The sequence below is a fragment of the Bufo gargarizans genome, chromosome 4 (genome assembly GCF_014858855.1).
Source record: "Bufo gargarizans isolate SCDJY-AF-19 chromosome 4, ASM1485885v1, whole genome shotgun sequence".
In the NCBI taxonomy this organism is placed as follows: domain Eukaryota; kingdom Metazoa; phylum Chordata; class Amphibia; order Anura; family Bufonidae; genus Bufo; species Bufo gargarizans.
In genome coordinates, this window is record NC_058083.1 from 472,231,242 (window position 1) to 472,303,330 (window position 72,089).

Sequence of the window (72,089 nt, forward strand, 5' to 3'; positions counted from 1 at the left end):
TAATGAGCGCTTCCATTATTATGCATTCCACCCGTGATGCTAGGGAGGCTCGTCCCCGTCCTGGCCCGCTATTGGCAGCTCCCCCGTCCCTGGATGTTTTGATCTATGCAATGGGGGGAGGGGAGATGCAGCGGCGGCTGTGGGGGGATCAGGAGCGACACGGGTGGTGGGGAGCCAGGTAAGTATAATCTGTATAAGGGGTCCAGGCATTAAGGGGGTCATTTTAGGGGTTGGATAACCCCTTTAAGGCCCCATTAACACAAACGTATTTTTGCTAAACATCCGATCCGCATTTTCTGTGGATCGGATGTGGACCCATTCATTTCAATGGGGCTGCAAAAGATGCAGACATCACACCGTGTGCATCTGCGGCCTGTAAAAAATATTGAAAATGGCCTATTCTTGTCTATTTAGGATAGGACATTTCTACAGGAGTGTGAAAAAAATGGTGGCACGCGCAAGGCCGAGATCTGTTTTGCAGACCATAAAAGAGATACGGTCATGTGCCTGAGCCCTACAGGGGATCCAATCTTGGGATACCCCTTTACAACTGTCAGCCGATTATGGATTATTAATGGCTTTTGACAATTTTTAAGGATGCATAAAAAAACTGCATATGGTATTAAAGCGCACCAAAACTTTTACTTCATTAAAGGGGCTGTCTCACTTCGGTAAGTGGCATTTATCATGTAGAGAAAGTTTATACAAGGCACTTACTAATGTATTGTGATTATCCATTTTGCCTCCTTTGCTGGCTGGATTCATTTTTCCATCACATTATACACTGCCCATTTCCATGGTTACAGACCACCCTGCAATCGATCAGTGGTGGTCGTGCTCTCACAATATAGGAAAAAACACTAGCCTATGTGCATTCCCATGGTCCCGGCCACCAGAGAAGCTGACTCTTTCTCCTATATTTTGCAAGCACGACCACCACAGATGGATTGCAGGGTGGTCTGTAACCATGGAAACGAACAGTGTATAAGGTGATGGAAAAATGAATCCAGCCAGCAAAAGAGGCAATATGGGAAATAACAATACATTAATAAGTGCCTTGTATTAACTTTCTCTACATGATAAATGCCACTTACTGAAGTGAGACCACCCCTTTAAAACCTATTGCACATTATTATTTTCCTAGCAAAATCGGCAATCTAAGTTCAGGTACCTATCGTGCTTTGCAGGCAGTATAGCGCTGTGTATTGCAGTACGGATCCCCCTCGAGCTGCACTGAGTGATGGACAGGCAGGGGCATAGATGGGCTGTGTGAGGCATTAGCAGAGCGGGCGCAGGCAGGAGCGCAATGGGCTATGCAATCTCCTGCCTGGCGCTCGCTCCTCTGTGCTAATAGCCTGCGTGCCCCATTGGTAAAAGCTATTAGAGCAGAGCAAGCGCAGGGCAGGAGCGCCATAGCACATTGTGCTCCTGCCTGCGCCCGCTCTGCTAAAGCTTCAAATACTAAGGCTGGGTTCACACCTGAGCGTTTTACAGCGCGTTCCTACGCGCTGTAAAACGCTCAACAAGGAGAAAGCAATGATTCCCTATGGGAATGGTTCTCACCTGGGCGTTTTACAGCGCGTACGATCGCGCTGTAAAACGCCTGACGCCCAAAGAAGTACATGAGCTTCTTTAGGGGGCGGTTTGTCGCGCGTTCCCGTACATAGACTTTCGGGAACTCGCAACAATGGGCGTTCGCTTGTCTCTGTATGCGCGATTACAAACGCCGGTACAATCGCGCATACAGAGCGCTCCTTTCAGAACGCTCGGGTGTGAACCCAGCGTAAGGGTGCGGGCACACAGCGCAGCTCTGACATGCATTCAGGATGCACTCGTTAAACCCCGGTGTTCTGCATAGTGGGGATGGTCTAATTCATTTCAGCTAGCTCCAATATAAAACTGCACCCTAACTGCACTGTGTGCCAGCACCCTAAGGATCTCACCGGGGAGCCGGCAGAGGCGACCACAGAGGTTCCAGACACATCTATGTCAGGCTCGAGAAGAGCAGCGATGTATATGCTCCTGCCTGTCCAGGGGGATCCGTACACCAGTACGTAGCGGTGTACGGATTAGGGCTGCAGCTACCGACTATTTTTGTAATCGAGTATTCTATCGATTAAGGCTACCTTCACACTGGCGTTTTGGTTTCCATTTGTGAGATCCGTTCAGGGCGCTGGGCGGTCCAAAACGGATCAGTTTTGCCCTAATGCATTCTGAATGGATAAGGATCCGCTCAGAATGCATCAGTTTGGCTCCGATCTGCCTTCATTCCGCTTTGGAGGCGGACACCAAAACTGCTTGCAGTGTTTTGGTGTCCGTCTGACGAAACTGAGCCAAATGGATCCGTTCTGACACACAATGTAAGTCAATGGGGACGGATCCGTTTTCACTGACACAATCTGGCACAATAGAAAACGGATCCGTCCCCCATTGACTTTCAATGGTGTTCAAGACGGATCTGTTTTGGCTATGTTACAGATAATACAGACGGATCCGTTCTGAACGGATGAAGACGATTGTATTATCTGAACGGATCCGTCTGTGCAGATCCATGACGGATCCGCACCAAACGCGAGTGTGAAAGTAGCCTTATCCAACGATTAATAGAGTACTCTAATAACAAAAAACAAATTAAAAGAATGTTTTTCTTTATAAAAACTCATTAGCCAAACCCCCAGTGCCACCAGCTTGCCCCCCCCTACCCCAGTGCCACCATCTCCCCCTCCTACCCCAGTGCCACCATCTCCCCCTCCTAGCCATGTCCCCAGCGCCAGTGAAATAAAATACTTACCTTTCCTGTAGGGGCGCCGCTCCACAGCCATCCTGACGTCAGGTCATAGTGTACACTTACGTGCACTATGACCTGGCGAAATGTCAGGAGGAAAGTGCAGCGTGGTGCTGGCCGGCGGGTGACCACGGAGCGGTAATAGCAAGCGTTTCACTCCCGCTCCGTGGTCACATGACACAAACGAATCTTCGATGTAAAAAATTTACATCAAGGATTTTTTTGTGTCGAATTACTCGATTCAGTCGAGTAATCGTTTCAGCCCTAATACGGATTGCACAGCGCGATAGATACCTGAACTCCAGGTGCCTATTTCGCTATGAAAAGTAAAAAAAAACATATAAGTATATTACAAATATGCTTTTTATCAATAGGTGATAATAAAGCTGAAGTGAAGTTTAGGTACAGGTTAACGCTCGGTCTACCTGTTCCTTCTGGCATCCTTGAGTGAGGAGGCACATACAGGTGAAACTCGAAAAATTAGAATATCGTGCAAAGTTCATTTATTTCAGTAATTCAACTTAAAAGGTGAAACTAATACAGGTCCTTCTCAAAAAATTAGCATATTGTGATAAAGTTCATTATTTTCTGTAATGTACTGATAAACATTAGACTTTCATATATTTTAGATTCATTACACACCAACTGAAGTAGTTCAAGCCTTTTATTGTTTTAATATTGATGATTTTGGCATACAGCTCATGAAAACCCAAATTTCCTATCTCAAAAAATTAGCATATTTCATCCGACCAATAAAAGAAAAGTGTTTTTAATACAAAAAAAGTCAACATTCAAATAATTATGTTCAGTTCTGCACTCAATACTTGGTCGTGAATCCTTTTGCAGAAATGACTGCTTCAATGCGGCGTGGCATGGAGGCAATCAGCCTGTGGCACTGCTGAGGTGTTATGGAGGCCCAGGATGCTTCGATAGCGGCCTTAGGCCTCATGCACACGGACGTTTTTTTTCACGGTCCGCAAAACGGGGTTCCGTTGGTCCGTGATCCGTGACCGTTTTTCCGTCCGTGGGTCTTCCTTGATTTTTGGAGGATCCACGGACATGAGAAAAAAGTCATTTTGGTGTCCGCCTGGCCGTGCGGAGCCAAACGGATCCGTCCTGAATTACAATGCAAGTCAATGGGGACGGATCCGTTTGATGTTGACACAATATGGTGCCATTTCAAACGGATCCGTCCCCATTGACTTTCAATGTAAAGTCTGGAGTTCTGTTATACCATCGGATTGGAGTGCACACTGGCCCCAATGTATTAAAACAATAGAGGGAGGGAGGGAGGGGGGTGCGCACACTGGCCACCAACGAGTTAACAACAGGGGAGGGGGGGGCCGCACAATGATATTCAAACTGGGGAGGGGGGGGGTCTGCCCCCTGCTGCCTGGCAGCCCTGATCTCTTACAGGGGGATATGATAGTACAATTAACCCCTGAAAACTCAGCTCTGAAAAAGCTTTTATGCAGACGGATCTTCGGATCCGTCTGTATGAAACTAAAACCTACGGCCACGGATCACGGACACGGATGCCAATCTTGTGTGCATCCGTGTTCTTTCACGGACCCATTGACTTGAATGGGCCCGTGAACCGTTGGCCGTGAAAAAAATAGGACAGGTCATATTTTTTTCACGGCCAGGAAACACGGCTCACGGATGCGGCTGCCAAACGGTGCATTTTCCGATTTTTCCACGGACCCATTGAAAGTCAATGGGTCCGTGAAAAAAAACGGAAAACGGCACAACGGCCACGGATGCACACAACGGTCGTGTGCATGAGGCCTTAAGCTCATCCAGAGTGTTGCGTCTCTCAACTTTCTCTTCCCAATATCCCACAGATTCTCTATGGGGTTCAGGTCAGGAGAGTTGGCAGGCCAATTGAGCACAGTAATACCATGGTCAGTAAACCATTTACCAGTGGTTTTGGCACTGTGAGCAGGTGCCAGGTTGTGCAGAAAAATGAAATCTTCATCTCCATAAAGCTTTTCAGCAGATGGAAGCATGAAGTGCTCCAAAATTTCCTGATAGCTAGCTGCATTGACCCTGCCCTTGATAAAACACAGTAGACCAACACCAGCAGCTGACATGGCACCCCAGACCATCACTGACTGTGGGTACTTGACACTGGACTTCAGGCATTTTGGCATTTCCCTCTCCCCAGTCTTCCTCCAGACTCTGGCACCTTGATTTCCGAATGACATGCAACAGTCCAGTGCTGCTTCTCTGTAGCCCAGGTCAGGCGCTTCTGCCGCTGTTTCTGGTTCAAAAGTGGCTTGACCTGGGGAATGCGGCACCTGTAGCCCATTTCCTGCACACGCCTGTACACGGTGGCTCTGGATGTTTCTACTCCAGACTCAGTCCACTGCTTCCGCAGGTCCCCCAAGGTCTGGAATCGGTCCTTCTCCACAATCTTCCTCAGGGTCCGGTCACCCTTTTCTTGTTGTGCAGCGTTTTCTGCCACACTTTTTCCTTCCCACAGACTTCCCACTGAGGTGCCTTGATACAGCACTCTGGGAACAGCCTATTAGTTCAGAAATTTCTTTCTGTGTCTTACCCTCTTGCTTGAGGGTGTCAATGATGGCCTTCTGGACAGCAGTCAGGTCGGCAGTCTTACCCATGATTGCGGTTTTGAGTAATGAACCAGGCTGGGAGTTTTTAAAAGCCTCAGGAATCTTTTGCAGGTGTTTAGAGTTAATTAGTTGATTCAGATGATTAGGTTAATAGCTCGTTTGGAGAACCTTTTCATGATATGCTAATTTTTTTAGATAGGAAATTTGGGTTTTCATGAGCTGTATGTCAAAGTCATCAATATTAAAACAATAAAAGGCTTGAACTACTTCAGTTGTGTGTAATGAATCTAAAATATATGAAAGTCTAATGTTTATCAGTACATTACAGAAAATAATGAACTTTATCACAATATGCTAATTTTTTGAGAAGGACCTGTATATGAGAGAGACTCATTACAGGTAAAGCGAGATATTTCAAGCCTTTATTTGTTATAATGTGGATGATTATGGCTTACAGCTTATGAAACCCCAAAGTCACAATCTCAGGTACCCTATTCTCAGGGGGTATGGGTTAATTAGCCGACCAGAGTGTGACACTTGGAGCCTAGACTATTGAACCTTTTCACAATATTCTAATTTTAAGCTGCATTACTGAAATAAATGAACTTTTGCACGATATTCTAATTTTTCGAGTTTCACTCAAGGCGAAGATCGGACATAAGGTCTGCCCCCCCCCATCCCTTACACAACGACTGGAGATGTGAATCATCTCCCTGTAAATGGTTTTGATGTAGATAGGCGTTAGGAAGCAGTGAAAAGGACAGCGAGTCTGCATGGGTGTCTTTCTGTATATGAAAAAAACAATAAACAGATTTAAAAAATGGGTGCAAGGATCTGAGCGATTTTGACAAGGGCCAAGTTATGACGGCTGGATGACTGGGTCAGAGCTAGGGTTGTTGCGGGTATCGAAATTCCGATACCCAATTGATATTTTTGTCCCGGTATCGATACGATACCAGGATTTCCATTTTTTCGATACTGCGCAGTCTAGTATCACAGAACACGAGCGCTCTGCTGTCAGCGCGCTCATGTTCCCTCAGCAGCACGGGGAGAAGGAAGCAGCGTCTCCCTCCCCCCTGTGCTGCCGCTGCCACCAATGAACGGAGAGAGGGGCGAGCGCACTGCGCCACCAATGATACGACTTTTCCTACACAAAGCGGCGCCCAGTGATGTCTCAGCACTTACCATTATTCCTGGACACTGCTCCGTTCGTCCGCTGTGCCCCATTACTGTCTCCTCTCCTGCTCCATATGCTAATTACTATCGGAGCAATGGGGAGGAGACATCAGCTTCTCCCCATTGTTCCGATAGTAATTGGCATATGGAGCAAGAGAGGAGACAGTAATGGGGCACAGCGGACGAACGGAGCAGCGTCCAGGAATAATGGTAAGTGCTGAGACATCACCGCTTTGTGTAGCCTAATACTGAAAGTCTGGACCCACGTCTTTAACACATAATACAGGAGGCGGGTGCCGACAGCAGAATCACATTGCCGGCACCCTGCCCCTGTGGCACCCGAGGAGTTAACTGCCGCTGATCTGCCAGTACCCGCCTCCTGTATTAAGAGCCAATTATCATTGGTGGCGCAGTGCGCCCTCCCCCATTGAGATCATTGGTGGCACAGTGCGCCAGCCCCTCTCAACCCCCCCAGTATTAAAATCATTGGTGGCAGTGGCCACAGGGTCCTCTCCCCTCCCCCTCAGTGGTGGCAGCTTCTGATCAGAGCCACAGCAGTGTTATCCTGGGGCTTTGATCGGTTACCATGGCAGCCAGGACGCTACTAAAGCCCTGGCTGCCATGGTAACATCCCTGATGCTGTGTGCACAGAAGCTCGGCAATCTGAGACACATCCTATGCCTGGACCACATGTTTAACCTTGGGATTCAGCGGTTTCTCAAAACCTACCCCAATTTGCCTGAGCTACTGGTGAAGGTGCGCCGCGTATTTGCACATTTCCACAAGTCATCAACAGCTTCAGCCGGCCTGTCAACGCTGCAGCGGCGCTTGAAATTGCCAGCTCACCTGCTGTTGTGCGACATGAGCACGCGCTGGAACTCAACATTCCACATGTTGGCCAGGCTTTGTGAGCAGCAGAGGGCAGTAGTGGAATACCAGCTGCAACATGGTCGTCGCCTTCCCAGTCAGCTTCCGCTCTTCACAAGCGAGGAGTGGGCATGGATGTCTGACCTCTATGAGGTTTTAAGAAACTGCGGAATCAACACAGATGGTGAACGGCGATAACGCTATTATCAGTATAACCATCCCACTTCTGTGTCTACTCAAACGCTCGCTGCTCACAATGAAGGACACTTTGCATGTGGAAGAGGTGGAAATGGGGGAAGACAGTACACAAGGTGATAGCCGGACCACCCACAGTTTGTCTTCTCAGCGTGAATTGGACGATGAAGAGGAGGAACAGAAGACGGCTGCCTCCGCTACAGAGGGTAGTACCCATGGAAGTTTAATTCCATCTGTTCAGCGTGGGTGGGCAGAAGAGGATGAGGAGATTGAGAGTGATCCTCCTGATGACAACAGCGTAGTCTTGCCTGTTGGTACTCTAGCACACATGGCTGACTTCATGTTAGGCTGCCTTTCCCACGCATTATACGAATTTGAAAAAACACGGATTACTGGTTGTTCACCCTTCTCGATCCCTGCTACAAAGAGAACTTCTCATCTCTCTGGTTGAGAGGACGATGCAATACCAGAAGGTCCTTGTCGAAAAATTGCTCCAAAAATCTCCATCTGACAACGCTGGCGGCAGAATCCGTAGTTCCTTGGCCAACTGAGGAGGGGAGACGAGGGGAACACACAGCAGTTCCAACAGAGGCAGGGCAACACTCTCCAAGGCCTGGGACAGTTTCATGACACCCCGGCAGCAACCTAACCCTGAAGCGCGGCCTAGTGTCACAAGGAAACATTTTGGAAGATGGTGAAGGAGTACATAGCAGACCATGTCAGCGTCCTCAGTGATCCTTCGGTACCTTACAACTATTGGGTGTCCAAGCTGGACTCATGGCACGAACTGGCGCTCTACGCCTTGGAGGTGCTGGCCTGCCCCGCCGCCAGCGTTTTGTCTGAGCGGGTATTTAGTGCTGCTGGTGGCATTATAACAGATAAGCGCCTCCGCCTGTCAACTGAAAATGCTGACAGGTTGACACTTTTAAAAATGAACAAGGCCTGGATTGACCATGACTTCTCGACTCCACCAGAGGAAAGGCTGAACATAAAGGCCCTTTAAATGTGTTGTTTATAATGTACTGAATACTCTGTATTCCCATGCACCCCTTCCACCACAAACAAGGGAATATGGTTGAATCTTCCTTTTCTCGTCCTCCTCCTCTTCCATTATATCAACACATGCTTATTCCTCGCATATAGTTTTTTAGAGGGCCAGCTCACCTGCAGGCCTTCACCTACAATCTTTTACAGGGTCAGCTCACCTAATAGGTAATTTGCGCGCCTACTGCCTTCCTTGGATGTGGTAGCTGTTTCTCAGGCTCCCTCTCCAGAATCGAACCCTGATTCACCCGTGGTCACCATGGTTTGTGCTGGCAATAACATAGAAAGTTGATAGGGCAGACATTCGAATGGATCGTCGCCATGATGGGGATGTGCAATCGGCCCCAGGTTATCTAGAGTCACCAAATCGGCAGCCGGCCCTCGCCCATAATGTTTAGATGGTCAGATCAACAGGCCCTTGCTCCAAATGTTTTTGAGGTTCACCAGCAGGCTATCAATTATAATTTTTCAAGGGTGTGTATGATGCCCTCCTTTATGAAGGGTGTATTGGAGTGCCGGTTCCTTGTAATTTTTGGCAGCCCTTTCACTTAGTGCATAGGCTTTATGAGTGTAGGAGTCCCACTACCTGAACAATTGTACCACAATGTGAATGAGGCCCTCCATTATGTGATATACAGGTTGTATCAGAGTGCCTCTTCCTTGTAATTTTTGGCAGCACTTTATATACAAGTAAACATACAGCAAAGAATGTTTCCTAAGGGCTGTTTCACACTTGCGTTCGGAGCGGATCCGTCTGGTATTTGTACAGACGGATCCGCACCTATAATGCAGACAATGGGATCCGTTCAGACAGAACTGTTTGCATTATATTTCAGAAGAAAGTCTAAGTGTAATTTGTATTCAGACGGATCCGTCCAGACTTTACATTGAAAGTCAATGAGGGACGGATCCGTTTGCACCATATTGTGTCACCTTCAAACGGATCCGCCCTCATTGACTTACATTGTAACTCTGGACGGATCCGTTTGCCTCCGCACGGCCAGGCGGACACCCGAACGCTGCAAGCGGAGCCATACTGATGCATTCTGAGCGGATCCGCATCCACTCAGAATGCATTAGGGCAGGACGGATGCGTTCAGGGCCGCTTGTGAGAGCCTTCAAATGGAGCTCACGAGCGGAGCCCCGAACGCTAGTGTGAAAGTAGCCTAACAATTTTTCCTCTAAAATCGATTTTATCTTCGGTTTGGTGCGTATTATTGTCAGTCTGTAAAAGTGGCGTACTACTCGGACAACATCTTTCGGTAGAGCACCCGATGTGTTCGGCCCGAGCACTATAGTGCTCAATCAACACTAGTCTGCACAAGTTCCGCATGTGGACTCATTCATACGGTTGTGTGAATGAGCCCCAAGACATGGAAGAGGGGCAGCAGCAGCCATAGTAAAGCACCACAGTCATGAGACAGCGGTTTTCCCAGACAGGATATCTGATCATCAGCACCTGATCGCTGCGGGTCTGACACCCGGCATCCCCAACGATCACCTAAGCTGGTTCTAGATCTGTGAGGGCTAACCTCCGGCTGTGATAAAACTACAACTCCCAAGATATACTGTTGCTTGGCTGTGCTCAGAACCCCATAGAAATGAAATGGAGCATGCTGGGAGTTGTAGTTTCACCACAACTGGAGTGCTGGAGGTCAGCCATCACTCTAGACCAGGGATGCTCAACCTGCAGCCCTCCAGCTGGCGCAAGACTACAACTCCCGGCATGCCCAGACAGCAGGGCAGGTGGGAGTTGTAGTTTTACAACAGCTGGAGGGCTGCAGGTTGGACATCCCTGCTCTAGACCATGTGACTGATGAATGTGTTGCCACTGGCCTAGGAAAAGCTCAATAGTGGGGGTCCCAGGTGTCCGACCCAGGGCAGGGGGTCTCATCTCAGCCCAATCTTCTTAATAAATGAAGGCCAGTATCAAATGCAGAGCATCACCCCCAACATGCCCGTCCTCACCTGCAGAGCATCACCCCCATCCTGCCCTTCCTCACCTGCAGAGCATCACCCCCAATATGCCCGTCCTCACCTGCAGAGCATCACCCCCAACATGCCCGTCCTCACCTGCAGAGCATCACCCCCAACATGCCCGTCCTCACCTGCAGAGCATCACCCCCAACATGCCCGTCCTCACCTGCAGAGCATCACCCCCAATATGCCCGTCCTCACCTGCAGAGCATCACCCCCAACATGCCCGTCCTCACCTGCAGAGCATCACCCCCAACATGCCCGTCCTCTTCTGCAGAGCATCACCCCCAACATGCCCGTCCTCTTCTGCAGAGCATCACCCCCAACATGCCCGTCCTCTTCTGCAGAGCATCACCCCCAACATGCCCGTCCTCTTCTGCAGAGCATCACCCCCAACATGCCCGTCCTCTTCTGCAGAGCATCACCCCCAACATGCCCGTCCTCTTCTGCAGAGCATCACCCCCCAACATGCCTGTCCTAACCTGCAGAGCATCACCCCCAACATGCCCGTCCCCACCTGCAGAGCATCACCCCCAACATATGTCCTCGTCTACAGAGCATCACCCCTCCATTCTGCAGACTATTCTTTCCACCCATAGCCCCTGCCTGCAGAGTATCCCACCCCTCATACAGGGCACAGCCCAGAGGAAGCAGCAGATGACTCCCCAGCCCCGCACAGCTGAGAATAAGCCACGCCCCTTCCTGGCCCCGGCCACGTGACCTCCTTTAACCCTCTCCGCGCCGCCTGCCAGATCCCGGAAGCCCTGCGGACCCTCGTGTGTGTGAGGTAACGTGTGTGTCTGCAGTGTGTGACGTGAGGCCAAGGTACTGGAACCGCACAGCAGCCGCCTGACCCCGTCTGTTCACACTTCTGCACTATCCAGCATGCAGCTGTTGTGAAACTACAACTCCCAGCATGCGCCATTCATGTATGGGTGTTCAAGCATAATGTGCATGCTGAGTGTTGTAGTTTCCCAACAGCTGGAGGACCAAAGGGTGCTGAGCCCTGCTGTAGTGAATGTGAGCCCCAGCCTGAGCTTTGCTAATGTGGGGGCGCAGTCAGTGATTGCTGGGGGGCACTGTGGCCATGCCATCTCTTGGCTGATAGAGCAGGGGACCCCCACCCTCATATGATGGCTGGGTGCCCCATCATATAATGACATATCACGGGATATGCAATACATTATAATGGCTGGTCCCCAAGAGTGAAGGCAGAATTCATTTTTCCCTCTAGAGCAGCGCTCTCCTCCATCAGCGGATCTACCGCCTCCTCCATGTGCAGGGAGAAACGTCAAAGGGAACCTGTCATGGGATTCGTGTGGCCCAAACCACGGGCGCCCTGCTTAGGCCTCATGCACACTACCAGGCTTTCGGCACGCTGACCCATTCATTTCTATGGGGCCGTGCAGATCTGTATTTATTTGCTGATCCCTGTGGCCGTTCCACAAATTCTAGAACAGGGGTGGGCAACCTCCAGCTGTTGTGAAACTACAACTCCCAGCATGCATACTTCCTCTACCCTTCTCAGGACTCTCTCAGAAATGAATGGAGCCTGCTGGGAATTGTAGTCTCGCAACAGCTGGAGTTTCAAAGGTTGCCGATCCCTGTTTTAGAACATGTCTTATTCTGGTCCATATTGCGGATGAGTCATTTCTATTAGGGTCCATTCACACCACCGTAATTCTGGGTCCGGGGGACCCATTTATTTCAATGGGGCCGCAAAAGATGCGGACAGCACATGGTGTGGTTGTTCTGTGACTCCACAAAAAAGATAGTGTGTGCTATTCTTCTCGCACAGAATAGGCATTTCTATCATAGTGCAAAATGCCTACCGCACACAGCCGGTATCCATGTTTTGCGGACCGGCAAACACTTAGTCGTGTGAATGCACCCTTAATGCGCACAGAAGGTGCCTGTTGTTTGCGGACTTCAATATGGTTATGGCCGTGCGCATGAAGTGCTGCACACAGCTGTGTTTTAGGGACTGTTCACAGTGAGGTCTGCACTATGTGTTCCACATAGGAATTTGAATGTTACTGGCAGTGGGTATGAAACCACTGCGCCAACCAACCGCTTTGACTTTGGGCTAGACGTAAGGGCATTATCCTGACAGTCCCCTGGTTTTCACCCTTTAACCTCTATACTGGGATCTGGACTTCGCTGCAGGGGAGTTGCCAGGCTGCTACCTCTTGGAATAGTCCTGGAGTGAGTGACAGCTGACTATGGTGATCAGAGACCCTGGTGCAAAGCACCAAAGGTTCAGGCAATAGTTGTACTCGGCAAACAAGCCCAGGTCAGAGCAGGCAGAGTGCATGCGAATCCATAAAACTTGTCCAAGGTCAGGGCAGGCAAGCAGATGGTCAATACTATAAAAAATCTACGGTTAGGACAGGTGGCAGAGGGAAAAGTCGGTAAAAGGTAGAGGGCTGGTACATAGTTAAACGGAACAGCGCACTTTCACAAGTCGCTAGTCAGCTAGAAACCTAAAGCTCAGGCACCCTCCTAAAGAGGAAGGTGACCAACCATTGGCTAGAGGAAACTAGGCGAGTGCGGCCTGGCCCTTTAAGGGCTGGGAAGCACATGCGCCTTAGACACAGGTCGGAGGTCTTCACTGAGGAGCACGGGCTGCAGCCTGCAGAAGCTGGGTGGGGCGCGCTGGTGGGCTGCGGGTCTGGACGGCAGGAACAGGAGAAGCAGGGTGAGTCACACGATGCCAGTGCCCACCCGGCGGACTGTAACAGCGGCCTGTGAAAAGCTCATGCATTAAATGGACACCAAAAAGTTATTCCTTTGGCCTCCACTGGGTCGGCATCTGTCTGGATTAAAAAAAAATTATGGAATAATTAGCTCCGCAGTCTCCATACAGAGCCATGCACGGTCACCTATGTGGGACGGACGATTATTTTTTCAGCTGTAAATGTTAGTACATTTGCTGGGGCCGGAGTACTGGCACACCCCCCTGTCCCACCCCAAACTGCCGAACAGTGTGTAAAAAGGGCCGTGTGACTAAATATTGTCACCGGCTGGTTAAAAAAGAGACTTACTAAATGACCCCCTATGTTTTCTTAAAATAAAAACAGGGAGCCTGTGGCAGGGGGTGAAATAACGTCTGCCTTTCTGACCTCACGCCGCAGGATTAAAGCCCCTGCAGTCTGGCTGGAGCAGGTCGGGTGTCAGTGACACTTGGGGACCCCAAGGAGAGGACAGAAGAGATTTATTACCACCTTTTCCTTCTCCTTATCTCTGTGCATAGTGAGCACTATGTGGATCCAGAGATCATGTGATCGCAGAGCTGAAGGGATTTAGCAGACCCTGCATGTGTACAATGCGCCAACAGTTGGGGCTCCATTGGATGCAGTGAAAAATACACAAAGCACAAAAGTGTCAGTGTCCCCCAGAGGTCTTTTAATGACTTCTTGGGAGACATGCCATGTGTCAAGAATAACTTAAAGAAATATAATAAAATACAAATAAACGGGAAAAAAAAAAAACACGTCAACCGAAATCATTGCCTCCCTCCATGTGCCTCATCCTAAATCAAGTGCATTCTCCGGCGGTGCAGGGGATGTCGAGATCGGCATAGCAAATGTCCACCTTTGATAAATGAGCCCCAGTGTATCTTGCAACTAAAGGAGAACTGGCTTAGTTGCCCATAGCAACCGGGCAGATTCTACCTTTTCATTTTTGAGCTCCTTTGGACAATGAAAGTTGGAATCTGATTGGTTGCTATGGGCAACTAAGCCAATTCTACAATTACACCAGTTTTGATAAATCTCCCTTGTGGTGTTTTTTTCCCTATGGAGAAAGTTGTCAAAACACCAGGAGCAGACAACGCTTGTGTGTCCTTAGGCCCAGTTCACAGGGCAGGTTTTCATGCAGTCTAGTCTAAGATTTAGGCTACATGCACACGACCCGTATGTGTTTTGCGGTCCGGTCCGTATGGCATCCGTTTTTTTTTTGGGGGGCGGATCCATTGTAATAATGCCTATCATTGTCCGCAAACTAGAAAAAAAATAGGACATGCACTATTTTTTTTTTTTTTTCGAGGCAACGGAACGGACATACTGATGCAGACAGCACACAGTGTGCTGTCGGCGTTTATTGCGGACCCATTGAAATGAATAGGTCCGCATCCTATCCGCAAAAAAAAAACGGAACGGACACGGAAACAAACGTCGTTCGTGTGCATGTAGCCTTTAGTCTGAGATTTAATGTGAATGTTGCACGGCCCACCTCAATCCAACATGGCCTTATTTTGGCAGCCCTTACAGGGGAAGCATCTCCTCAGAGGAGACCAGTGGATGCTCCAGCTGTGGACGTAATGCCCACAATATCTGAGGCTCCATTTAGTGATGAGCGCAGCGAGCTTCGATTTAATGCTGTATGGAGATCCGTCTCCGGCGTACAGCATCAAAATATACGGCCTCCGACTAGGCGAAGTCAGTTATTCCCAAAGTCACGAGAGACTTTTACTGGAAGAACTATTTTAAAACTTGGATCTGAACTCTACTTCAGTTCAGAGTAGGGCTGCACGATAAATCGAAAAAATAATCGAATCGCGATAATCGGCAAATGCGATATGGCGATTTGGCCGACCGGAAAATGCAGCGATTATATATAAAAGGGGCCCCGCGCACACAACTGCCTTTTGCGTGTAAAGTGTTTTACTAGTGTGTGTGTGGGTGAAACAATCTCTCTCCTAACAGGTCCGGCCTCTGTACTCACTATGAATGCAATGCTCTGCAGCCAGCGGCAGCAAGGTGGCCGGCCGGCGCGTGACTGACGTCACTTAGTAACGCTCCTCCCACTTCAGGAAGCAGGAGCGTTACTAAGTGACGTCAGTCCCGCGCCGGCCGGCCAGCTTGCTGCTGCTCGCTGCAGTGCATTGCATTCATAGTGAGTACAGAGGCCGGACCTGTTAGGAGAGAGATTGTTACACGCACACACGTAAAACACTTTACACGCAACGGCGCCCTCCACTGATCCCCCACAACACGGCGCCCTCCACTGATCCCCCACAACACGGCGCCCTCCACTGATCCCCCACAACACGGCGCCCTCCACTGATCCCCCACAACACGGCGCCCTCCACTGATCCCCCACAACACGGCGCCCTCCACTGATCCCCCACAACACGGCGCCCTCCACTGATCCCCCACAACACGGCGCCCTCCACTGATCCCCCACAACACGGCGCCCTCCACTGATCCCCCACAACACGGCGCCCTCCACTGATCCCCCACAACACGGCGTCCTCCACTGATCCCCCACAACTATGTCATACCCAGCCGCGTCAGCGGCTCATATGGGAAAATCCAAGCAAATAGACCTCTAGCACAATTCCTTTAAAATATTGCATCGCATATCGTTATCGCAATTTTTAGGGCCCTAATCGCAATCGCACAAAATTCCCATATCGTGCAGCCCTAGTTCAGAGGTACCATTTGGAACTAAAACCAAGTTTGGATCCAAGTTTTAAAATGTTTATTTTTTTTCAGTTTTAAAATCAAATACCGAAGTTAGGAGTATAGATTTTAATGCTGTACGGAGACGGATCTCTGTTGAGAATTAATCCGAAGTTTTGAGCGAAGCGACCGGATCTAGGGTCCGAAACTCGCTTTGCTCATCCCTAGCTACATTCACATGACCATATGTATGCCAACTGCGGATCTGCAACCGGCCGTGTGCGCCCTACCCTTTTCCTCCGACACAATGATAGAAATTACTCTTCTTGTCTGCAAAACGGAGAAGAATAGGACATGTTCTGTGATTTGCAGAACGGCCACGCGGATGCGGACAGCACGTGGATGACATCCGTCTCTTGTCTGCATTCTTTGTGGCCCCATAGAAATGAATGGGTCTGTGTGCGATCGGCAAGAAAATACAATCGAGTGCATGAAGCCATAGGCCATATACATTTGATTTCTACCAGGCTGTTACCTGATGGCCTAGTGTTTGACCTCCTGTGCTCATCCTGATAAGTTGAGGCCTCTGTAGTTTTGGCTGGCGCTGTGCCCATAATCTGTTTGAGCTGGTTTTATTGCCAGGAGTAGAGTAGGGTTTTGGTTGCCAGTCATTGTTCAGGGTTATTGACGTGGTTACCTGTATCCGGCACAGATTAATGGTGATGCAGCCTTCCATAGAGCGTAGAAATCTGGCACAAATCATGGGGCACGACCTTTCCAGACTTTGGTTTTCCACAAGGGGATTATTGATTTGGTTCAGGTCCTGACGATGGCCCCAGACTACAGAATGTGAGTCACCGTCAGACCAGGATACTGATATGCTACCGTGCAGCGTGATGGTGTCTGGTCTGACAGTAGGGCCCATGTCCATGGCCTGATACTGAGGGCAATGAGCGGCGATGAACCGTTTGTTCCCGATCATTGCCTACTTGTTAGCTGCTTTTCCATGCAGCGACCACCCCCTCTGTATAGGGATGAATAATCACTGCCACGATCATTCATCCCCATACAGATTCATTGTTTCTCAGAGGACGATGTGCTGCCTACATAAACAGCGGATCAACGTCAGGGGTGCTTGGGCCAATTATCAGGGATGAGCATTTGTACAAATGTTTGTTCCCAGTAATCTTCCCATGGAAAAGGACCCCCTAAATAAAGGGGTTGTGCAGCCTGTGCCTCAGGATAGGTCGTCATTGTCTGATCGGCAGGGGTCTGACACCCGGGACCTATCCACTGTTTGAAGAGAAGGCAGTCCATGTGAGCGCTGCTTCCTCTTTATTACACTGCCTATCGTCTCAGAAGTTTCGGCGGTGCAGTGTAATGACGAGTACTCCCTCCATTCATTTGAACGGGGCGAGTACTTGTAATAACACTATGCCACCGATGTATAGTTCAGGAAGCAGCAATCGCATGGAGCGCCGCCGCCGCCTTTTCAAACAGCTGATTGACAGGGGTCCAGGGTGTCGGACCCCCGCCAATCAGATATTGATGAACTATCCTGAGGATAGGTCATCAATACAAACAGGCTGCACAACCCCTTTAACAGCCTCTTGTCTAGATCCCAGCGATTTCCCCCTCCACCAAAGGTCCATGCAGCAGAAACATTAATGTCTGGAGGCGAGCGGAGCCGTAACTGCGGAGCAGATCTGCAGAATGGCTGCCGTAGCTTTCCATTGCATGGTCGGGAGGGGGTTAAAGGTAAATAATGTTTTTCCTCCGCTTTACTGATTGAATTGATAATGTAGCTGACCGTCCTTGTATCCTGGCTGCTCTGTGTAATGATGAACCCGTATTAATGTTGTGCAATTACTCCGTAGTCGCCCTAAATCCGATAAGTATGATTTACGCCCGTTCAGCTGTCATCCTTCCTGTTTTCCGTCTTCTCTGATCCAGTTCAGTGCTTCTGACTACAGCTGATAAGGAGCACATCGAGCACTCGCCCATGTGTGCGCCTCCTTCCCGCTCTGCTATTCACAGGGTTCATTCAACCCTTACGCTTGGATCCGCTTCAGAGCGCCGAACATAGCGGATGTGGAACATCGCGTAAATATGTCGATTGGACTGAAACCAGTAAAAGAAATTACACTGGTGCACACAAGGTTTTTTGGGGGTTTCCAGTTCTTGGTGGTTTTATTTGCTGTTTCTTTTAGGCAAGAAATGTCAACTCCAGATGTTACGTGGAGGTGTGTGAGAAATATGACATTTTTTATAGTGGGGTTTTTTGACCCTTAGGCCTCTTTCAGACAGGCGTTGCGGGAAAATGTGCGGGTGCGTTGCGGGAACACTCGTGATTTTTCCGCGCGAGTGCAAAACATTGTAATGCGTTTTGCACTTGCTTGAGAAAAATCGCGCGTGTTTGGTACCCAAACCCGAACTTCTTAACAGAAGTTCGGGCTTGGGATCGGTGTTCTGTAGATTGTATTATTTTCCCTTATAACATGGTTATAAGGGAAAATAATAGCATTCTGAATACAGAATGCATAGTAAAATAGCGCTGGAGGGGTTAAAAAATAAAAAAAAATTTAACTCAACTTAGTCCACTTGCTCCTTCTGTCTTCATCTTAGCTTTTTGTAGCAACAAGACCTGTGGTAACGTCACTCTGGTCATCACATGATCCATCACCATGGTAAAAGATCATGTGATGGATCATGTGATGACTGTGACGTCACCAAAGGTCCTTGTTGCTACACAGAGCTAAGATCAAGACAGAAGGAGATGCCGGCTGCGCGAGCAAGTGGATTAAGGTGAGTGAAATTATTATTTTTTTAACCCCTCCAGCGCTGTTTTTACTATGCATTCTGTATTCAGAATGCTATTATTTTCCATTATAACCATGTTATGAGGGGAAATAATAATGATCGGGTCTCCTAGCAACCGTGCGTGAAATCGCACCACATCCGCACTTGCTTGCGGATGCTTGCGATTTTCACGCAACCCCATTCACTTCTATGGGGCCTGCGTTGCGTGAAAAACATGCAAAGAGGAGCATGCTGCGATTTTCATGCGTGAAAATCACCGCTCATGTGAACAGCCTCATAGAAATGAATGGGTCAGGATTCAGTGCGGGTGCAATGCGTTCACTTCACGCATTGCACCCGCGCGGAATACTCGCTCGTGTGAAGGGGGCCTTAGGGCTCATGCACACGACCGTCGGGTGTTTTGCGGAATGGAATAGCCTGCCCCCTAATAGAACAGTCCTATCCTTGTCCTTAATGCGGACAATAATAGGACCGGTTCTATTTTTTTGCGGAACAGCCATACGGACACAGAATGCACACAGGGTAATTTCCGTTTTTTTGCGGCCCCATTGAAGTGAATGGTTCCGCAAAAAAAAAAAAGCACGTTCGCGTGTATGAGCCCTGAAGATGTGTTTTTTGGGTTAGTGCCCTTTTTTTTTTTTTAAAGCATGTAAATAAAAATGCCAGTTGAAAAAACACATAAAAAAAGCTACAATGCTGAGCAATTTAGGTGTTTTTGAGGGTAAAAAAAAAATCTGCATGAAATCCACACCAAACCGCATATAAATCTGCTTAATTTATTGTGTTTTTTTTTTTTTTTTTGGGCATAGTTTTTATACATTTTTTTTTTCATGTTAACAACCCCTTTGAAGTCTATGGGGAAAACCACTGCCTATAAGGTGGGCAGTTGCACAAACCACTGACAAGATGCAGATTTCAGATTCCACACGGCAGGAAAGTATACACAAATGGGGTCATTTATCAAACTGGTGTAAAGTAGAACTGGCTTAGCAACCAATCAGATTCCACCTTTCATTTTTCACAGCTCCTTTGCAAAATGAAAGGTGGGATCTGATTGGTTGCTAAGCCAGTTCTACTTTACACCAGTTTGATAAATGACCCCAAAAGTGTACATGAGATTTGGCAACTCTTCTTCTCTTCGCTGGTACTGTACTACTCTGTGGTTGTTCAGCAGGAATACCCTGCGCAGGATAAAACGGATGTAATCCTTGTGCCCAAGGGTGGCTGCACACGGTGCCGATTACACAAGGTTTTGTTGCGCAGATTTTGTGCAGAAAATACAGTACTAGCGAAGTGAATGATATTAGAGAAATCTCTTAAGTGCAGAACTTGACCTACTGTGCTGATTTTGAAATCTGCAGCATGTAAATTTTTTTGTGCAGATATCACCCTTTTCAATTTGCATCCGATGCACACAAACACGTTTTAAATAGTGCGGATTTCTGTGTGTTTTGTATGGGCTTTTGGTGCGGATTTCATGCAGATTTTCTGCGCGTAAATCTGCAAGGGGGTGTTCATACGGGATTTTTTTCAGCTGACTTCTGGCGCGGCCTCATCCTTTTTTCCTCCCATACATCTCGATGGGAGGCAGTGATGAGGATCATGGAGCTGTGGCTTATAGCTGTGGCCACGCCAAGAAGGGACCTGTCCACGTTCCTCCCATTGAGATGTATGAGAGGCAGAAGGGACGCAGCCGCCTCTGGGCTTTTAGCGAAATTTTGGCGCAGGCTGTCTGCTCCAAAATTCCACCGAAAAAGCAGTTAAAATTAAAGGGTTTCTGTCACCTGAAAAACGGGTATTAAGCTGGCGGACAGTAGCGATGTGCTAATGTCAGCTGAACACAACTATATTAGCGCCATCTCACTGCCTGAAGACTTTATTGAGAAAAACTAACTTTTATAATATGCTAATTTGCCTCTAGGAGCGGGGGGGCATTGAACCTGCCCCTAGAGGCTCCGTTTGCCCACCTCTTTTCACTCCCTTCTTCTCTTGACTGACAGTGCCAGGGCAGCGCTGCTCTCCTCCCGCCGCCCGTGTCTGCAGTGTAAATCTCGCGCCGGCGCAGTGAGGGAAGGACGCTCAGCAAGGATATGGCTGTTCTATTAGTTGCCAGCTGTTCCGTTCCGCAAAATACAGAATGCAGACGTACGTCGTACATATTTTTAGCGGATCCGTTTTTTGCAACATAAAATCCTCTTTTGTCACTTTCTGTGACTGTCGCGGCGTGCTGCTCTGCGTCAGCATTGACTATCATTAGATTCAATGTTGCGTGACTATTATTACTATTATGAGATTTACTTTGACTGTAAAATGCCGCAGCCGAAAATCCGCAACATACACGTCCCTGGGCCTTCAGAGAGAGACGTTCTTGTAGCCCCAGAGGGTCATTTGCATAAAACCACATTTTGAATCTGCCAAGTGGATGTGTGCCATTGTTATCACAGCAGATGAGGAGCCTGCGCTTCCTAGTTGTGTACGTGATGGGTATTTCTCAATCCGTTCCAGTCTCATCCTGTCGTCGTATCTCCGCAGTATTTCTTACCGGCCCCTCCCTTGCCCAACAATCATTTTAAAGGATTTAGAACAGGATTGCCCCGTGGGCATTAGGGATGTGTGTGAGGTCTGTCGGTGTGAACATGCCGTAACGTTGTTGATTTTGGCATTGGCCGCTCCGGTTTGGAGCACATTTTCCTTCGTGTGTTTGTGTTAGTTTAGCGTCGCCTGGTGAGTACGCCTCTTCAATAACAGTCTTAGTGAACCGCTAACACCCGCTGTAGTGCTTCAGGTGCCCGGATCGGGCAAGAACCCTGACATATTATGTCCTGAAGATGTGCTTACCGATAATCTGTTTCTATGGTAACGAAGACAAATCCAAATGAGTGGACAATTGGGAAGATATTTTCCTCTTTACATTGGTATCCAAGTGGGATCAGTGGTTTTCACTATTAGCATGTTCATCGGCAAACGGACTTGTACATAGAGATGATTACAGGGGTTATCCAAACTATAAAACATGCTCCCTGGCACCCACGTCGCTCCTGATCCCAATATGGCCACCGCTGCATCTCCCTGTCGCGTGGATCAAAACATCCGGCAGGAGCAGCCAATAGCAGGCCGCGACAGGGACGAGCCTCCCTAGCATGGCGCTTGACGGTAGGGAAGCTGGCCACCGTCGCGGCCACCTATTGGCTGCTCTCCCAGTCACCGGATGTTTTGATCCGTGCGAAGGGGAGATGCGGCAGCCATATGGGGATCAGGAGCGACGCGGGTGCTGATGATTGGATAAGTATTGTCTATAGAAGGGGGGCATGTTTTATAGTTTGGATAACCCCTTTAAAGGGGTTGTCCAGGAATTTACGAACGCTGAGCTATTCTCAAAGTAGGCCACCAATGTCTGAATGTTGGGGGTCCCGCACCCCCGCCAAACTGCTGTTCTGCGTTCACACCGGAAGTTGGACAGCTCCTTCCCATGTGTAGTGGTCGGAGTGGGTTACCGCAGCACTGCTCCCATTCACTTCACTACACTTCAGCTGATCAGCAGACTGTCGGACCTCCGACGATCAGACAATGGTGACCTATACTGAGGGTAGGCCACCACTTGTAAAATGCTGGACCATGCCTTAAAGGGGTCGTCTCACTTCAGTAAGTTGCATTTATCATGTAGAGAAAGTGAATACAAGTCCCTCCTAATGTATTGTGATTGTCCATATTGTCTCCTTTGCTGGCTGGAAAAGAATCAGCCTCTCTGGTGGCCGGGACCATGGCAGCGCACATAGGCTAGTGCTTTTTCCTATATTGTGCAAGCATGACCACTGATGGATTGCAGGGTGGTCGTAACTATGGAAACGAGTAGTGTATAATGTGATGGAAAAATGAATCCAGCCAGCAAAGGAGGCAATATAGACAATCACAATACATAAGTAAGTGCCTTGTATTAACTTCCTCTACATCATGGATGTCAAACTCATGGCCCTCCAGCTGTTGCAAAACTACAACGCCCATCATTCCCTGATAGCTGTAGTATGCCCAGGCATGATGGGAGTTGTAGTTTTGCAACAGCTGGAGGGCCATGAGTTTGACATCCCTGCTCTACATGATAAATGCCATTTGCTGAAGTGAGACAGCCCCTTTAAGGCCTCATGCACACAGCCGTACCCAATTCCGTGCAGAAATTGGCCTGCGGTGAACATCTTGAAAAACCACATCATGTCAATTGTTTGTGTGGATTTTTAGTGCAGATTTGACCCTTTGCAATGCAACAGGTGGGATGAGGGTAAATCCAGAAGTAGCTCTTGCGGATTTTGGTGTGGAAACGCAGAGAAACCTGCATGAAAATGCGCACAGACTTTCTGTTTGTAGATACGCTCCCATGCGCAGGTCGCTTTAGAATGAGGTTTTGTCTTGCATTTTGCAGCAGATTCCACATCTACATTTCTGCTCAATGTCTTACTAGTGGACTGCGTTTTGAAGACCTCATCCACATGTCACTGAAATCTCGGCAGTTCTGATGTGGATTTTCACTATGGATTTAAAGGGAATCTGTCACCACATATACCAGCATTAATCCAGATGACATGAGAGATCTGCACTTGTCAGCTGAATGGTCCCAAGTACTTAGGCGGCTGCAATGTGGAGAAAATAGCTGGTTTATAATATGTAAAATAGCCCCTAGGTGCAACAAGGGTGGTGCAGTTGCACCCAGAAGCTCTGTTTTTTGTCTCCACCACCGCTTTGAGTTACAGGCCAGGCAATGAAACATTTTTCACTCCTGGCCCTGAAGTCTGGCGGGAGTGAGCTCAGCGCACGCGCTGTACAGGAACTGGCCTGTCAGTCAAAGCGGTGATGGTGCGGCAGTGCAGGCAGGGAGCAGAGCCCCTTGGTGCACCAGTGCTGATATCTGTGTTGACAGGTTCCCCATAATATTTGCATAGGGTGTAATCAACAGGACATTTATAGCAAAATAAGGGAGTAAACCCTGGTTTCTAGGCAGCAATGAAACTCCTGGCCAAGAGTAGATTACTCTTCCTTGGCTGCGATCTTTTTTATTTTATTTTTGAAACGTCCATCGGATCCTCAAACATTTATTGGTTGTTTTGAAAGAACCCTTTGCTGTGAACTGTCCTCAACCCATTCCCGACCCGTGACAATTAATGGTTTCGTTGTGATGATTTTGCAGACCTACGAGATGAATAATGGGTCTGGGATCATAATACAAAGCCATGTTCCTGCCAGGGTCAGATAAACTCTGATTCCCACAGTTAACCTTTTCAGTACTGTGATCAGACATGGAGGAGCCGCCTTGTAAGAGTCATCACTGGCCACCAGAATACATACATACATGCCTATTAGGCCATACTTGTGGTGTCCTAATGCTTTCTGGCAGATTTCTATTCACAAGCACCAGATACCAGCGTGCAGAAGTATCCCAGAAAATTGTTAAAGGGGTTATCCCATGATTAATGTAAAACATGAAAATCAGACGATATATAGTACATGACAAAGCCAGAACCAGCCCTGTACCTCACATGGATCCACAGATCTCCCCATTCATTGCTCTACTAGGGGGAGTGTCTTTTCTGCTGCAGCTAAAGGGGCGTGTCCATGTTCTCCCTATCACAGCTCAGGAGGTGTGTCCATGCTCTCCCTATCACAGCACAGGAGGCAGTTGAAGGATGGAACTGAGCATGTGCGGCCATCTCAGTGAGCCGAACAAACAGCAGGTGGCGCTATACAGATACATTTTATTGAATAACTCATTGGATATGCCAAAATTTTTATAACATGCAATTACAACAGTCTTCAGATCCCTGTGCTGGTTTGAAAACTATAGAGTAGTTTTCATGGACAGCCCCTTTAACACATTGACTCTACATGGGAAAAAAATGTATATGGATACATAGAACAAGACCACTCCAAAAGACCAGCCCCTTATCAAGACCAATCTTTATTTCCACCATGTATGATGCATGCTGATAATCTTCTTTAAGAAGGCTCCCCCCCCCCCCCCCCCCCCCTCCAGAAGACCACTTTTCAATGCAATTTCCGGTGGTCATCTCAGGTGGATGAAGAGCACGGAGGATGCACAGATTGTCACTCCATTGCGCTAACGTGGCATTGCTTTATTTTTTGTTTTGTTTTTTCAATTAACCCACTTGCTCTCTCATTCACTCAGGATAACACAGGTAACGCAGACATGACGACGGAGGACTATCCCATGGAAATCCATGAGTATCTGGTGGCCTTCAATGACTCTGTTTCCACTGTTGATGACATGTTGAACAAAATGATATCAGTATCCAGGTCGGAGCTTCTCCAGAAAGTAAGTCCTGAATATTATGAGAACTAGTAATTTGAAGAAAATGGGGTTTGCTCATTTACAGTTTAAAAGGCTTCTCCAGGAGTAATTATTTTTTTGCAAGTGCCCCCGGCCAGCCGCCATAAACAGGAGATTTATACTTACCTGTTCCCCACTGCTCCTGTCCTCCGCTCTGCCTCCCACATGTCCCTTTTCTCTCTGCAGCTTTCATCTCGAAGTGTAGGTCCACACAAAGTCGCCTCTGAATTTCATCACATATCCTCTGCAAAATCTACGTGCCCTTCTACACGGGACTAATATCTGACAGACGAAGCAGAGGCTCCCGATCACTGCTGCATTTACATTCAGCAATAATCTTTGCTGTTTGGGGACAAGTGAACGATTCTAGGATCGATTGTCCCCATAGAAAATCATTGTTCCAGCCAGAGGTCGCACTGCATCTTTTTTCAGAAGAGTAAAAATACTCCTTTTTGAGGAGTATTTTTTTGTGGTAATTCATATAATACATAGGCCTACATAACGTTATAAGTTTTCCATCTATGCAGGGAAACCATTACTAGTCTCCTCTATAATGTCTCCCATGTGCAAATAGCAAATGTAGACAATTAAAAATGTATTGAACATCGTACACTAAACATAAGGTCACTGCCGCCATAACACTGCCATACACAGTGCCCATTACAGAGTCAGACGTGATGATTTCGTATGTAGTGCCCTCATAACAAAGCCATAAACTGTGCTCCCAAGACTATTCTGGAATTCTTTGGCTCCACATTCACCTGGGCCCAGGCACCCCACCCCGGGGCTTATAGATCTACTAGTGCCCGCATTGCCAAAAGCACCTCTTACAAGAGGTTACTTACCACCTCAAGCGGCCACTCCACTGGCAGTATTGGTGAAGATGGCGGCGCCACGGCACAGGCATCCCCTACACTGGTCTCAGCGTGGCGCAGTGAATGGCCTGGCAGCCCATCCAAATTGACAAATTGGCAGCCTCCTTACCCAATAACAAAGCTCAATATGTAGCTCTACTACATGCCCATTACACACACAGCTCTAATACATGATCATTACAAAGCTTTACTATATACACATTACATACACAGCTACGTGCCCATTAAGTACACAGCTTTGCTACATGCCCATTACACACACGGCTACTTGCCCATTACGTACAGAGCGCTGCTAGGTGCCCATTACATACGCAGCACTGCTAGGTGCCCATTACACACAGTTCCTCCCACACATGGCTGATCACATGACCGATGTCAGCACAGGTGCTGTTCAGTCTGGAGCTGCTCCTGGTGAGGGGCAAAGCTTCTTGAGGGTGGGGGGGGGGGGGCTTCCTTTGAGCCGAACCTGGCGGGCTGCTGATACAGTGCTCTGGATTAGAAAAAGACAATGTGTACAAATGGGAGTAAAATGGCATCTATGACGCTTGTACAGGCATTACTGCGACCTCTGGCTTCAGCGCAGCAGATCGCTGTTTGTAAGAACAATGATTTTCTGTGCCAGTAGAACGACATGGGTGATTACCGACACCTTTTACTCTGTCAGATTATCAGGAACGAGTGTTTATACAAATGCTCTTCCCCAATAATGTGACAGCTAATTGGTCCATGTAAAAGGACCATTACTCACAGATTTTGCTATGGGTTCATGGCAGATTTAACCCCCTGTTCACTGAAAACGGTGAAATCAGCAAAGGAAATTGACTTGCTTTGGCTTTTAAAATCTGCAGAGCAGGTCAGTTTCCTCAATCAAAATTTCCACAGCGTGTAGATGAGATTTATAAAAGAAAGAGGAATTTCTCTTTAACAAGATATATAACAAAACTATGTAGGTATTTATACATATTCTATCCAAAAGGGGGATACTCAGGACTCTCACTGTTTTTCCTAGGAGTCCTGTTGGGATTTCCTCTGTTTCTTCCTTCAAGAATCTTGCTTTAAATTATATAAACCTCTAAACCACGTAGCTCAGCTTTTCTTTCTCTGTTATAACCTCCTCTCACATAGCTCAGCATACATCACCAAGTAGTTCTGCTGTAATGGAGCAAAAAGCATAGAAAATACACAATATCTCAACATTTATTTCTTCATTTCATCTGCTCAGCTCCTCCTGCTCTATAACGTACTGCCTGCGGATTATTTTGCATTTTCACGGTGACGAGGTTCCCTATAAGCCCTAGTGCCTTAGTGTCCCCAGCCAGTGGAACAGATCAGCAGAAAGTTAACCCCTATTTTCTCTGCAGGAGTTCTACGGGCGTGTTTGTTTTGGAACATGCAGACTGACCGTTTGGCAAGTTTATGTCCTGTATACTTCTGTCATTCATTTGTAGGTTTATTGGGGGTCATTTATTAAGACCAGCGTTTTAGACGCCGGTCTTAATAACTCCTGTCGCTGTCGGTGGATCCACCAAAATTGTGAAGAGGCGCCGACCTCTCCATATCTTTGGCGTATCCTGGGCCATTGTAAATGTAAAACAGCGTCCATTACTGGATAACCCCTTTACGCTGAGCTCAGCCGATTATTCTGCTAACAGTCTAACATCTTTGAGGCTGACAGTAAATTCCAATATGATGGTAGAATATTTACCGGTCCTGCGAACTCCTAATGCATTATAATATTCCTCTGATCTTTGCTTTTTTTCCTATGAGAAATGTGCCGATCGCTATCAGAATTGCCGCTGTGTTGGGCTACAGGCATTCTCTGTAAGCAATAAGCAGGATTTTCTTTGAACCTTTGATTGTTGGGTACGCCTGATGGTGTCAGTAACGCTCCGCGCTGAATGTACTGAGTGGCCTTTTGCCAAATATCTCTGAACAGAATTTGATATGTAAAATATTCATTCAGTACAACGCAATCAGAAGTGCAGTTTCTTAAGGGAGACTAACCAGAAGAAATGTTAAAAAGGGCCCTTGGGGTCCCTATACACTCAAATTAGAATTTTTTTTTTGGCCACCTGTTTTTATGTGGCCTTTTTTGCAAAGAGTATTTGCTCACTAACGTTTTCCCCTATAGATAAGGTGATGTAAAAACACCTGGAAAAAACCTGCAAAGAGCTACAGCATGTTGCTTTTTTGAAAAGCAGCCAGTAAGACATAAAACACCACCTAAATAAAAAAAAACTAACTAAATAAAACGGCAATAGCAAAAAAATGCTTGTGTGTTCTGAGTTTCATAGTTTCCATAGATCCTCAGCTAACATTTGGAGCTGGTGTTTATACAGTAGAAAATGCACTGAAAAAAATGAGATGCAAAAAACACGACTAAAAATGCAAAAGTGCAAAAACGTATGTGCGGACTCGCCCTTAAAGTACATTCACACTACCGTATATATATTTTGCAGTCCGCAAAATACAGATACCGTCTGTATGACGTCCGCATGTTTTGTGGACCCATCGACGTCCGTGGTCCACATTTGCGGCCAAGAATAGGGCACGTTCCATCTTTAGCAGAATGGACCTACGGATGCAGAAAGCACAAGGATCATCTGTGTGTCCGTTCTGCAAAGGATAGAACATGCCCTATTCTTGGCCGCAAATGTAGAAGCTTCATACTTACCTGCTTGCTGCTGCGATGTCTGTGACCGGCCGGGAGCTCCTCCTACTGGTAAGTGAAAGGTCTGTGCGGCGCATTGCCTATAGCACAGACCTGTCACTTACCAGTAGGAGCCTCTCCTGGCCGGACACAGACATCGCAGCTCCCAGGTGAGTATGAAGCTTCTACAAATTGCTAAGCAACCATGGCAACCGGGACTGCAGTAGCGTCCCGGTTGCCATGGTTACCGATCGGAGCCCCGGCGATTACACTGGGACTCCGATCGGTACTCTCCACTGCCACCAATGATAGGGGGGGGCGATTTTAATTAGGAGGGGGAGGGAGGGGAGAGGGCCCACTGGCCACCAATGAGTTAACTACAGGGGAGGGAGGGGGGGTCCACTGGACACCAATGAGTTAACTACAGGGGAGGGGCCCACTGGACACCAATGAGTTAACTACAGGGGAGGGGCCCACTGGACACCAATGAGTTAACTACAGGGGAGGGAGGGGGGGGCGGCCGCACTGGCCACCAATGAGTTAAAAACGGGGGGGGGGGGGGGGGCAGCACCTGCCAGGCAGCAGGGGGCAGTCATGTACACAGTTTTTCAGTATATTCTAACCTGAAGCGTCCCCATCACCATGGGAACGCCTCTGTGTTAGAATATACTGTCGGATCTGAGTTTTCACGAAGTGAAAACTCACCTCTGAAAAAAGCTTTTATGCAGAAGGATCTTCGGATCCGTCTGTATGAAAGTAACCTACGGCCACGGATCACGGACACGGATGCCAATCTTGTGTGCATCCGTGTTCTTTCACGGACCCATTGACTTGAATGGGTCCGTGAACCGTTGTCCGTCAAAAAAATAGGACAGGTCATATTTTTTTGACGGACAGGAAACACGGATCACGGTCTCGGCTGCAAAACGGTGCATTTTCCGATTTTTCCACGGACCCATTGAAAGTCAATGGGTCCGCGAAAAAAAAACGGAAAACGGCACAACGGCCACGGATGCACACAACGGTCGTGTGCATGAGGCCTTACACAAGGATTTTTTTCTTTGTGGAAAAAAGAATATTAATAAAAAAAAAAAATTGTACTGCTGCATTATTCGCCTGTGCTATAAAATTAACATGTTAGTTTTCCCGCAGGGTCAACAAGATAAAAAAATTATAAACTATTAAATAAATAAATAGTAAAAACACAGTACCAGAATAGCTGTTTTGGTTTCAACCTGCTTCTATAAGCAGAAATATAAATTGATTGATTAATAATTTATTCCCCGCCCCCCCCCCCCCCCCCCCAAAAAAAACTGGACTGATAAATTAAAACACTGCTCATTTTACTATTCATTTCAAAAAGGATTAGACAGCTATTCTAAACATTTTCTAAGTAAGTACACAAGCTTCATCAGGTCTAAAAGGCCTATTAAAGGGGTATTCCAGTTATAACAAAGAGGCACTCGCACAACAATTTGTGCTTAATTATGTGATGTAAGTAGGCTGGTAGTTCTCTTACTGGTGGCTTTATTTGCTTAGGGGGTGTGTTCTTTTTGCAACAGCTCTGGTGGGAGGGGGGGGGGGGGTGTCCTTTCTGCTGCATCTCTCTCCCCATGACAGCTTAGGAGGCAGTTTAAGAATGGAGCTGAACATGTGCGCCCGCGTCATTGAGGTGGATAGAGAAATAAGAAAACTAATAAAACAGCAAGTGGCTCTATACACATACATTTTATTGAATGACTATACAAAATATTTTTCCTGGGACAACCCCTTTAAAGTAAACCTTTCAACTGCACTGGTTGTATGAACTTGCAAAGTTCCCTAGTGATTTCACAATTTTAATGTGAAATATTTAGCCTCCTGAGCTGTGATAGGCAGAGCATGGACACGCCTCCTGAGCTGTGATAGGCAGAGCATGGACACGCCTCCTGAGCTGCAACAGAAAAGACACTCCCCTTGAGCTGTCAGCTTGATATAAATCTAGCAGAGCAATGAATGGGGAGATCTTGTGATCCATGTGAGGTACAGGGCTGGTTCTGGCTTTGTTAGAAAGAGATTGTCATGCACTATATGATGTCTGATTTTCATTTTTTGCATTAGTCATGGGATAACTCCTTTAAGTGGCTGTGCTGCAGATCTATGACCGCCTCCCTGCACACTTCTTCCCCTGGAATCCTCCACCACATGTCATGGAGGCGCGCTCTGCCAACAGACTTTTATTCACCCCGAGGGCCAATAAAATCTCCTTGGCTCGCACACGCTCTTCAGTGGACTATGTGTTCCAGCTCTGGTGTTTATGGTCAACTCATTTCCTGTCTTTCCAGTGCTGACATATAGTGCTCAACCACATCAGGCCTGTGGGATGTCATAGGAACAACCTGGGTCTTAGGAAACCGTCCAGCGGAGGCGCAGGCCATCGCAGCACTTATAAATAAATGCTTAGTGTTATTCTATTGACGCGTTTCATAAGCTCCCTGGCAAAGCCAGCAAAGCGCCTTTTTAATAGCCCTTTTACTGTGGGATATGGAGAAGGTCTGCAGTTCATGCATTACGTCATTGTTTCTCTTTTGCAGATAGACCCACTGGAACAAGCAAAGTTAGATTTGGCATCTGCATACACCTTAAATTCTCTCTTCTGGAGTAAGTACTGCTCTCAGTGGTGCTGATAAAGGAAAGGATGGAGAGTGAAGGTGCTTACATTCTTTATTTCTTTTTATTTAGTATACCTGACGACTCAAGGGGTTAATCCTAAGGAGCATGCAGTCAAAGGAGAGCTGGTAAGAAAAGCCATTTAAGTTAAAGGGTTTTTCCAAAATGTTTATACTGATGACCTACCCGGAACCCCCGCTGATCAGCTGTTTAAGAAAGGTAGTGGCGCCAGGGCCTTCTCTCAGCATTAACTCTCTGGGTGCTATGCTCAAGTCTTATCACCGTGGCTGGCATCACTATGGAGACATCCTTGAACTAGGCTATTGACACCTTTGGGGACCCTTTTTTTTTTTTTTTTTTTTCTTATTGCATTTGAGCAAAAAAAATTTTTTCAATTGATTATTAAAAAAATGTTGAACCCCTTTCTCTGTATAGCATTGAGATTCTCCAGTAGCAGGCTTTGAGTTTTTACTGGACAGCTCAGCTAGATGGCTCCTTATCGCTGATCTCTGACCTCCTAAATACTCATTATAGCTCTTATTATATTACTGATGAGAATGTGGCTTAAAGAAGTGTTTTTGAGCTGTTAGTAATTTAGAGATGATGGTTATTAGATGACCAGCACAAAGTGAAAGTACGATTTCCACAGCTAGGCAGAAGTTAACCCTTTATGAATATAATGAGATCTGGCGTTGATGCGGCTGCTTTCCGGCATTTCTTGTTGGGTCTCGGCTCTCTAGGACGTATCGTTCCCAAGATACTCCCAAAAAATGACCTGCTGCCTTTCACTTAAAGGGCTTCCTGTCACCCCACTAAAGTCATATATTTTTTTTTTTGGGCTAGTTACATTCCTTATAGTGCGATATATGAGAATATAATGGTGTTACTTACTTTCATTCAGCCGTTTCTTATAAAAACGAAGTTTTATAATATTTAAATCAGGTCTCTACCAGCAAGTAGGGCGTCTACTTGCTGGTAGCCGCCGCAAAAAACCGCCCCCTCGTCGTGTTGATTGACAGGGCCAGCCGCGATCTCCTCCTCTGGCCGGCCCTGTCAGCATTTTAAAAATCGCGCACCTCTGTTCATTTGGCGCAGGCGCTCTGAGATGAGGAGGCTCGTCTCCTCAGAACTCCCTCAGTGCGCCTGCGCTGATGACGTCTTCTCTTTCGGTGTAACTAGCCCAAAAAAAAAAAAAGACTTTAGTGGGGTGACAGAAGCCCTTTAAAGGGAAACTGTCATCAACTTTATGCTGCCCATACTAATGGCAGCATAAAGTAGAGACAGGTGAGTTGATTTCGGCGGTCTGTCATTTGAATGTTAAAAGTAAGTGGTTGCCGAGAACCAACATCGCAATCATTGCAGACCAGGCCTGGAAAAAGTCACGGACCACCTGGGAAGAGTCCTGGTTATTCATAAATCTGTGCTCTCCCTGCCCACCTGCTGATGACTGACAGTCTTCTACCTAGTTTTCTCCCTTTCTCTCTAGGAGAGAACTGCCAATCATCAGCAGATGGTCGGGGAGAGCAGGAGATTATGAATATCCATGACTCTTCTCAGGTAGATTTGACTCTTTTCAAGGCCTGGACTGCAATGATTATGATGCTGGTTCTCAGCAACCACTTACTTTTACCTCACCGCTGAAATCAGCATTTCTGTCACTATTTTATGCTGCCCTCAGTAAGGTCAGCATACAGCTGATGACAGGTTCCTTTTAAATCCTAACTGCCATACCCACGGTCACATGTCCCTTATCAGCCAATAGAAGCTCGCAGGCCCTACACCAGGTTTCTATAATAACTGATCACAGGTGCCAGGTCTGGGAAGAGAAGTCTATTTGGAAGGGAGTCATAGCCAATCACAGCCAGGGTTGAGAATAGAAGGCCCGACAACTCTACCGACTAATCAGAGGCGAGCTCAAGTTACAGAATTACAGGGGATTGCGTACTTTGTGTGCAGGCTGGTGACACAGACCAGTAAAGCAGTAACCCGCCAGCGGCCTGACAGGAGGAGCTGTTCACACTTCACTGGCTGCGTTATAACAACGGCACAAGAGAGCCGGTGAGAAAGGCTTTCCTTAACAGGTTAATTGTTTAACATTTAAGTTGGTGAAACTACAACTCCCAGCATGTGTGACATAATGCTAGCAGTTGTAGTTCGACATCTCAGTGAACGGCTCTGATCCCATCAGTGAGTATTGAGGAGATCGGGGCCACGCTGCTGTCTTTCTGTGCCCTGATCTCACCCCCCCTTCAGGATGACCAAGAGGGAGAAGTTAATATTCAACAGCCCGACCCTGCTCCTCCCACTTTATGAATGAAGCAGGCGCGACGTCAGTGAGTGACGTTACTGCTGCCGTCCACTCTGCCTGCTATGGAAGCTTGTTAGTAAGTGCTGTACTGATGCAGGGGAACAGGGGAGAGCGCAGCTTTAGTTAAACTTATTAACAGGCTAAGGATTAATGTCTAGAAATACTGCGGTGAGCGGAGGGCCGGTGTATTGGGGGACACTGTTATGAGGGGGATCTGTGGATGACACATAGCATTGTCATCCACAGATTCCCCCCCCCCCCATAACAATGCCATCCACAGATCCCCCACCCCATAGCAGTGCCATCCACAGATGCCCCCCCCATAGCAGTGCCATCCACAGATGCCCCCCCCATAGCAGTGCCATCCACAGATGCCCCCCCCCATAGCAGTGCCATCCACAGATGCCCCCCCCCATAGCAGTGCCATCCACAGATGCCCCCCCCCATAACAGTGCCTTTCACAGATGCCCCCCCAATAACAGTGCCTTTCACAGATGCCCCCCCATAACAGTGCCTTTCACAGATGCCCCCCCCATAACAGTGCCTTTCACAGATGCCCCCCCCATAACAGTGCCTTTCACAGATCGCCCCCCCCCCCATAACAGTGCCTTTCACAGATCCACCCCCCCCCCCCCCCATAACAGCACAAACCACCATTTGCTCAAAACCCACCAAAAGCACACCTTTTGGTTAATTTTTTCTTATTATTTTCCTCCTCAAAAACCTAAATGCGTCTTATGGGCAGGTGCATCTTATAGGGCAAAAAATACAGTATTTATTCTAGCTCCTGGAGGTGAAACTAAAAATGTTGTTTGTGTTAAAGTAAGATTATATTCATTTTGTCAAAAATGTTACATTACAATTTGTATATTGTACTTATACTATTTAAAACCTATAAAAATTATTTCTTTCATTTACCACTATATCTTCATTTGATTCCTATTCATGTATAATATAAAATTGCAATAAATAAATGCCTAAGCAACGCCAGGTCATCAGCTAGTAATTAAATAAATAAATAAATAAATAGAGATTATGAAATGTCAGCGGATTGATGACCAATCCTCAGGATAGGTAATCAAAATCAAATTAGCGAAATCCAAATCCCTGCACCTCCTCCGATCAGCTGATTGAAGAGACTGAGGCGCTCGTGTGTCCTCTTCAGAGTTGACTTGCATGCTGCCTCCCTTTTAGTGGTAGTGCAGTGTAATTGCACCTTTCACTTGCAACATATATATTTTTTTTTTTATAAAAAAACATATTTGGTATAAAAAAAAAGGTATATTTGGTATAAAAAAAAAAACATATTTAGTATCCCTTTTACCGTCACATGTACTGTATATTTATACACTTATTGTAGGCCAGTGATTAAAAGGGAATAACAATGGCTGGTTGGTGCTTTTTAGTTTATTTCACTAAAAATAATTTAATACAAATTGAATGCTAAAATATATAAAACACGTCAGCGTGTGGTGATCCTTATGCCTTATTAACAAAGTGAAAAATGGCCGGGTGATTTTAGTTTTTAAAAACTGTCTCAAGGCCATTTTTAAAACAGTTGAAGTCTATTAGTGTATTCACACGTCTATTATTCTAATATACCGTAAATACTGGATGTTAAAAACTAGGACTTGTTCTATTTTGTCAAACAGTTTTAATTAACGTTCTTCAGAAAGGCATTGGTGAAAAATTGACCATTTTGCCATTTTTAAAAGCCATTTTTTCCCTGTGCCTCTACAACGGCACTCCAGGAGGATGTCCCTGCCTCCCCAGGACAGGAAACAAGAAGCTCAAGTTTAAAATGCTTCAGTTTGTTGTTTCCTGTCCTCAGGATCGCGTGGAAGCCGCTTCTGCCGCGCCAGGGGTTGAAAGGATGTTGCACGGCCTATTGATTACACCATCCTGGGAGGGCCGTGCAGTGGACGGGTACCTTGGAACCAACCTCTATCCTGTACTTTGGCATAAGTCCTTCCATGAAGGTAGCTCCGGGATGGATCTGGCAGGGAAGATTTTCTGTTGGGCAAAAACAAATTTAAAATCATTAGTAGCCGTCCATACAGGGCGAAGAGAACATAGTAGCAGATTATCTCAGCAGAGAGAATTTAAGAGCAGGAGAGTGTTCTCTAGACCCCGATATGTTCAAAGAAATGGGGGATTCCGAAGGTGGATCTTTTTGCAAGTCAAAAAAACAGACAGCTTGAGCTATTTGGTTCCCTCTCCAGCCAAGACCAGCCACTAATGGTGGATGCCTTGTCAAGCCCATGGCCAAAAGATCTCCTTTACGCCTTTCCACCTTTCAATCTAATTCCAAGAGTGTTGATAAAGGAGATTGGAGGAAAAAGCACAATTAATTCTAATTGCGCCTTTCTGGCCGAAAGGGTCCTGGTTTCCCCTCCTGTTCAATCGTGCAGCGGGACAATACTGGCCTCTCCCAGCACATCCAGGCCTACTACAGCAGGGTCTGGTGTTCCATCCAGATGTGGCAAGATTGCACCTAACCGCCTGGAGAGTGAGCAAGCTCAATTAAAGCAAAGGGGTCTGTCTGAGGCCGTGATCTCCACTCTTTTGTTCAGTAAGAAATAAACAACTTCCAGGATCTATACAAGAACATTTCGCAGGAGACAAATTGTACCACAGCCAAAAGCCCAATATTCCGCACATATTGGACTTTCTACAAGCAGGCCTCAATAAGGGGCTCAAACCCAGTACCCTTAAGGTACAGGTATCGGCATTAAGCAACTTTTTAGAGGTAAGACTGACAGACTTTCCATTGATAAAGCAGTTTATAAGAGGCGCATCGAGACGATGCCCGTTTGTACATTCCATTGTTTCGCCCTGGGACCTAAGCCTGGTGTTGGAGGTTTTAATGGACGCACCTTTTGAACCTCTGGTTGAAATTCACTTGAACTCTTAACTAAAAAAAACACCTTTTTACTAACAATAACATCAGCCAGAAGAATAGGAGAAATCCAAGCCTTCTCCTGTAGAGCCCCTTAAATCTCTGTGTTAGAGGATAGCGTTAGCCTTAACCACCTCCCGACCGCTGTACGCATATATGCGTCCGGGAGGTGGTTGCTTTATTCCTCCTGGACGCATATACGCGTCTTCTCGCGAGACGCGAGATTTCCTGTGAACGCGCGCGCGCTCACAGGAACGGAAGGTAAGCGAGTGGATCTCCAGCCTGCCAGCGGCGATCGCTCGCTGGCAGGCTGGAGATCCGAATTTTTTAACCCCTAACAGGTATATTAGACGCTGTTTTCATAACAGCGTCTAATATACCTCCTACCTGGTCCTCTGGTGGTCCCTTTTGTTAGGATCGACCACCAGAGGACTCAGGTAGGTCAGTACAGTCGCACCAAACACTACACTACACCCCCCCCCCCCGTCACTTATTAACCCCTTATAAACCCCTGATCACCCCCCTGTCATTGATCACCGCCCTGTCATTGATCACCCCCCTGTAAGGCTCCATTCAGACGTCCGCATGATTTTTACGGATCCATGGATACATGGATCGGATCCGCAAAACACATGCGGACGTCTGAATGGAGCCTTACAGGGGGTGATCAATGACAGGCGGGTGATCACCCATATACACTCCCTGATCACCCCCCTGTCATTGATAACCCCCCTGTAAGGCTCCATTCAGACGTCCGCATGTGTTTTGTGGATCCGATCCATGTATCCATGGATTCGTAAAAATCATGCGGACGTCTGAATGGAGCCTTACAGGGGGGTGATCAATGACAGGCGGGTGATCACCCATATACACTCCCTGATCACCCCCTGTCATTGATCACCCCCCTGTCATTGATCACCCCCCTGTGTAAGGCTCCATTCAGACGTCCGCATGATTTTTACGGATCCATGGATACATGGATCGGATCCAAAAAACGCATGCGGATGTCTGAATGGAGCCTTACAGGAGGGGTGATCATTGACAGGGGGGTGATCACCCTGATCATCCCCTGTCATTGATAACCCCCCTGTAAGGCTCCATTCAGACGTCCGCATGCGTTTTGTGGATCCGATCCATGTATCCATGGATCCGTAAAAAATCATGCGGATGTCTGAATGGAGCCTTGCAGGAGGGGTGATCAGTGACAGGGGGGTGATCACCCTGATCACCCTGATCATCCCCTGTCATTGATAACCCCCCTGTAAGGCTCCATTCAGACGTCCGCATGCGTTTTGTGGATCCGATCCATGGATCCGTAAAAAATCTCTTACAAAGTCTCATATTCTACTAACTTGTGTCAAAAAATAAAATCTCACATGGACGCACCATACCCCTCACGGAATCCAAATGCGTAAACATTTATAGACATTTATATTCCAGACTTCTTCTCACGCTTTAGGGCCCCTAAAAAGCCAGGGCAGTATAAATACCCCACATGTGACCCCATTTCGGAAAGAAGACACCCCAAGGTATTCCGTGAGGGGCATATTGAGTCCATGAAAGATTGAAATTTTTGTCCTAAGTTAGCGGAAAGTGAGACTTTGTGAGAAAAAAACAAAAAAAAAATCAATATCCGCTAACTTATGCAAAAAAAAAATAATTCTAGGAACTCGCCATGCCCCTCATTGAATACCTTGGGGTGTCTTCTTTCCAAAGTGGGGTCACATGTGGGGTATTTATACTGCCCTGGCTTTTTAGGGGCCCGAAAGTGTGAGAAGAAGTCTGGGATCCAAATGTCTAAAAATGCCCTCCTAAAAAGAATTTGGGCCCCTTTGCGCATCTAGGCTGCAAAAAAGTGTCACACATGTGGTATCGCCGTACTCAGGAGAAGTTGGGGAATGTGTTTTGGCGTGTCATTTTACATATACCCATGCTGGGTGAGAAAAATATCTTGGTCAAATGCCAACTTTGTATAAAAAAATGGGAAAAGTTGTCTTTTGCCAAGATATTTCTCTCACCCAGCATGGGTATATGTAAAATGACCCCCCAAAACACATTGCCCAACTTCTCCTGAGTATGGCGATACCACATGTGTGACACTTTTTTGCAGCCAAGGTGGGCAAAGGGGCACATATTCCAAAGTGCACCTTTCGGATTTCGCAGGCCATTTTTTACACATTTTGATTGCAAGGTACTTCTTACACATTTGGGCCCCTAAATTGCCAGGGCAGTATAACTACGCCACAAGTGACCCCATTTTGGAAAGAAGACACCCCAAGGTATTCCGTGAGGGGCACTGCGAGTTCCTATAATTTTTTATTTTTTGTCACAAGTTAGCGGAAAATGATGATTTTTCTTTTTTTTTCTTTTTTCCTTACAAAGTCTCATATTCCACTAACTTGCGACAAAAAATAAAAAATTCTAGGAACTCGCCATGCCCCTCACGGAATACCTTGGGGTGTCTTCTTTCCAAAATGGGGTCACTTGTGGCGTAGTTATACTGCCCTGGCAATTTAGGGGCCCAAATGTGTAAGAAGTACTTTGCAATCAAAATGTGTAAAAAATGGCCTGCGAAATCCGAAAGGTGCACTTTGGAATATGTGCCCCTTTGCCCACCTTGGCACCTTGGTATCGCCGTACTCAGGAGAAGTTGGGGAATGTGTTTTGGGGGGTCATTTTACATATACCCATGCTGGATGAGAGAAATATCTTGGCAAAAGACAACTTTTCCCATTTTTTTATACAAAGTTGGCATTTGACCAAGATATTTTTCTCACCCAGCATGGGTATATGTAAAATGACACCCCAAAACACATTGCCCAACTTCTCCTGAGTACGGCGATACCAGATGTGTGACACTTTTTTGCTGCCAAGGTGGGCAAAGGGGCACATATTCCAAAGTGCACCTTTTGGATTTCACCGGTCATTTTTTACACATTTTGATTGCAAAGTTCTTCTCACACATTTGGGCCCCTAAATTGCCAGGGCAGTATAACTACCCCACAAGTGACCCCATTTTGGAAAGAAGACACCCCAAGGTATTCTGTGAGGGGCATGGTGAGTTCCTAGAATTTTTTATTTTTTGTCGCAAGTTAGTGGAATATGAGACTTTGTAAGAAAAAAATAAAATTAAAAAAATAATCATCATTTTCCGCTAACTTGTGACAAAAAATAAAAAGTTCTATGAACTCACTATGCCCATCAGCCAATACCTTAGGGTGTCTACTTTCCGAAATGGGGTCATTTGTGGGGGTTTTCTACTGTTTGGGCATTGTAGAACCTCAGGAAACATGACAGGTGCTCAGAAAGTCAGAGCTGTTTCAAAAAGCGGAAATTCACATTTTTGTACCATAGTTAGTAAATGCTATAACTTTTACCCAAACCATTTTTTTTTTTTTGCCCAAACATTTTTTTTTTATCAAAGACATGTAGAACAATAAATTTGAGGAAAAATTTATATATGGATGTCGTTTTTTTTGCAAAATTTTACAGCTGAAAGTGAAAAATGTCATTTTTTTGCAAAAAAATCGTTACATTTTGATTAATAACAAAAAAAGTAAAAATGCCAGCAGCAATGAAATACCACCAAATGAAAGCTCTATTAGTGAGAAGAAAAGGAGGTAAAATTCATTTGTATGGTAAGTTGCATGACCGAGCGATAAACGGTGAAAGTAGTGTAGTGCCGAAGTGTAAAAAGTGCTCTGGTCATGAAGGGGGTTTCACCTAGCGGGGCTGAAGTGGTTAAACACACTCCTATGTGCCTACCTAAGGTTGCCTCTAGGTTCCATCGCCAGCCGGAAGTATCTCTTCAATCCTTTTGCGAAAATCCATCATCTGAGCTTGAGAGGAAATATGATAATTTGGACGTCAGAAGATGCCTACTAACTTACCTGGAGGTCTCCAAGAAATTCAGAAACTCTGATCATCTCATTTTTCAATATCAGGGCTAGCATAATAGTTCAGCAGCAAGCAAAGGTACCATCGCCAGATGGATAAGAAGCACCATAGAGTTTTGTTATCATCAAAAGAACCTGACTCCCCTTAAGGGGATAAAAGCTCATCCTACCAGAGCTGTCTCGGCCTCATGGGCAGAAAATACCCCGGCCCCGGTATAACAAATATGTAGAGCAGCTTTTTTAGACATTATAAGTTGGATATACTTCAAAAATCATGATTTATCATATGGCAGAAAAGTATTGTCTGCAGTAGTCCCACCCTAACAAGTTTTTGTTTTTCTGTTAATCCTCCTGGAGTGCCGTTATGGAGGTGCCAGGAAAAGGGTAAATTACTCTTACCGGTAATTGGTTTTTCCAATAGCCTCCAACGGCACTGGGTTTCCCTACCCATGTTATTATGATTATTGTGGGATATATTATGTATTGTATTGTACTGTTGAATATTCCCAATACAGTTCTTGCATTACAAAACAAGCCCTACAAAACGAGCCCCATCTCATTAACTGAAGCAGGTAGAGGAAGGGGGCCTTTTAAACTTGAGCTTCTACGTTGTTTCCTGTCCTGGGGAGGCTTGGACATCCTCCTGGAGTCCTGTTGTGGAGGCTATTGGAAAAACCAATTACGGGTAACCATAATTTACCCTTTTCATTACTGCCATTTAAATAAGACCTTTGCTAAAATCAAGAGTGAAGTCTGCACAGAGATATTTGGCTCGGTCAGTATTTAGTCCAGTATTTTTACATCGGTACTGGTAAGGCTAGTTTCACACTAGGGCAGCACGGATCCGCCAGGCTGTTCACCCGCCGGAACAGCCTGCCAGAGTTTTTTGCCGCTAGTGTGAAAGTACCCTAAGCCAAAAGCAGTAGTGGATCCTAAACTCGGAAGAGGAACAAATCTTTCTTTTATACCTTTTCTCTGGTTTCACTCTTGGTTTTGGCTTACAAATACTGACCGTGTGAAAGAGGCCATGCAGTATAATGGAAAGATTTGCATCTCTTCTGTGTTTTTGACCCCCACTTGATTTTGGCTGGCAATTCTTGATGGAAATTACTAAAACCACTGACGTCTGACCTACGCCTAAAATATTCACGTAGAAAACTAAAATTTGTCCTGCAAAAAAGAAAAAAGCACACAAGACCCCTGATTGCTGCATTGATGCAAAAATAAAAAAAGATAACAGATCTGGACTGGTGAGAGAGGATAATAGCATGATCCTAGATGTCTTTTATAGTGTTAGTCCGCCTTTGTAACTATTTCCTATTGATCCAATACAACAATAATAATTTAAAAAAAAGTAGTCCCTTGAGATACAATGGCCTCAGGATACCATATTTTCAACATACAAGGGTCTTTCCTCAGCCACCTCACAGGTGTGGCATATCAAGGTGCTGATTACTCAGCATGAATACTGCACAGGTGTGCCTTAGACTGCCCACAATAAAAGACCACTCTGAAATGTGCAGTTTGATCACACAGCACAATGCCACAGATGTCGCAACGTTTGAGGGAGCGTGCAATTGTCATTCTTACTGCAGTAATGTTTACCAGAGCTGTTGCCCGTGCAATGAATGTTCATTTCTCTACCATAAGCCGTCTCCAAAGGCGTTTCAGAGAATTTGGCAGTACATCCAACCGGCCTGCCAAACCGCAGACCACGTGTAACCACACCAGCCCAGGACCTCCTCATCCAGCATGTTCACCTCCATGATCGTCTGAGACCAGCCACCCGAACAGCTGCAGCAACAATTAATAACCAAATAATTTCTGCATAAACTGTCAGAAACCGTCTCAGGGAAGCTCATCTGCATGCTTTGTTTTCATCGGGGTCTGGACCTGACTGCAGTTCCTCGTCATAACCGACTTGAGTGGGAAAATGTTCATATTCAATGGTGTCATCCACCACCATCACCTCATGTTGCAGCATGATAATACACGGCCCCATATTACAAGGATCTGTACACAAATCCTGGAAGCTGAAAACAGCCGATTTCTTGCATGGCCGGGCATCTCACCCATTGAGCATGTTTGGGATGATCTGGATCAGCGTATACGACAGCGTGTTCCAGTTCCTCCCAATATTCTGCAACTTCGCCCAGCTATTGAAAAAGAGCGGACCTACATTCCACAGGCCACAATCGCCAACCTGATCAACTCTATGCGACGGCGATGTGTTGCACTGCGTGAGGCAAATGGTGGCCACACCAGATACTGACTGGTTTTCTGACCCCCCCCCCCCCACCCCCGTGCACATTTCAGAGTGGCCTTATATTGTTGGCAGTCTAAGGCACACCTGTGCAGTATTCATGCTGTCTAACCAGCACCTTGATATGCCACACCTGTGAGGTGGGATGGATTATCTCGGCAAAGGAGAAGTGCTCACTAACACAGATTTAGACAGATTGGTGAACAATATTTGAGAGTAATGGCTCTTGTGTATGTAGAAAATGTTTCAGATCTTTGAGTTCAGCTCATGCAAAATGGGAGCAAAACCGAAAGTGTTGCCTTCATTTTTTCAGTGTATTAACCAATTGTAACTTGAGGGACCACTGTGGTCCTCACTAAAACTGTCCTAGCGTTTTGTGTATTCAGGTCCTTTGCGGACCTGTCTGTCTATGGTTAAACTTCATTACTTCCATTTTTCCCCTTCATTGTCTGTAGTTAGGGAAGAATCATGAGTCAGATGGAAGAGAGACATGAATGCAGGATTTGACTATGCAGAGTAATTGCCTAGACACACATAGCTGTGCATAAGGGATGCGTACACAAAATATTTTTTTTTTATAATTACTAATTGCCAAGTTGCTTCATTTTAGATGTGTCAGAACAATAGAAAATGGTTACAAAGGTGTTCATACCCTCTCATTGTTACCTTTTGGTTTTAGTTGTGTTAAAATAATTTTTTAATGGTTTGCTTTATTGTACCCTGTGTACTTATCCATACATTTTATTGTCTGTAAATCTATTTGCAAAATCCCAAGAACCCACAAGTAAAAAAAATAGGTTTATTGCACAATCTAATAAACTAATGCAATTTCCACACTGATTTCACCTTCGGTCATGGCGATGCCTAACACACAGGCTACGTGATTGGTGCTAACCAGCCAAAAAATGTAAATTTGAGATTAGACTAGATATGCATTAGGGTGTATCCGCCATAAGTGCTCATTGATTCCTGTTATTCCCTGCCATGTGGATACAGCTGTATACGGAGCATTAAAGGATGGGTCATGAATATCAGATCGGTGGGGGTCCGACACCCGGCACGCCCGCTAATAAGCTGGTTGAAGAGAAGGCCAGCGGTGAGCAGTGTAATTACAAGCCGTCCCATTCACTTCTATCAGACGGTTCCGTAGTATACACTTGTAGATGAAGGAGTTGTCCCATAGAAGTTTTCTACAGACACTAAATAGCATAGTAACAAAGTTTATAAGGCTTAAAAAAAAGACATTTGTCCATCCAGTTCAGCCTGTTATCCTGCAAGTTGATCCAGAGCAATGCAAAAAAACTAAACAAAAACTATTTCCCTCACTTTAGGAGAAAAAAAATTCCTTCCGGACTCCAATCAGGCAATCAGAATAACTCCCTGGATCAACGACCCCTCTCTAGTAACTATAACCTGTAATATTATTACACTCCAGAAATGCATCCAGGCCCCTCTTACACTCTTTTAGTGAGTTCACCATCACCACCTCCTCAGGCAGAGAGTTCCATAGTCTCACTGCTCTTACCGTAAAGAATCCTCTTCTATGTTTGTGTACAAACCTTCTTTCCTCCAGACGCAGAGGATGTCCCCTTGTCACAGTCCTGGGGATAAATAGCTGATGGGAGAGATCTCTGTACTGACCCCTGATATATTTATACATAGTAATTAGATCTCCCCTAAGTTGTCTTTTTTTCTAAAGTGAATAACCCTAATTTTGATAATCTTTCAGGGTACTGTAGTTGCCCCATTCCAGTTATAACTTTAGTTGCCCTCCTCTGGACCCTCTCCAGCTCTGCTATGTCTGCCTTGTTCACAGGAGCCCAGAACTGTACACAGTACTCCATGTGTGGTCTGACTAGTGATTTGTAAAGTGGTAGGACTATGTTCTCATCACGGGCATCTATGCCCCTTTTCATGCAACCCATTATTATATATATATATTTGGATTATGAAGGACAAGCTCTCCTCTCCTATTGCCTAAAGGGGATCTTAACTTTGTAATGCCTATACTTTGTAGGAATACCATTTTGTTCTGATTATTCTTTTAAAGTAAATAAATATGAATTACATTCAATTTGCCCCCTTAAAAATGCCCACATTGTGCAAAAATGTAGACATATTTGGTATTGCCCCATTCAGAGCGACAGGTATAATGAAGTTAATAAAATGATATGATGAACACTGGAAAAATAACAATTCCATAACAATAGTGAGAAAATCAGAATAAAAGCTACAACAACTTGTGTTGCTTTAAAGTATCATTGAAAAAACTACATGTCCTGCAAAAAAAGGCCACCTGATACTACAAATTAAAAAAAATCAGTCCACTATGTGGGTATGTTGATGGGGGAAAAAAACCCAAAAATGTATGGGTCTTGGAACGCCCTCTCCACTTTGACACGGCCAAGCAGTGTAAACGTCACCACACCTTTACACACTACCTCTAGGTGTAACGGCAACGCCCCCGTTGCTCCTACAGACTCATTTGCATATATTAAAACATAATTTTTCTCAGTTGTGCGGGCACATTAGAACATGGGACCAACACAGATGCCTTCAGTTGCCAAGCGCACATGTAACAGGTCAGCCAGTGTCATAGGTACAAATCTGCTGACAGATGCCCTTTAACCTCTTCAGGACACAGGGCGTACAGGTACACCCTTATGTCCTGGTACTTAAGGACACAGGGCGTACCTGTACTCCCTGTGTATTTCCGATCGCCGCCGCGCAGTCAAATCATTGAGCAGGCACCTCGGCTAACCGCCGGTCAATTCAGACCTGCGGTTTGCGGCTTTTACCTATTGCGGCGGTGGGCGGTGCCATCGGGTCCCCATGGGGCTGTGGGGGGGACCCGATGGCATGGAAGGCAGCGCGATGCCTGCCTGAGGCATCTGCGCTGCCTTCCGGTGAAGAGCCTGTGAGATCCAGCCCCCTGGATCTCACAGGCCCTGAAAACTGTATGAGTAATACACACAGTATTACTCATACAGCCAATGCATTCCAATACAGAAGTATTGGAATGCATTGTAAAGGATTAGACCCCCAAAAGTTCAAGTCCCAAAGTGGGACAAAAAATTTGGTAAAAAAAAAGTTTTTTCCCCCCAAAAATTAAGTTTCAAGTAAAAATAAACAAAAACGTCATTTTCCCCAAATAAAGTAAAAAAAAAAAATGGGTAAAAAATAGGGGGGGGGGGGGGGATGTATACATATTGGGTATCGCCGCGTTTGTGTTGACCGGCTCTATAAAAATATCACAAGACCTAACCCCTCACATGAACACCATAAAAAATAAAAACTGTGCTATATAAACCATTTTTTGTCACCTTACATCACAAAAAGTGTAATGGCAAGCGATCAAAAAGTTACACGCACCCCAAAATAGTGCCAATCAAACTGTCATCTCATCCCGCAAAAATGAGACCCTACCTAAGATAATTGCCCAAAAACTGAAAAAACTATGGCTCTCAGACTATGGAGACACTAAAACAAACATGATTTTTTTATTTTTTGTAAATGATATTGTGTAAAACTTACATAAATAAAAAAAAGTATACATATTGGCTATCGCCGTGCCCGTGACAACCTGGTCTATAAAAATACCACACGATCTAACCTGTCAGACGAATGTTGTAAATAACAAAAAATAAAAACGGTACCAAAACAGCTATTTCTTGTTATCTTGCCTATATTACAAAAAGTGTAATATAGAGCAACCAAAAATCATATGTACCCTAAACTAGTACCAAAAAAACTTCCACCCTATGCCGTAGTTTTTAAAATGGGGTCACTTTTTTGGAGCTTCTACTCTAGGGTTACATTAGGGGGGCTTCAAATGGGACATGGTATCAAAAAAACCAGTCCAGCAAAATCTGCCTTCCAAAAACCGTATGGCATTCCTTTCCTTCTGCGCCCTGCCGTGTGCCCGTATAGTAGTTTACGACCACATATGAGGTGTTTCTGTAAATTACAGAATCTGTGCAATAAATATTGTGTTTTGTTTGGCTGTTAACCCTTGCTTTGTTACTGGAAAAAATGGATTAAAATGGAAAATTTGCCCAAAAATTTAAATTCTGAAATTTCATCTCCATTTGCCAATACCTCTTGTGGAACACCTAAAGGGTTAACAACGTTTGTAAGATCAGTTTTGAATACCTTGAGGGGTGTAGTTTCTTAGATGGGGTACATTTATGGAGTTTCTACTCTAGGGTTACATTAGGGGGGCTTCAAATGGGACATGGTATCAAAAAAGAGTCCAGCAAAATCTGCCTTCCAAAAACCACATGGCATTCCTTTCCTTCTGCGCCCTGCCGTGTGCCTGTACAGTAGTTTACGACCACATATGGGGTGTTTCTGTAAACTTCAGAATCGGGGCCATAAATATTGAGTTTTCTTTGGCTGTTAACCCTTGCTTTGTAAAAGTAAAAAAAATAAATAAAAATTAAATAGAAAATCTGCCAAAAAAGTCAAATTTTGAAATTGTATCTCTATTTTCCATAAATTCTTGTGGAACACCTAAAGGTGTTCTGTATAGCCCCAGCCCAATAGATGGTGTTTGGGAACCTGCAGTCAAAGAGTTAAATCACCCAGAAAGCCGTGAGTATCCCAACTTTATAACGGAGATTAAATATTTGAGTTGTATATGTATTTTCAGTCTTCCTGTGACTGCTATATTCTTTGAAACATTACAAGTGAAAGGAAGAGCTATGGGCTCCTGCAGCTGCGAGCGTAAATTATCCAGCTGCGACCTGTAACGTTATATTCTCTGCGCCTTGTAACAGTATATATCTTGTAGAGGCTGCAGGAATGAGCACTGTGCAAGCCGCGCCGTCATCCATCATTTTTACAAAGAGAAACCGTGACAAATAAAATAATTAGAACCACAAAGTTTAGCACCTAGCCAAAGACCAGAGATTAGGATGTAAGCCAGTAGGACTTGGATCTCTTCCTTCGGCTGGTGGCTTCCATCTGTGAGCTGACCTTCCTGTAAGTGATTATTATATATGATGGTAGCCGAGCATTGTAGGAGGCAGAGTGTATCTACAGGAGGCATATCAAAAGAGCTGTGTTCTGCATGGAGATAATGAACTTGTCTGGAGCGGGGAGACTACACCGTGATTCATTTATCCCATCAACAGTCTTCTAGGGTTTCACTTTTCTGCGCGCTGCAAGAAGAAAACTTTTACCTTTTAAGTTATTGCCTTAGTATTGGGGTCCGTCCCCTCTCCTGACATATCTGTTTTACTAACTACTTGCATTCCCCATGTACAGTGCCATGAAAATGTATTCATACCCCTTGAACTTTTCCACATTTTTCACGTTACACCCACAAATCTAAATGTATTTTATTGGGCTTTTATATGATAGACTGACACAAAATAGCAAGTATGTGTGAAGTGAAAATAAAATACATGGTTTTCAAAAATTTTAATAGATAAAAATCTGGAAAGTTTGGCGTGCATAACTTCTAGTAGGAGTAATACAGGAATGACACAAAATAGTCATAAGAAGGGATGCTATAGAATTGTTGTTCCTTTGTGAATCTGAAAAACAAGTTTTATGCAGAGTAGGTCAAAAGGGCCCAATGGGCAGTCCCCAGAGCTAACAATGCCCATTTAAAGGGGTTGTCCTGGTTTAGAGCTGAACCCAGACGTTTCCCCTTCTTCACCCAGGCAGCCCCTCTGAGATGAGCATCAGAGCATTTCTTGCTCCTTCCACCTAGCAGTGAGCCTGGTGACGTCACTGGCCTAATGGGAAAAGTTTAGCGCTGCCCTAGCCCATTTTACAGTCTAGGGCAGCGGTAAAGCCCGCCCATTAGTGGCAGTGACGTCACCGGGAACACTGCTAGGTGGACAACCCATTGAATTAAAGTCCTACTACTACCCTTTGCACTTTTTTGCCACCTCCTTCAGCTGCTGACGTCACTGAGACACAAATCAAGACCTAGGACAGGGATCCGCAACCTCCGACACTCCGGCTGCTCTAAAACTACAACTCCAAGAATCCTCCTTTCACTTCTGTGGAAGTAACCAGAACAGACTGGGAGTTGTAGTTTCACAGCCGCTGAAGGTTGCTGATCCCTGGCCTAGGATGAGCAGCGCACTGCTCCTGCACAGGATTTCAGTTTGGGTCTTGGTGATGTCAGCAAGTGGTGAAAAGGGGAGAAGCGGGGATCGTTTCACCTCATTTGCATATCGGATCAAAAATAGCTTTTTAGGATTTTGCAGATTAACAAAGGGAACAAAAGGTATGTTTGCGTTTCTATTTGTGTCAAATGCACAGCGCTGGGACCAGTTTAATGCGTGACAGACTGAGGTGATAGACTCCATTTAAAGGGAGATCACCATCTTATAATATTGTTGCATATCGCTAGGATATAACATAACATCTTGGTCTCCTTCCATGGAGTGAGGTCCCTTCATATCTTTCTCTGCAGAGCAGCGTTATTAAAGTATTAAAGTGAATGGGGCTGTTTTTTAGGTCTCTGTACTGTAGGTGGCCAGGAGTGTCACTGTGCAGAGCAATACTGTAGAAGTACCTGAAGTGTCATCAGAAAGTGACCTATTGTTTAGATCAAGATTTTATGATATATATATACACTAATCAAAACTAAAGGACAGGCTATATATATATATATATATATATATATATATATATATATATATATAAAAAAGTCGAAAAACGGGCAGCACTCCATGAAATAAAATTGTCCTGCATGGGTGAATAAACTTTTTTTCTAATTTTATTTTATGGAGTGCTGCCCGTTTTTCGACTTCTATATACTGGGTTTGCTTATACCCAACTGGGCCATATATATTTATTTGTTTGTTTTAATTCATTTCACTGTATTTTAAATAACAATCCTGTAGGATTTCAAGTTGATCACCTAGCCTCATTATAGGCTGACAGTTCCTGTTTTGTACAGATCTCTTTTCAGCAGTCATCTCATTATGATTTCATGCAGGATTACAGTGAAGGGTATATAGTGTATATCTATAATGGATAACACAGTAGGTGATGGACACAGCTTATCTATCCCCCTCCCTGCACAATGACACCTGCACAGGTCACAACAGTCTTCCATAGAAGTAATGAGTCATCTCCAGACTATAGGTTTCTCTGGTCCACATATAAAGCATATCTCTGAATGATCATGTGTTAAAAGAGAGCTACTATGAGAAAATAGAAACTGATTACAAAAGAGAATATGTTCTGGTTTGAATTCAGTAAGAATAATCATTCCTCATTTCCAGCAGCTCTCTGCTCTGGCTAACAGAGGGTGGCCTGAGCGCGAGTTTCCCTTATGCCATCCATACGCCCTAATAGGGCGGTTCCGTAGATGAGACGACCCCCTTATCTGCCCATACACACATCCCAGCCAGAACAGTAGCTGCTCTATACTCCTGGAACAGGAATTTACTTGTGAGCAGCCGCCTGACATTAGCTCTGTCTTCCTGTGCCAATCTCTGCAGCATGAAGAGGACTACAAGCCACCCTGGCTGGATACATCCTATACCAGGGTTCAGCAGCCTCCGACACTCCAGCTCCTGTCGAACTATAACTCCCAGCATGCACCCTTGCCTGACAGTTCTCAGAGGTCCCGTAGAAGTGAATTGAGCATGCTGGGAGCTGTAGTTTCACAACAGCTGGAGGTTCCTGACCCCTGTCCTGGTTTTCTAGGAAGGCCGATTCCCATGCTGCCTAGGATACACTGTGATCACAGACTAATTCATTTCACGCCCATACGCTGGCTGCCGAACATCCTATCAGTGCAACATTTAGTTTGTGTCGCAGAGGGTTGTTTCAGGCTGTAAATATACATTTCCTACATTTTTCCCCCAAGAGATATTAATGCAAAAATGTTGCATTAAGATGATCTCTATGTAAAAGCTTAAATCGTGTCTGAGCTTTCTCCATTCCTGCAGAAGTCCATAAATATTGCAGACGGTGATTTACTAGCCAGGACGAGGGAGCAGCCCCCAATAGATGGAGGCTTTTTACACACTCTCATCCATTCACGCTTGCAGCCCTCGTCCTATCCCCTCATTAATTCATTTTCTCAACAGTTAAGAATTTGGTTCCACAACAAAGCTAAAAGCTTTTTTGGCTCCGTCGGGCTGTGTACTGTCCAGTAATCATGTATAAGTGACATATTTACAACTCGGAATAAATCTCTTCGGTTTGTCTTTTTTTGTTCCATTAAGTTGAATGAACAGATTGAATATATATGCTCGGGATTTCAAGGTTTCTTGCCAACTGGGAACATCAAAGCGTATCACTTATTTCAAGTATGAAATATTACAAATGGGAATGAACTGCTTCCATTTTGACTTGTCACAGAGGAATAATAACGGAGCTCGATATACGTTTTATTATCCCCAAAAAATCAGAGCCAAGCAAAATAGAGAAATCGGTGCATTGTATGGGGCAACGTCTTTCTCCTTGCTCTCTCCTCACCTTTTTAATTGCCTGCACCGTTACTCTAAATTATTGGGTCCACCTTGTTTTTGTCGAGGTCCAGCAAGAAGTACAGAAAGTTTAGTAGAAATAAGGTAATTCTAATTCGTACTGAGTGAAAAAGGGGTTCCAGTTATTTTTTTTATTTTTATATAAATTGTCTATCCTCAGGATAGGCCATCAATATCTGATCGGTAGACGCTCCGAACCCGCATCCCCACCGATCAGCTGTTCTGCAGTAGCTCCAGTGCCAGAACTGATTACTGCAGTGCCGCTCCCATTGATCTGAACAGGAGCCACTACACTAAACAGCCGATGGAGCCGTGTAGTTCCAACACCAAAGCTACTGCAGAACAGTTAATCAGGGGTGCGGGGTGTCCGACCCTGCTGATCTGTACGGAGGATAGACCATCAAATGTTGTAGGTGGCATGGGGTAAGGATAGACCTTGGTTATATCCCCTGTCCTCCATGGGAATTTCAGCCGTACTCACACCAGTGTATTCCAGGCTGCATTCACACTACTGTCAGAGGCTTCATTCTTTTCAGAGCCTCTGTTGGCTTGTCCATCAGATTTGAATAGAAGAAAAGCACAGGATGTACAGTAGCTGTATTCTTCCCATCCAAATGAGGTACCCCGAAACGGAACGTCTATGGACTTCAATATATGTCACTGGAGTCTGTTAGGTGCCATTAGTGTTAGATACTGCGCTGGTTCATGGTTTCCATTTATAACCGAAGCAATGATGGCAGTGTAAACACTCATCACATCCATGACCTTGGAGTCCTGGACAGTCCCGTCAGTGCTATGGTCTCTGTATTGCAGATTTGCACTTTACAGATCTGTAATGCTGCCGTGTGCATGAGGCTTAAAGGGTTTTTCCAAGACGTTACTATGGCCACCCGGGATCCCCGCCGGTCAGCTGTTTGAGAAGGGAGCAGCGCTCTCAGCAGTCCGTGGTCTTCTCTAGCTTTTTCTCGGTCAGTGACGACACGTCACATGGCTTAGGCGCAGCTCATCCCCATAGAAGTGAATGGGGCTGAGCTGCGATACTAAGCACAGCCGCTTTACAATGTACGGGGCTGTGCTTGGTAAGCTGAGAGAAGGCCGTGGCGCTCAAACAGCTGATCTGCGGGGTTCCTTGGTGTCAGACCCCACCGATCAGATACTGATAACTTATCCAGAGGATAGGTCTTCCGTATAAAAGTCTCAGAAAACCCTTTAGTGGGCGTCTGAGATGATAAAAAATCTTAGAGAAGCCCTAAAATGGCTTAAAATAAAATAACATGTATACTCGCCTCTTTCCCCGGCATTTTTTGCAGCACTGGTCTAGTTCTCCTGCTGCTGTTTACAAACTGCAGCGGGGATGTCCTGGAATACAGCAAATCACTGCTGCAGCCAATCATTCTCCTCAGCAGTCTACCACTGAGGACAGTGACTGACTGTAACAGTGACGTGCCGTATACTGGCATGTCAATGGGCATGTTAGTGACGTGCAGGTTTATGGAATGTCACTGCTGCAGCCAATCAATGTTCGCAGCTAAGGACAGTCATTGGCTGCAGCGGTGACATGCCGTATCCCAGGATATCACCGCTGCTGTTTGGAAACGGCTGCAGGGGAACTGGACTAGTGTTGCTGTGTACAGCACTGCAGAAAAGGATAAGTATACACCATGTTTTTTTTTTTTTTTTTTTTTAAGCCATTTCAGAGCTGGTTTAACATATTTTTTATTTTTTTTTTATATCTTGGACAGCCCCTTTAAGTTGAGTCTAGTGTGGCATGTCTGTCGAACATGGTACGACCAGTAGTTATAACAGGCAAGAATAGGGAGGCCTAGGAAGGAGACAGCCAGCTCATGGTAAATGCTATTAAGTGATGCACAACGTGAATAAACCGTATAAAAAAAGGAAAATATTCCTTTTGTGACAAAATGCCAAAACGAGCAGCTCCTCTTTCCTTGCCTTCATTTCTGACAAACACGTTTGTTTGCTAAAATTACCTAAACCCCTATTGCCCTTTGTTGGAGGGAAACAGATTTGATCCCTCTTTTCTGACATAATACTTTTTGAAATACGATCTCAGTGTTACCTTTTTGTTTTTAGGAAAGAATACGAAGCTATATGAACAGAGTGAAAGAAATAACAGACCGTAAGAAAGCTGCCAGACTTGACAAGAGAGCAGCGCAGCGATTTATAAAGCATGCTCTATCGGATCCCACTGCCGAGGACGGCACCCCAGCCAAAAAACTGTCAAAGAAGAAATAGCAAGTTTTGTCCAGATATTTTTATTTCATTTGCGTTTTTTTTTTTTTTTTGTACTATTTGTTCTTCGTATTTTATTGATTGATTAAACTCTGTTCTATTTTTCCCCTGAAATGTTTTATTTCCTGTTGCAGATATAGCACTGCCAAATTCTGCCGTGATGTGCAGAGATGGTCGATCACATCTGTCCCTGTTTCCAGTAGGGATCACAATCTCCTTATTATTTTCTCACAAACCTACCAGCTACGGAGAGTGGGGGTCATGTACCAATCTTTTACGCCAGTTTTTATGGCGCACAAAAGTCGATAATTTTGTAGCAATTGTAATTTTGCAACAAAATTTGACACTTTTTTCTTTAGCTTTTTCTGACACCTTTGCCACTTTTCCAAAAAGTTGGCGGTGGAGGCTGGGCTTCAGGTGGGAGCTCAGCAGCCCAACTCGTTTATCAACTTGTGCGCCAGAAAAGTGGTAGTCATTACCCCAGAAATCTACTCCAGATTTGCGGATTTCTGTTCTGGACAGCAGAAGATGCAACAAATTTATTTAAAGGTGTGCGCCTCCTTATAAATTGGTTGGATCTTCCACCAGTAGGGTGTTTATTAAGACCGTAACGTGAATGCCAGTCTTTAGTGAAGGACCCCCAATGTTCAGAAAATGCAGTTTACCTACTAGTATGGTTTTTGGAAACATATGGGACTTCAGAGTGAATGAAGAGTTTTAATTCAGCTCACCCATCACACTGCTGCATGGGTCTCCTAACATTTGTGAAGAATAGTGATCATCGAGACTAAAAAAAGAACTGGATCACAGGCCGAGTTCAGACTAGAAAAACAAGAAAGAGTAAAACCAGAAGATTTGGTGCTTGTCTTTCCTGGAGGATGATGCCTGCTGAGTTGCCTGTTCTGCTATGTGTAGTGCTGCCCTATGGCCAAATTAAAGGAACCTTATTATTTATAGCTCAATATTTCTTATAATTTTTAACCTTTTTAACTATTTGTCAGCGCTGTACCTTTTAATTCTGAGCCCCATCAATTTTGTGTCCCTGTTTAATCAGTCGAGTATTGTATCAATAGCAGTCGTCCAAGTGGTTTCTGATGTTCCACACGTTGTAGAAACCACTCTTTAGGCAATTCAACCACCTTATGGCCAAACATAGCAGATCCTTTTACACGGTGTCTGTATGCGGGGTATATGAAGTCCCTGAAACCCTATACTATAGAGCCATAGGAACTTTACATTTTAATATGTAGGCCTCACTGCATAATACAACAACCAGTGGAGCATGTCATGAGGCTCTGGTGTGAATAGAACAAAATTCACGTGCATCTATGGGGAGGTGTATGGATCGTGAATTGTCTATGCCACTCCCAAGTGGTGGGATATATTGATGCATTGAAAGCAGGGGAAATGGGCACAGGCCAAATTGTAATAACTACACAACTGAGTCAGAGCATCTCCAAAATTGTAGACCTTATGGGCTGTTCCTGGTTTGCAGTTGTTGGTATCAAAATTGATCCAAAGAAGGACAACCAGTGAACTGGTGGAAAGGTCATGGGCACCCACCGTTCTTTGATGCATGTAGGGTTGCCACCCGTCCGGGATTGACCCAGACAGTCCGGATTTGTAATCCTGTGCCCGGATACAAGCCTTTCTTAGACCCGGGCACAGGATTATTCATTCAAACTGCAGACAGTGTGGATGTCCGACCGAGAGCGAGACAGACTCCGATCGCATAAGCTTAGGTGCTGTCACTCACTGCGGCGGCCGGGGCTGGGTGATCAGCTGAGCGCAGCCAGCGCTCCTCCCGAGCGTCCCTGAGTCCCTCCCTCCTCTAGTCTACAGTCACTACAGTGTAACAGTGAATGAAGCCAGGCAGCGCAGCGGCTCACTCACTGTTCAATCAGTCTCCGGTCTCCTCGCTCCTCCCCTGCCTCCCAGTCCCTCCCTCCTTCTCTGTGATAAGGAAGTCAGGTCCACACAGGAAGTGACATCAGAGAGAGAGGCAGGGAGGAATTGAAGTCATTCTTCTTCTCCAGACTCCAGTCCAGCTCCAGCAGCCTGCCCAAGTAGTGCCCAGCCCAGTGCCCACTGTGCCCTGCCTGCAGAGTGGTTTTTCAACCTGTGTGTGACCAAGACAGTCCTGACACCTGTCCTAGATGGTCACTTCTAAAAAGGTATATAAAACATTTGAAGTGTGTAAATGTCACAGTGTTTAAACAGGTTCCTGAATCTGTCAATCATCAGAAAAAAACATTGTTATGTAGCTGACTGACATTAGCGATGGACTAATGTCAGCAGTACATAACAGTGTGTTTTATACACTCCCTGCCTGCCGCTGCCGTTCTCTTAAAATAAAGACTTATAATATGCTAATGAGCCTCTTCCGGGGTGTAACAATCGCGGTGCGACAGCGACCAGGGGTGGAGGTGGGGCATGGGCGTGGCTGTATGCGGGACATGGGCATGGCTGGAGGTGGGACATGGGTGGGGCCTCCCTTCTGTTCGGGTTTGGCTTGAAGAAAAGGTGGCAACCCTAGATGCATGTGAGGAGCGAAACCTAGATCTTCAGGTCTGATCCCACAGAAAAGCTATTGCAGCACAGTGTTGAGAAGGTTATAGTCACTAAATTTTCAAAAATCGTTTGATAGGTCATAGAGACATATCAAAAGTTTTGATTCGTAGGGGTCTGAGCGCTGAGACCCCACCAATCCATAGAACGAGGGGAGAGAAGCGTGTTATGAGCCCGCTTCTCTCCCCTCGTTCTAGGGATCGTTAGGGTCTCAACGCTCTAGCCTTCACCGATCTAAATTTTTTATCTGTTTTTAGGACAACAAAAGTTCTTTGAAAAGTTAGTGACCCTTTAATGCTGGCTATGATGGGTTTCAGAACACATAGGGGGTCATTAAGTATCCGGAATACACCTATATTAGGCATATTTCTGGCGCAGATTGTGGCGCTGCCACCAAGATCATTTGTGCCACAATCTCTAACTTTTCCTCACTCATGCCAGGTCTAAAAAAGTGGGAGTGGAAGAGGATGGGCAAGCAGGCCCGTCTCCGTCATTATTTTCTTTGCCTGTTTTATGTGTAGAAAATGGTCTAAATGAAAGCCAGTAAGGAAGCTGTCTTACATTTAGAACTGGTGCTGATACGCCAAAGTTATGGAGAGGCCGGTGGCTTTTCATAACTTCGGTGGATCCTCCGTCAGCTATAGGGGTTATTAAGACCGGTGTCTAAAACGCTGCTCTTAATAAATGCCCCACATAGTTCTTCATAGCTTGCTTGGAGCTGCATAGCCACAGACCGGTCAGTGCCCATGCAGACCTCTATCCACTCAAAATTGCTTAAAATTGGGTAACACAGGCTGTAACATACGGCTGTATTCTGTCTCTATGAATCCAGCTGAGCGTCGTAAAGGACAGCTAAGGCTCTGTTTACACGTCCGTAATAAAGGGTCCGCATCCGTTCCGCAAATTGCGGAGTGGGTGTGGACCCATTCATTCTCCATGGGGACGGAATGGATGCGGAGATCTTCTGGTACGCGGCTCCGGATAAAAATAGAACATGTCCTATTCTTGTCTGCAATTGCGGACAAGAATAGGCATTTCTGTGGGGGGTGCCGGCCGGGTGTATTGCGGATCCGCAATACACTACAGACGTGTGAATGGACCCTAAGAGGGTAAATACTACAGTGCCACGCAGAAGAGAAAGGCCTGTCTTATGTGTCATGTTACTCTTTATAAGGTCAGACACGTAACATCTACTTAAGTATTGCAAATGCTTCTTACATTTTGGCAATGCACATCACCTGAATTTTGAACAGATGAATAGTAATCTTTGTCAATATAGGTACACACCCATTATGAAAACAGGTGTGTGAGGTTTTTATGTTTGTGTGCCAGTTAATTTAAGGAAATAGGATTAAATATTAAGAATCGCTTTTTGCTAGGGTGAAATTTGAAAGGGAAATTTGCCCTGGAGATAATTGGCCAATAACATGACTGTGTGAGGACATATGGTGCACTGTGCGTAAGGGTCCAGCAAAAACGCTTCTGTTACTGATAATATAACCATCCGGTTGTATTATCTTTAACATATTTTTAACATTGCCAAGACGCATCCGCCATGAACTCCACTGAAAGTCAATGGGGGACGGATCAGTTTTCTATCGTGCCAGATTATGTCAGAGAAAACGGATCCGTCCCCTTTTAATTGCATTGGGGGGTCATGACGTCTTGATCAGTTTCCCAGGACGGAAAGCAAAATGTAACGTGTTGCGGTTTGCTCTCCAGTCTGGGAACGCAACTAAACGGATCGGAATGCATTTTGGAGCATTCCGTCCAGTTCAGTTTTGTCCCCAATGACAATGAATTGGGACAAAACTGAAGTGTTTTTTTTCCGGTATTGAGCCCCTATGATGGAACTCAATACCAGAAAACTTAAACGCTAGTGTGAAAGTAGCCTGACTTGTGCTGTATTTGTATGTATTAATATTTGCCTCCTTAATTTACTCTTCTAAATATTTACATTTAGAATGATTGAAGGGTTTGTCTGAGATCTAAAAAATGTTAGGGGTGTCCAGGTATGGGCTGAAAATAAGAGAACACTGCTCACCTTGTCAGAACCAGAACAGAAATGTGAGGACCATTAACCCGAAGCATCAGGGACAGGAGGCGCAGCTCTGGAATCGGGAGGCTCTGACAAATTGAGCAATTTTTGTTTCTTACTTACTGTGCAGTCTAGTTCAGTCAGTTTTGTCTGCAATTGCGTTCAGTTTTTTCCGTGCGGGGGCAATGCTTTTTGATAAAAACTGAAGGTTTACAAACAACATCTCTTAGCAACCATCAGTGAAAAACGCACCTGCTTCCAGATACAATGGGCCAGATTTATCACGACTCTGACAGCTCACTCCACTTTCACATATGGCTAAAGTCAGTTTTGGCCAAGTCAGATTTATGATCGGCCCTTTAAGACTGTAATAAATGTGGTTTGACGGTAGCAGTTTATCCGTCAGTAAGCAGCTTTACAAAAGTCGCACTTTTTTATGAAAAAGTCGCATGTTCTATTAAAAAGTCTCATAAGATAAGCATGGTCCTCACTGGAGTGAAGTTGCGACTTTTTTGCGACTTTTTAAAAAAGTCCCAATAGTAAATCTGTCCAGAGATTCATTTACATCCGAAAACACGCCCACTTTCTGAAAACTGGCGAGCATAGTGCAGAGCAGAAAAAAGTCGCAAATTTGTGCGCAGTTTTAGCCTTTGGGACTATATTTGCGACTTTTCCACTCCACAAAAGTGACTTTGCCTAATGATATATCTGGCCCAATGAGTTTTTCACTGAAGCCCCATTCACTTCTATGGGGCCAGGGCTGTGTGAAAAAACGCTGAATATAGAACATGCTGCGTTTTTTCCACAACGCACAAGTGATGCGTGAAAACCAACGCTCATGTACACAGACCCATTGAAATGAATGGGTCAGGATTCAGTGCAGGTGCTATGTGTTCACGTCACGCATTGCACCCGAGTGGAAAACTTGCTCATGGGAAAGGGTCCTTAGGGCTCATGCACACGTTGCTGTTTTTGCAGTCTGCAAAAATGGATACTGTGTTTGTGTGTTCCGAATTTTGCGGAACGGAATATCCTGACCTCTGTAAAACCGACAAGAATAGGATATGTTCTATTTTTTTGCAGGCCCGCTGAATGGACATACGGATGCAGACAGGACATGGTGTGCTGTCCACAAAAATGTGCGCCCCCTTTGAAGTGAATGGGTCCGCTTCTGACTCGCAAAAAAGTGCATCGGATGTGGACAAAAAATACGCTCCTGTGCGTACTGCCCTTAAGGCCAATCTCACATAGCTGTGCTACGGTCTGAGAAAAACATTTTGACGGGCACGTTTCCCATACTTACTGCAGCCTAACCATCCCAAACTCACTCTACTGCGTCATGATGATCTATATTGCTGTGAGTTCCAGCTTTACTGTCCACAGTCCTGTAGTCAAATTATGCAGTGGGATCAGGACAGTAGACCTGCAGTGAGGCTGGGACTCTCAGCATTATACACTCATTGACCGAAAAAAATAATGCACATAGAAATGTCGGATTGCTGCAAAGCTCAGCATGCAGTTATATCTCAGGCAGATATATAAATGATTACAGGTGTTGTCTGGTTAGATACCGGATCTTGCCACAAGAGGGCATAAAAATGCTTCCCTTGCTGCCTTATAAAATAATCTCTCAGAGGCTACTTTTGGGTAGTGTACCTCTTTGTGAGAGATCATTGACTGGTGGACATGCGTCTATTACCCACTCTAAAACATTTGACAAACTTTGAGGGGAAAGCATAATTGGACTAAGAGACTATGGTTGTTTTAACTTGAAAATTGCTTGCCATCTAGGGCAGGGATGGCCAACCTGTGGCTCTCCAGCTGTTGCAAAACTACAACTCCCAGCATGCCCAGACTGCCTACAGGTATCAGCCTATAGCAAAGCATGGTGGGAGTTGTAGTTTTACAACAGCTGGAGAGCCACAGGTTGTGGCAAGTCTTGATATAGGCAGTCCTGACCTAGCTGTTAGTGCGTGTTGGCAGCATTGATTACATGAGGTCACACACATGGCGAACAAGCTCCGAATGGCCCAGATAGACCATTTGATCCACTAACCAGCACAAGCAGCTCCCACGGTTTCATTGTCCACCATCCAGACACGGGTCGCACCTTCATTACACTCCCCTGTCTCTGCCTCAAACCATTTTCAGGTGCTTAGCAGAAGGAAATTTGGTGTACTGGCGCCCATTACGTGTCCTGCCATTGACAGCCAGCCGCCATTACCTTTGTTTGCAGTGCTATTGTGAACGAGAAACCTGGACTGCTTCGGACTGGAACAGTACCATCTTTAGCAACAAATTCTGTTTGGGATCTGATGATAGTCAGGATCGAGTATGGAGGTCTTGTGGTGAGCGCTTGAATCCTGTCTTTGCTGTGGAGCCACACCCTGCCCCAACTGCTGGTGTGATGATCAGGGGAGCCATGGCATACGATGGTCACCCCTAGTAGTGATACGAGGGACACTAACAGCTCAGCGATATGTGCAGAACATCCTGCGGCCACGTGTTCCTCTCATGGCAGGGCTTCCAACTCGCATCTTTCAGCAGTATCTCCTCTTATATCCAGGCTAGAGGCCGTATCTCCTCTTGTATCCAGGCTAGAGGCCGTATCTCCTCTTGTATCCAGGCTAGAGGCCGTATCTCCTCTTGTATCCAGGCTAGAGGCCGTATCTCCTCTTGTATCCAGGCTAGAGGCCGTATCTCCTCTTGTATCCAGGCTAGAGGCCGTATCTCCTCTTGTATCCAGGCTAGAGGCCGTATCTCCTCTTGTATCCAGGCTAGAGGCCGTATCTCCTCTTGTATCCAGGCTAGAGGCCGTATCTCCTCTTGTATCCAGGCTAGAGGCCGTATCTCCTCTTGTATCCAGGCTAGAGGCCGTATCTCCTCTTGTATCCAGGCTAGAGGCCGTATCTCCTCTTGTATCCAGGCTAGAGGCTGTATCTCCTCTTGTATCCAGGCTAGAGGCTGTATCTCCTCTTGTATCCAGGCTAGAGGCCGTATCTCCTCTTGTATCCAGGCTAGAGGCCGTATCTCCTCTTGTATCCAGGCTAGAGGCCGTATCTCCTCTTGTATCCAGGCTAGAGGTGGCTCAGCAGGGCCCTAGAACCTCCTTTCAATTGTACAGTTTTCCCCAATAAGCTTCCCCTTTCCTAATATTGTAATCACTTACATATCTCATCATTACATCACACATTTTCCATTCCGGCAACTCCTTGCTGCTTTTTTTTGTCAATCGCGATAATGCAGTGGGTCAGTCCAATAAATGTGGCTGTCCCACAGACCGTTTTTACCCGACTGAAACCAGCCTTAGGCCTCTTGCACACGACCGTATGGCTGTTTTAGTATCATGTGGTCCGCAAAAAATACGGGTGACGTCCGTGTGCATTCTGTTTTTTGCGGAACAGAAAAGCTGGCCCCTGATAGAATAGTACTATCCTTGTCCGTTATGCGAACAATAATAGGACATATTCTATCCTTGAACAGAACGGAAAAATGTAAATATGGAAGCCATGCGGAGTACCTTCTGTTTTTTTTTTGCGGATCCGTTGAAATGAATGGGTCTGTATACGGAACGCAAAAAACGGAACGTAAACATAAAAAAAAACTTTGTGTGCAAGAGGCCTTAGTGAACAATGGAAGAAGAAAAGTGCTTTTGTTCCTCTTAGGCCTCCTGCACACGAACGTGTGCTCCCGTTGCTGTATTGCTATACACGGGCGCCGTTCCCTGGGCATTCCACATCACGGATACAGACCTATTCACTTCAAGGGTACATGCACACGATCATGATTGCGTGCCGATTTTCCGCGCAGAAAATCCGCATCGTCGGTCATGTACATTGTATTCTATGAGAATTTGAAATTCTCAATGCACATGATGCGGATTCTTTCCGCATGGATTTTGACCTGCGATGATTCTCCGCACATGAATCCTGAACGTGTGCATGTCCCCCAATAGGTCCGCAAATCCGGAGATACGGAACCCTACGGACGCACTATGGAATGCTTCTGCGGGGTTTTCGTCCCGTACCTCTGTTCTGCAAAAAGATAGAACATGTCCTATCCTTTTGCGGAACGGCCGGATTGCGGACACATTAAAGTGAATGGGTCCACTATCCACTGTGGCTGCCCCACGGTTGGTGTTCGTGCATTGCGGCCCGCAGCACGTTCATGTTCATGTGCAGGTTCATGTGCAGGTTCATGTGCAGGAGGCCTTACAATTATAGGGGTTATATCAGGGATTTTTTCTCTCCAGAGAAACGCTTCGCTCTAGTCCATAGGCTGTGTCCAGTATTGCACTTAAAGGGGTTATGCCACGATTGATGTAAAAAATGAAAATCAGATATCATATGGTACATGACAATAAATCTAACTAAGCTGAAACCAGCCCTGTACTGCAGATAGATCCAGAGATCCCCAAATTTACAGCTCCAATTGCTATGTCAGATTATTTTTAGCCTGGCAGCTCAGGGGTGTGTCCTTTTTGCTGCAGGTTGCTCCCTGTAAGGTCTCATGCACACGAACGTAAAGGCTCCATGCCCCTGCTAATAGCAGTCCGCGATGCAGGGGCACCAGTTGTGTGAATCCCATATTGCAGTGTGGACCCTTTGACTTGAATGGGTCCGCGATCCGCATAATACGGTAAAACATAGGACAGACCCAAAAGTTTATAGAAGTGCTACAGATCTATGCCTCCAGGCTGCGAAAGATCGGACCAGTCAATGGGACTGCTTGCGCAGCACGGAATGCATATGGCCAGTGCCCCTATATTGCGGACCCGCCGTTTGCAGTCCGTAATATGGGCACAGAGCCCTTACGTTCGTGTGCATTAGCCCTAACTGCCACAGTTTCTAACAGAACATGTGGCTGGTGGCAGTTGAAGCCTTAAACTGAGCGCGTTCGACCAGCTCAGTGAGACGGACAAAAAGTAAGAAAAAGAACAAACAGCAGGTGGCGCTATACAGATACATTTTAGTGAATACCTCACTGGCTATACTAAATTATTAATTACATGCAATTACAAAAGCATTCTGATCCAAGTGCTGGTTTGAAAAATGTAGAATATGGTTTGTGAGACCCCTTTAAGCTCTATGTAAATGAAAATGGTTGAACTGCATTACCAGGCACAGCCCATGGGCTAGGGTGGCGCTGTGTCTAAAAAACTAAAACAGAAAAGCTTTTTTTTTTTTCTAATCTCATAAGCCCCTTTAAGACAGGGTATAAAAACGTGGCAGCGTGGCTGGAATAAGAGACACTCACTGTTTCTATTACCTTTTAATCCTCCCAAGAGCTACTGCCGTGTGGTAAAAGTAAGTCATTTATAAACAGAGTGCCCATATAAAAGCATTGTGCTTTGGGGGTGTATGTGAGTAAAATCCACCTATAACATTTTCCCAAGTCTAATTACATGCTATAAAATATGTATTAAACTAAATGATGGTTGTAATTAGTGAATCTCTTCAGGCGAACGCTCCGCACACATCTGTGAATATCCATATTGTGGAGACGGATGAGAGAGGCTGCAGGCTGCACGGCAGTGTAATATTCTTCCTGGGATCAATTTGTTGTGCATTTCAGCATAGGATCATTGATGATTATTGTTCAGAGGCTTAAAAGATATTATGAAGATCATCAAAATCCACTAATTGCTATAGAAGAGGCTTGGATGAGCTGACGAGCAAAGCCGCTTTTGTGCAGTATTTATTTAAGGACATGGGAAAGCGATGCAGGACAAGGCGGTAGTTTATCTCAGCCTGATTGTGACAGTACCCATCGGGTGTCCGCATTATATACCCCTTATTATATACCCCCTATTATGCACTCATATTATATACCCCTATTATATAACCCCTATTATATACAGCCTTTTTATAAACTCCTTATTATATACTGCCTATTATATGCCCCTATTATATAACCCCCATTATATACCCCTATCATATACCCCTTATTATATACCTTCTATTATATACTCATAATTTATACCCCTATTATATCCCCTATATTATATACCCCCTATTATATACTCCCTATTATATATCCCCTTTATTATATGCCCCCTATTATATACCCACTATTATATGCTCCCTGTAATATACCCCCTATTGTATATCCCCTATTATATACCCCTTATTATATACTGCCTATTATATACCCCTTATTATATACTGCCTATTATATACCCCTTATTATATACTGCCTATTATATACCCCTATTATATAACTCCTATTATTTACCCCTTTTTTGGCCAGCTTCACACAATTAGTATTTGGTCAGTATATTCCATCAGTATTTGTAAGGCCTCTTTCACACGACTGTTTTTTTTTTTTCTGTTTACCAACCGTTTTTTGTATTCCGTATACGGAACCATTCATTTCAATGGTTCCGCAAAAAAAATGGAATGTACTCCGTATGCATTCCTTTTCCGTATTTCAGTTTTTCCGTTCTGTTGACAGATAGAACATGTCCTATTATTGACCGCAAATCATGTTTCGGAGCTCCATTCAAGTCAATGGATCCGCAAAAAAAATGGAACACATACGGAAATGCATCCGTATACTGTTCCGTTTTTGCAGAACCATCTATTGAAAATGTTATGCCCAGCCCAATTTTTTCTGTGTAGTTACTGTATACTGTATATGCCATACGAAAAAAAACGGAACAGAAACGGAAGCACAACGGAAACAAAAAACTGAAGAACGGATCTGTGAAAAACGGACCGCAAGACACTGAAAAAGCCATACGGTCGTGTGAAAGAGGCCTAAGCCAAAACCAGGATTGGGTCCAAAACACAGAGAGACAAAAATCTTTCCATTAGGCTTCCTGCACACGACCGTAGGTGTCCCGTTGCTGTATTGCGGACCGCATTTGCGGATCCACAATACACGGGCACAGTTCCATTCACTTCAATGGGTCCGGAGATGCGGAACGGAAGCACTACAGAGTGCTTCCATGGGGTTTCGTCCCGTACTTCCATTCCCCAAAAAGATAGAACATTTCCTATCTTTTTGCGGAACGGCCCATCAAAGTGAATGGGTCTGCGATCCGCTGCGGCTGCCCCACAGTCGGTGTTTGTGCAGGAGGCCTTAGGGTGCATTCACATGACTGTGTTTTGCAGACCGCAAACAGTGGATCCATAAACCACGGACACTGGCTGTGTGCACCCCACTTCGTAGTGCGGACCCAATGACTTCAATGGGTCTGCAATCCGCATGTTGTGACCAAAGATAAGACATGTCCTATCTTTTGCAGTACACTTGCATGGGCCTGGAAACACATGGAAGCCCTGTGGCTCCGGAACATGCAGATTGCGGACCTGTTGAAGTCAGTGGGTCAGCAGCGCGATGTAGGGTGCACACGGCCTGTGTCCGTGTTTTGCAGATCTGCGGTCCTCAACACAGACATGGTCATGTGAATGCCCCCTTAAGGGTATGTTCACACAACCATACATATTTTGTGGTCCGCAAAACGTGCATCCCAAAAAATCCAGATGATGTCCGTGTGATGTTCTTGTTGCATCCATTTTTATTGCAGACCCACTGGGTCCATGAACTGCATTTTGCAGCCAATTATAGGACATATTCTATCTTGCGGAACAAACATGCATTTGATCCGTGTTCATTCTTCATCCGTATGTCCATTCTGCAAGGGATAGAACATATCCTATGCTTGGCCGCAAAAATACATACAAAGGCCTCATGCACACGCAACGTATATTCTTTCCGTGTCCATTCCATTTTTTTGCGGACCGTATATGGAACCATTCATTTCAATGGGTCTGCAAAAAAACCCTGAAGTTACTTGTGTGCATTGCATTTCTGTATCTCCGTATTTCCATTCCCGCAAAAAAATAGAACATGTCCTATTATTGTGAGCATTACAGACAAGGATAGGACTGTTCTATTAGGGGTCAGCTGTTCCATTCAGCAAAATGCAGAATGCACACGGATGTCATCCATATTTTTTGCGTATCAGTTTTTTGCGGACCGCAAAATACATACGGTCGTGTGCAGGAGGTCAAATGCTGATGAAAAATACTGACCAAATACTGACTGTGTGTAAGTGGCCTTTGAGCCAGAGTAGAGAGCAAAGGACAGAACTACCTCTGGAGAACCCAGCATGGCTATGTTGGGTGGGAGGCACTAAGTTGATCATCCCCTTTTCCATAGCTTAGTAAGGCCTTGTTCACACGTCCGTTATTTGATCAGTTATTGCCATCAGTTTTTGTGAGCCAAAACCAGGAGTGGAGGCTACACAGAGATAAGGTGTAATGGAAAGATCTGCAACTGTTCTATGTTTTTGACCAACACCTGGTTTAGGCTCCCATTAACTGATGGAAATAACTGATAAAATAACGGACGTGTGAACAAGGCCTTAATATTGCTTGTCCCAGAGAGAGGGGCGTAGCTATAGGGGAAGCAGCTGCTTTGCGGGATGAACTAAAAGATTTTGTTGTCAGGTTCCCCTCAACAGTATTATATAATGACATTATATACATAGACACTGTAGGAAACCGAGGTAGCGGCTGCCGGGCCTCGAGAGCTTGATCTTGACTAGCGACAGCAGTGGGGGTTGTGAAGAGGTTGCTTGGAAGGGGGGGGGTTCAAAAATTTTCTGTGGGGCCCATTCAGTTCCTGTTGTGCCACTGCCCAGAGGTTAATCAGGTGTACGTGCACACACAAACTGTTTAGTGCATAATGGTAGTTCCTGAAAAATGTCTGTCCCCGGTGATCTGACTCCCAGGCCTGCCCATAAAGATGTCTCCTTTAGGGCTCACACAGATGACCGTGGTTTTTGGTCTGCACCCGATTCTCATTTTTTGTGGATCGGATGTGGACCCATTCACTTCAATGGGGCCGCAAAAATATAGAACATGTCCCATTCTTGTCCGCATTACAGACAAAGATAGGACTTAGGACTTGGCTTAGTTTCCCATAGCAACCAATCAGATTGCACGTTTAATTTTCCAAAAGGAGTTCTGAAAAATAAAAGGTGGAATCTAATTGGTTGCTATGGGAACAAAGTAAATTTTCCTTTACACCAGTTTTGATAAATCTGCCCCAGTGTCTTTCTCTCTGGCAGTACTGGGCTCTTCATTGGATGCTGCCGTTGCAGGAGAGTAATCCATTTCCCCCATCATTAGCAGCTGATAGTCGGGGTTTAAAGAAGCCAGATCCACAGTGATCAATGAGGACTCTTGCAGATGACCGTATGGCTTTTTCAGTTTTTTGCAGGTCTGTTTTTTTTTTTTGTTTCCGTTTTGTTTCCATTCCGTAATTCCACAAAAACATCTCCGGATGGTTTCCGTATGCATTGCGTATTTTTTGCGGACCCATTGACTTTAATGGAGCCATGGATCGTTATTTGCGGGCAATAATAGGACATATGGGAATGGAATGCATACGGTGCACATTCCTTTTTTTTGCGGACCCATTGAAATGAATGGTTCTGTATACGGACCGTATACGGAACGCAAAAAAATGGAATGTAAATTGTAAACGGAAAAAATCATTCGCGTGGAAGAGGCCTTTCTGTAGACCCGAAATGACTCCATGTCCGCATGACCATTCTGCAAAAAAATAGAACATGTCCTATTATTGTCGGCATTACAGACAAGGATAGCAATTTGCGGACCGCAAAACATCAAATGGTCACGTGCATTAGCCCTTGAACAGTCTGAGGGCCTGAAGGTCACTTACTGTTTGGAGTGCAGACCAAAAGTCTAAGGCCACTTTCACACGGGCGAGTTTTCCGCGCGGGTGCAATGCGTGAGGTGAACGCATTGCACCCGCACTGAATCCGGACCCGTTCATTTCTATGGGGCTGTGCACATGAGAGGTGATTTTCACGCATCACTTGTGCGTTGCGTGAAGATCGCAGAATGCTCTATATTGTGCGTTTTTCACGCAACGCAGGCCCCATAGAAGCGAATGGGGCTGCGTGAAAATCGCAAGCATCTGCAAGCAAGTGCGGATGCGGAGTGATTTTCACGCATGGTTTCTAGGTGATAATTTGGATGAGGACCTGATCATTATTATTTTCCCTTATAACATGGTTATAAGGGAAAATAATAGCATTCTTAATACAGAATGCAAAGTAAATTAGGGATGGAGGGGTTAAAAAAAAAAAAAAAAAAACATGGTGATGGTCAATATGACGGACCATGTGATGAGCGCAGTGACGTCACCAAAGGTCCTTTTCCTCCCAGGTCATCAAAGAAGAAGAAAGAAGACGAGCCAGGCAGCGCGAACAAGTGGATGAGGTGAGTTTATTTATTATTATTTTTTTAACTCCTCCATCCCTAATTTACTATGCATTCTGTATGCAGAATGCTATTATTTTCCCTTATAACCATCTTATAAGGGAAAATATTAAAATCTAAAGAATACCTAACCCAAAACAAACTTCAGTGAAGAAGTCTGGGTTTGGGTACGGGTACCACATTCAGTTTTTTCTCACGCGCGTGCAAAATGCATTGCATTCGCACGGAAAAAACTGAAGAACGCAATCGCATACAAAAATCGCACGATTTTCCCGCGACGCACCCGCATCCTATCCGGCCCTCACACGCGACGCCCGTGTGAAAGAGGCCTAAGTAGCACCAAGATTGCACTATATATTTAACCATGCACATTATCAATGTCACAGATAAAAAAATACCTGCATTCATCCAACCTGTACAGAGCAGCAACGAAATGCGTTTTTTAAATTAACATCACGTTCTACTGTGTCTAAGGCCACATGCACACGAGCGTTTTTTTTTTCCGTTTCCGTTCCTTTTTTGCGTTCCGTATATGGAACAATTAATTTCAACGGGTCCGCAAAAAAAAAAATGGAAGATAGAACATGTCCTATTATTGTCCGCATAACGGACAAGGATAGTACTGTTCTTTCAGGCACCAGCTGTTCCGTTCCATCCGTATTTTTCCGTTCCGACATCATCCGTATTTTTTTGCGGATCATTTTTTTGCGGACCGCAAAATACTGAAAAAGCCATACAGTCGTGTGCAAGAGGAAGACGGAAAGGATGAACTGGTGCATCTGAAGGTCAGCAAAATTGCACACTACAATGATGTGACAAATGAAAGAAATGAACCAGCCACCTGGAGCGATGAGCGCTTACTGCAGGCAGTGCAGGGGGAAGCTGCTATACAGTATATAAGGACAGTTATATACAGTATATAAGGACAGTTATGTCCTTATATACTGTATAGCAGCTTTCCCGTGCCTGCCTGCACTGCCTGTAGTGAGCGCTTACCGCTTCATTAGCGCTCCGGAGTGCAGGGGGAAAGGTCACTGACAGCCCTGGCCTCGCTGGTCAGTGAGGTTACAGAGTGCATTATATTTAATAAAAGGAGGGAATGTATATTTAATTTTAAAGAGGACCTTTCATTGGTCCAAACATTGTAATATAACTATCAAGCCGCTCCATTTTCCCGCTATGTCCCCCAGTATTTTCGCTGACTTGGTTATACTGGGAGGAACCTACCCCTTTTTCTCCTGGGCGTCTCCTTCTCCTAGGCTGTAGCGCTGTCCAATCGCAGCGCAGAGCTCACAGCCTGGGAGAAAAAAACCTCTGAGGCTGTGAGCTCTGCGCTGCGATTGGCCAGCGCTACAGCCTGGGACAAGAAGACGCCCAGGAGAACAAGGGCAGGTTCCTCCCAGTATAACCAAGTCAGCGAAAATACCGGGGGACATAGCGGGAGAACAGAGCGGTGCCCCAGAATAATAGTAAGTGCAGTGAGATCCCTGGGCGCCGCTCTTCACAGCCTGATGGTTATCCTACAATGTTTGGACCGATGAAAGGTCATCTTTAACACATGAGGCTCCTGTGCCCGCCAGGCTTTTAGGAGGCAGGCAGAGTCCCGCAGCTCCCGCACAACCCGTCTCTCTTATGCTAATAGAAGAATACTAACCTCGAGAAAATGCATGGCAAAGGCTTCGTTAACATCGCGTTTTTCCCATCCGTTTAACCGATACAAAAAAACGTATAGGTTAAACAGGTGCCTCAGACTGATGCTATACAGTGGCATCCGTTCACCATAGAGTTCCGTTGTAAAAAAATGTATACCCTTTTTTCACCGGACTGTGCAGGATACAAGGACATGGTGTGCTGCGTTTTTGTATCCTTTATTTTCTAACATATACATCAAACGGAGGCATAAAATGATGTGAACCCACCAAACTAACCACATCACAAAATCACGGCGAACTCTGTGAAACTGAATGCGATTTTAAACACCTTTTCTAATGCAATTAAGACTGTGTTTTTAAAAACATCTCATCTGAATATACACTAATAAAATATAAACCTAATGCACAAGTCTAAGTTCCTGTGGTAGGAATTATAGAGGATTGGCACAACTTAGAGTCCTAAGAACAGATGCTCCAGAAGTGTTATTACATGAGGAATGCAAGGTGTTACTAGAACAGACGTGGATGTCAGGAGAGGTGACGGGTCCTCTTTGAGGGCTCTTGAAAATGGCCGTATTACACTCTGGGGCACATTTACTAAGCTTGCCTTTTTTTGGGGTAGAAAAAAAACAACTGGCATATTAGCAAAGTCCGTCTTCAATTCGCGCCTCATTTAATATGCTTTCATAAATCTAGTTTGTCTTTTTTGGTTTAAGTCTGACCTCTAGTGGTCGTTTTCTTGTAAGACGGATTCAAATTCACTAAACTGGTCTAATTAGTATGCGCATGAAAATGTGGCGCAAGTGAGGTGAATTTTGGCAAATTGTGTAGGCAACCACCACTCAAAACAGAGACAGATGAGTACTCCAGCCCTGAGGTGGCGTAGAAATTAGACTGTTTTTACGACAAAATCTGGAGCAAAATAAGGCGCACCTACATAAATAGGACAGAAATTAGGTGCAAAAGTTTTAAAACTTCTGAATTTGTCTTAAAACTGAAAATAGGTGCGACAGGCACAAAAGCTTTGCAAAAACTGTTGGTAAATGAGACTTGAAAAAAAAAAAGATTTTTACTCATGAAAACAGGCGACGACACTTTAGTAAATGTGCTCCTCTGTGTTGTGCAGAGCTGTAAGTCATAGAAATGCATGGAGCCTCACCGGGCCATGGTGGGGATCAATTTGAGAGAACACAAAGGGGCATATTTATTAAGAGCAGCGTTTTAGATGCCGGTATTAGTAAGGCCCTGCACTAGCGGTAGATCCGCCAACGTTATGTAGAGGCGCCGACCTTTTGTAGAGGTGCCACCGCCGATTCTAAATGTAAGACAACTTCCTAGCTCTCTTACATTTAGACCATTTGCTATGCCTAAATCAGGCGTAGAAAATGGTAAATGAGACGAGCCCGCCGGACCGTCCCCTTTGCCGCCCATGCCACGCCCACTTTTTTTAGATCTGGTGTGAGCGGGCAAAACTGTCAGACTTGTGCCAGAAATATGCCTAATTTAGGTGTATTTCAGCTTACTGGGCCTGTGGTTCATAGGGCCCCTCAGTGTGTCATTCTACGTTCTTCAAGGCATCAGTATTTTTTTTGACACCTACTTATGATTGTTATTGGTTACTTGTTTTACATGATCTGATTTGTATTGTACTTTTGGTTGTATTAGGTATAATTATATGTATATAACTCTAAGTAAACAACACCATTGGGAAATGATGTTATACTGATTACCAGGTAGATGCATCACCTTCTGTTCTAACCGTGGGATAAATCTAGGTTATTGAAGTAGCAATCCACATCTCCTTGTAGCATAACACTTAAAGGGCCTATAATCTATTCATCCGCTAATATATGCTCTACATTGTCTTCCGCCTTTTTGACGTGTCTGAATTTATGTTATAGGTAGCAGCCTTGCACTGTTAAAATCAAATCAGCTCCTGGAGAAGTTATGTCTTTCAGGCCTCATGCACACAACCGTATGTATTTTTCAGTGTGCAAACCGCAGATCTGCAAAATACGTGCATCCCTCAATTTTAATTATCAAAATGTCTATTTTTGTCTGTAATGAGGACAAGCATAGGACATGTTATATTTTTTTAGTTACAGTTTTGTTTAGTTACAGTAGAAAAGTGGAGTGTA

General features: G+C 45.4%; 1 protein-coding gene across 3 annotated transcripts; it reads left to right on the top strand.

Annotated features, from left to right (window-relative positions):
• Nucleotides 1-11,283: 11,283 nt before the first annotated feature.
• Nucleotides 11,284-53,540, top strand: C1D (C1D nuclear receptor corepressor). Of its 3 annotated transcripts, none has more exons than XM_044290823.1 (5): nt 11,284-11,407; nt 25,018-25,164; nt 31,278-31,344; nt 31,426-31,481; nt 53,276-53,540. In XM_044290823.1, the coding sequence occupies exons 2-5, from the start codon at nt 25,039-25,041 to the stop codon at nt 53,435-53,437; spliced, it is 411 nt and encodes a 136-aa protein (XP_044146758.1). In that variant the 5' UTR covers nt 11,284-11,407; nt 25,018-25,038; the 3' UTR covers nt 53,438-53,540. The 3 variants fall into 3 exon arrangements, with proteins under 3 accessions (XP_044146758.1, XP_044146760.1, XP_044146759.1); XM_044290825.1 differs by lacking the exon at nt 11,284-11,407 and adding an exon at nt 11,423-11,445; XM_044290824.1 differs by lacking the exon at nt 11,284-11,407 and adding an exon at nt 13,205-13,318.
• The last annotated feature ends 18,549 nt before the right edge of the window (nt 53,541-72,089 follow it).

Bases quoted from the DNA above. Each gene is read 5' to 3' on its own strand.
- C1D (XM_044290823.1), top strand. From the start codon at position 25,039: ATGACGACGGAGGACTATCCCATGGAAATCCATGAGTATCTGGTGGCC. The intron at 25,165-31,277 runs GTAAGTCCTGAA...TCTCTTTTGCAG, and splicing joins GGTCGGAGCTTCTCCAGAAA to ATAGACCCACTGGAACAAGC. The intron at 31,345-31,425 runs GTAAGTACTGCT...CTTTTTATTTAG, and splicing joins CTTAAATTCTCTCTTCTGGA to TATACCTGACGACTCAAGGG.